This window comes from Giraffa tippelskirchi, chromosome 8 (genome assembly GCF_054371585.1).
Source record: "Giraffa tippelskirchi isolate mGirTip1 chromosome 8, T2T-mGirTip1v1.2.pri, whole genome shotgun sequence".
NCBI lineage: Eukaryota > Metazoa > Chordata > Mammalia > Artiodactyla > Giraffidae > Giraffa > Giraffa tippelskirchi.
The window spans coordinates 61,813,934-61,886,022 of NC_137282.1; the positions used below are offsets into that span (position 1 = coordinate 61,813,934).

Sequence of the window (72,089 nt, forward strand, 5' to 3'; positions counted from 1 at the left end):
TTTATTGCAAGGATATAGACTAATGGTTGATGTTTGTACATTGAAGTTGTATCCTGCAATCTGTTAAGCTATTTTTGAGTTTATGGAGTTTATTTGTACATTTCCTAGGCTCTCTTACACAGGTGGTTATATCATTTGAGAATAAAGATAATTTTACTCATCACTTCTAATCTGAATGTCTTTGTCTGTTGTATTTGTGTTTTTTTTAAATATCCTGAAATGGTTAGATTGTCCAATACAACATTGAAAAGAAATAGCAAGAGAGAAATCCTTTCCTTCTTACTGATCATAGGGGGAAAGCATTTAGTATTACACCATTTAATATGTTAACTATAGTTTTTTATTTGGTCAGTTTTTCATTAATTTATTTTCACATTTACCCTTTATCAGTTTGAACTAGTTTTCCTCCGTTGCTAATTTGCTGATTTTTCAACAGGAATTTCAGTTGATTTTTGTAAAAAAATAAAAAAAGGCTTGGCATATATTGACATGATCACGTTTCTTCTTGTATAGTGTGTCAATATAATGAATTACATCTATTAATGTTTTAATGTTTGGCCAAACTTAAATTCCTGAAATAAGCACCATTTTTTTTGGAATGTATTGTCCTTCCTACATTTTTCTGGATTCAATTTGCTAAAATTGTGTTTAGAATGTTTGCATCCACGTTCATGAGGTTTATAGGTCTATAGTTTTATTTACTTATAATATTTTTGTCAGATTTCGGTGTCAGAGTAATGTTGGCCTCACAGAACAAGTTCAAAAACAGTCTTTCCTCTTCATTTTTGTCTAAGAGTTTCTGTAAATTTGGTAGTATTTCTTCCTTAAATTCTTGGCAGATGCCATCTGGATCAGAAGGTTCCTTTTTTAGGGCTATTCAGGTGGTCTATTCTTGAAAGAGGTTGGTAGGTAGTGACTCTCAAGGATTGTTTCCATTTTACGTAAGTTGCAAACTTCATTGGAAGAACATGTTTTATATCATTCCCTTCCTGTTCTGTTAATATTAGTTGTTGTTATAGTTCAGTTGCTAATCACATCATACTCTTTGTGACCCCATGGACCCCACACCAGGCTTCCCTGTCCTTCACCATCTCCCGGAGTTTTTTCAACCTCCTGCCTACCGAGTCGGTGATGCTATCTAACCATCTCATCCTGTGTAGGCCCTGTAGTAATGTAACCTTTCTCATTCCTGGTATTAGACCTGTGTGTCTTTTCTCTTTTTTCCCTAGTTCATCTGGCAAAGTTTCATTGGTCTTCTCAAGGAACCACTGGTGGTTTCATTTAAACTTCCTGATTGGTTTTGATAGACAAATTGTTCCAAGAGATTTAAGTAGTAAGAAAAGATCTTACACCTTGATCTCTTCGTGACCATTTCCAGTGTTCCTCCACCTTTGTGTAAACACATATGCTCATCTGGTTTCATCTTCCACTGTTTAAAATTCTTAGTTTAACTCTTCTTCTTGCATTTCAAGCCTGCTGGTGTTGAATTTTCCAACTTTTGTATGTCTAAAGCCTTATTTCACTTTTATTTTGAAAGACAATTTTGCTTAGTATAGAATTCTGGGTTGATTTCTTTTTCTTTCAAAATTTTAAAGATATTGCTTCATTGTCTTATGACTTGCATTGTTTCTATCATTATTAAGGTAATTTGTGACCTGCCGCACCATCACATACGTGCATTTTAAGCTATTTAATATTTCTCACTGCTTACTGATGCTCTGTTTTCCTAGTAAAAATCCTTCCTACTGCTGTTTTCAAGGTCACTAAACTTTTTTTCTAACTTTTCTTCTAATGGAGCTCTGTTCTTACTCACATTCTGTGCATTTTTCAACCCAGATATTACAGTTTTTTAATATACCTAGACTTTCTGCTTATGACTTTCATTATGTAACTTGCATCCAGCCTCCTGCAGTCAGTTACGAGTTCTCGTTAGTTTCTGGAGCATCTGGGACGCGTTTATAATTCCTGTTATTTCTACCGCCTCTGTCACTCCTCAGTCTGTTCCTATTGATCAATTTCTCTCTGTTGTGGGTCATACTGTTCTGTTCTTTTGCACATCCAGTAACCAGTAACTTTTTTATTAAATTATGAACATTGTGACTTTTGCATTGTTAGATGTTAGGGTTCTTATATTTCTGTTATTATCCTTTTACATGTTTGGACTTGGTGTTTCTTTTTTATCACCCAGAAATGCAGCTAATTGGCATGAACTGGATCTTTTGAGACTTGTTTCAGTGATTTCTTAGGGTCCGTCCAGAAGAGCTTCACCTGCTCCTACTGCTGGGTAATGCTGTCCGAGGAGTCCTCCCCACACCCAGCCCACTGCGAGGACATCCCACTTTGCTCCTGGGAACACAAGCTTTCTCTGGCCCTGGGTGGATTCCAGGTACTTGTCCAGCCTCAGGAAAAGCAGACAGGAGCTCAGGAGAGACTCTGGTTCTGCTCACTCCTCTGGGCACCTCTCCACTGCTCTGCCAATGACTGAAGGCCCTCAGCATCTCCGGACGCCAGCCCTGCACACTCATGTTACAGCATGTTACACTTACTGCTCCAAGAAAATGCTAACGATGTAAGTCCTGACAACTTACTTTCACCTCAGCAGGCTTTTCACAACGGACATTTGTTTCAATTGAATTAATTGGGTTGGAGTAAGAAATGCAAATAAATTAGCAGTTTCATTGTGTAATTTTTATATCAATTAGAAGATAAAAATTAATGAGCCATGATCTCCAGGCCTTAAAAACTGCCAAACACTGCAGAGTTTTGGGGCTTCCCCAGTGGTGCTAGTGGGAAAGAACCTGCCTGCCATGCAAGAGACATGACGAGAAGCGGGTTCGACCCTGGGTCAAGAAGATCCCCTGCAGGAGAGCCTGGCAACCCACTCCAATATTCTTGTCTGGAGAACCCCATGGAGAGAGGAGCCTGGTGGGCTGTGGTCTGTAGGATCGCAAAGAGTTAGAAATGACCGAAGCCACTTAGCACACACCAAGAGTTTTCACACTGTTCCTCACTTGGTAGCAGGTTGACAGGTATGACAAATAGATATTTTTAATATTCTTGGTTTTAGCCAAGGAAATTTTCAGTGAGGGAAACAAGCCCACCGCAAAAGTCACCCAGGCTTTAAGGCGATGGTGCTGTCAATGCTCTAGCAATAAAGAATCTCATTCTTTTGTTTACGAGGCTGGTCCACTATCCAAGCTAGTCCACGTCTGAGAGATCTCAGCCTTTCTGATGGCGGCAGCAGCTTCAGGATCCTTTCAACTTTCAGTGGTTAAAGATAAAAGGGCTGACCTAGCATTCCCAGCCACTGACGTGGTCTAAATTTTCTTTGTCCCATTATTATATTTCATAGTCAAAATCAAATAAAATTCAAACAAAGTGGACATAATTCAGTTACAGTTTAGATCAATTTTTGCAAGTTTATTAAGAGTTTTAATGCACCGATTCTATTTAGTGGCCACAGAAGCATCACTGAAGCTTCAGTCTATCGGCCTCACTGAGACACTAACTTGCTTTTGATGGGCTGTGTCGTTACCATCACCGCCTGACAGACACAGCAGGGCTTGGGGGCTCAGATGGAAGCACACTCATCTCCCGCAGTCAGGGGTTCCACTCGGCTGTTTTTCTGGTCTCGCTCAGGCTGCCTATGGGGTCTTCTAGCTGAAGGGTCAGGGGACAGCAGGCACCACTGGGCCCTCTCCCTGTGGCCTTCCACCCCCTGGAAGAGGGCAGGTTTGTGCCTGTGCAGGCTCAGGGTTGGACTTGGGGGAAACGGGAAAGCCCCTCCTCTCCTGCTGTCTGTTGGCTCCCCGCTGCCCAATGCACGGGGGGCCAAACCCAGAGTCCCAGTGAGAAGGACTCACAGGGCCTAATGCCACCCTGAAGGGCACCCTTTCCTGGCTCCTGAGCTCAGACCATCCATCATGGGCAGGGAACGGTCAGGAGGGGCCCCTGGGACTCCCCAGAGACCTGCTCGTGCCTGCTCCCAGGGGTGTGGGCATCCAGCCTCCAGTAAGACAGGACTACGGCCGTGACACACCACGGGCTGTGTCCTCTGCTGGTGGCCAGGCCCTTGACCCGGATGGGAGGAGGGAGCAGAATAGGAAAGGGCCACAGTCTCTGGATTTGCCCCGTGACCCCTGTTCTCTGGAAGCCCCAAGATATACCTGTTTTGAGAAAAACGGCTTCCTCCTAGGCTAGGGACGAGAGGAGTGAAAGGAGGCAAGTCCTTTCCGTGCAGTGATGAGCGGAGGAGCGGTGTGGCCAGACCCCATGCAGGCGAGCAGGTGCTCTGGGCACAGAGCAGCGGCCGTGATGGCTCGTGGGGATCCCAGTAAGGACGCACCATAACCAGGCATGTGCCCCACTATCCATCATTTACCGTCAAACAGTGGGCCAGGGCAGCTTCCCCAGTGGCTCACAGGTAAGGGGTGATACCACTCTAATGGCAGAAAGCGAACAGGAACTAAAGGGCCTCTTGATAAAGGTGAAAGAGAAGGTGAAAAAACTGACTTAAAACTCAACACTAACAAAACTAAGATCATCGCATCTGGTCCCATCACTTCTTGGCAAAGATGGGGAAAAAGTGGAAGCAGTGACAGATTTTATTTTCTTGGGCTCCAATATCACTGTGGAGGCAGCTGAAGCCATGAAATTAGAAGACACCTGCTCCTTGGAAGCAAAGTTATGACAAAACTAGACAACATATTAAAAAGCAGGGACATCACTTTGCTGGCAAAGGTCTGTATAGTCAAAGCTGTAGTTTTTCCAGTAGTCACGCATGGATGTGAGAGCTGGACCATGAAAAAGGCTAAGTGCCAAAGAATTGATGCTTTTGAACTATGGTGTTGGAGAAGACTCTTGAGAGTCCCTTGGACTGCAAGGAGGTCCAACCAGTCCATCCTAGAGGAAATCAGTCCTGAATATTCATTGAAAGGACTGAAGCTGAAGCTCCAATACTTTGGCCACCTGATGTGAAAATCCAACTCACTGGAAGGGACCCTGATGCTGGGAAAGACTGAAGGCGGGAGGAGAGGGGGGCAGCAAAGGATGAGATGGTTGGATGGCATCACCGACTCAATAGATATGAATTTGAGCAAACTCCAGGAGACAGTGGAGGACAGAGGAGCCTGGTGTGCTGCAGTCCATGGACTCACAAAGAATTGAACATGACTGAGCAACTGAACAACAGTGATCCAGGCCAAAAACTTGGGTCTAGGATCCTGCTAAGGAGAAGGCAATGGCACCCCACTCCAGTACTCTTGCCTGGAAAATCCCATGGACAGAGGAGCCTGGTGGGCTGCAGTCCATGGGGTCGCAGAGAGTCAGACATGACTGAGTGACTTCACTTTCACTTTTCACTTTCATGCATTGGAGAAGGAAACGGCAACCCACTCCAGTGTTCTTGCCTGGAGAATCCCAGGGACGGGGGAGCCTGGTGGGCTGCCGTCTATGGGGTCGCACAGAGTCGGACACGACTGAAGCGACTTAGCAGCAGCAGCAGGATCCTGCTAAACAGGAGCATCTGATTCTAAGCTCTAAGTGCTTATTCGGCAGAGGCTGTGGGCAAAGCAACAGGTTAGGGACCAAGAATTCAGGACAGAGTAGAAGGCTGGAGGTAGGTCAGAGCAGGGGGGTGACAGGGGAGATGCGGTGAGGGGCCTGATCCCCCCTTCCTCACACGCCACGGGCTTCGGGACACGACCGGTGCCATGGCGACCGGATGGCAGGTCCGGGGCCGTGAGATGGATGAGGCCGTTGTGCCCAGTGGCCCCGGGGCTGCCCCCAGCTCCCGGCAGTGCCGTCACTCTGGTTACAGGTCCTGACGAGGTGCCCTAAGGACTGCCAGGCCCAGAGCATCCATCACGGGCAGGGAACCGTCAGGAGGGGCCTCTGGGACTCCCCAAAGACCTGCTCATGCATGGGGTCCGGGGGTACAGCTGGGTGCTAAGCGGAGGGTCTCGGGGGGGTGACGGATCTCCCTGCAGACACCCCTGCGGCAGGCGGGAGCTTCCTTCTGGGGAAGCGCTGTATCCTCAGTGCCAGCAAGCAGAGTTGATGGGGGACCGTGGTTTCGCTGTCAGCCTTAGGGTCTGAGGGGATCAGTGGTCATGTTCCCGTAACGTGCATCCTCCCAGCTTCTCACTGGTGTCCCCACAAGGGCAGCAACTGCTGAGCCAGCTTCAGAGTCTTAAAGGAAACTGGGCCCACAGTTATCTGGTGAGCACATCCACGTGTCTCAGGAGAGAATGCTCACAGGAGGATGCTAACAAAGGCAGCCGCCCGCAGGCCTGACCTGCACTTGACTGGCGAGAACACTTGAGGATATCTGTAAAATAAAAGCAGTCAATGATTGAAATAGAGGGTCGCAGGATCGCTTTCCCTAGAGAGCTTCTTAAATGAAATTGTTCAGGACAGAAAAATTAACGAGATGAAGATCTCAAGGGGAAAAACAAAACAAAGCTTTGTCCAAAGTAGACTTCTGCTGCGACCTGCTCAGATTCTATGGTGAACGTCTCTGCCTCTGGTTAAGTCTTCCTTTCCTTCTCCAGGGCTGGAGCGAGGGCAGGCAGTGACCCCTCCGTGGGGCGGTCACCGAGGGGGAGCCGTCGTGTGGGCAGCTGCTGGGTGCAGAGCACTGGCCCAGGAAGGGCAGTGTCTGTGTCCTTCTCTTATTGACATAATTACAAATCAACCCTGTGGTTATAAGAAATAATCAGAGAAGTTCCATGGACACTTCCCCCAGCCCCTTTATAGAGAAATTAGAGGTAAACTATCGTTTGGGATTTCCCCCAGTTTTGATGTTAAAAATGAATTGTTGCTGTTGTTCGATCACTCAGTTGTGTCCGACTCTCTGTGACCCCACGGACTGCCGCACGCCAGGCTCCCCATCCTTCACCATCTCCCGGAGCTTGCTCAAACCCATGTCCATTGAGTCGGTGATGCCATCCAACCATCTCATCCTCTGTCGTCCCCTTCTCCTCCCACCTTCAATCTTTCCCAGCATCAGAGTTTTTTCCAATGAGTCAGTTCTTTGCATCAGGTGGCCAAAGTATTGGAGCTTCAGCTTCAACATCAGTCCTTCCAATGAACAGTCACAGTTGATTTCCTTTAGGATGGACTGGTTGGATCTCCTTGCAGTCCAAGGGACTCTCAAGAGTCTCCTCCAACACCACAGTTCAAAAACTTCAGTTCTTTGGTGCTCAGCCTTTAGGATTGTTTTGGCCTCTCAGTAATCTGACCCCTTTATTATGCAGTTTCCCCTCATCACCTTTATCTTGTTCTGTAGTATAACTTGGCTTATATTACTGTCACCACACCACCTACCTTAAAATTAGTTATTTTCATAGTTTACATGTCTTTTTACCCATTTTTAAATTAATTTATTTTTTATTGAAGGATAATTGCTTTACAGAATTTTGCTGTTTTCTGTCCTGCCTCAACATGAATCAGCCATAGGTATACATATATCCCCTCCCTTTTGAACCTCCCTCCCATCTCCCTCCCCACCCCACCCCTCTAGATTGATTCAGGGCCCCTGTTTGAATTTCCTGAGCCATACAGCAAATTCCCATTGGCTATCTATTTCACATATGGTAACGTAAGTTTCCATGTTACACTTTCCATACATTTGACCCTCACCTCCCCTCTCCCCATGTCCATAAGTCTGTTCTCTATGTCTGATTCTCCATTGTTCCCCTGTTAGTAAATTCTTCAGTACCATTTTTCTAGATTCCATATGTATGTGTTAGAATACAGGATTTATCTTTCTCTTTCTGGCTCACTTCACTCTGTATAATAGGTTCTAGGTTCATCCACTTCATTAGAATTGACTCAAATGTGTTACTTTTTATGGCTCAGTAATATTCCATTGTGTATATATATCACAACTTCTTTATCCATTCATCTGTCGATGGACATCTAGGTTGCTTCCATGTTCTAGCTATTGTAAATAGTGCTGCAATGAACAATGGGATACATGTGTCTCTTTCAATTTCGGTTTCCTCAGGGTATATGCCTAGGAGTGGGATTGCTGGGTCATATGGTGGTTTTATTCCTAGTTTTTTAAGAAATTTCCAAACCATCTTCCATAGTGGCTGTATCAATTTACATTCCCACCAGCAGTGCAAGAGTGTTCTCTTTTCTCCACACCCTTTCCAGCATTTATCATTTGTAGACTTTTTGATGAGTGCCATTCTGACCGGTGTGAGATGATATATTATTGTAGTTTTGATTTGCATTTCTCTAATAATGAGCGATGTTGAGCATCTTTTCATGTGTTTGTTAGCCATCTGAATGCCTTCTTTGGAGAAATGTCTATTTAGGTCTTTTTCCCACTCCTTGATTGGGTTGTTTGTTTTTCTCGTATTGAGTTGTATGAGCTGCTTGTATATTTTGGAAATTAATCCTTTGTCAGCTGTTTCATTTGCTATTATTTTCTCCCATTCTGAGGGCTGTCTTTTTACCTTGCTTATAGCTTCCTTTGCTGTGCAAAAGCTTTTAAGTTTAATCAGGTTCCACTTGTTTACTTTTGTTTTTATTTCCATTACTCTAGGAGGTGGGTCATAGAGGATCTTGCTTTGATTTATGTCATTGAGCGTTTTGCCTATGTTTTCCTCTAAGAGTTTTATAGCTTCTGGTCTTACATTTAGCTCTTTAATCCATTTTGAGTTTATCTTTATGTATGGTGTTAGGAAGGGTTCTGATTTCATTCTTTTACATGCAGCTGTCCAGTGTTCCCAGCACCATTTATTGAAGAGGCTGTCTGCCTCATTGTATATTCTTGCCTCCTTTGTCAAAAATAAGGGACCCATAGGTGCATGGGTTTATTTCTGGGCTTTCTATGCTGTTTCTCTGGTCTACATTTCTGTTTTTGTGCCAGTACCACACTGTCTTGATGACTGTAATTTTGTAGTATAATCTGAAGTGAGGAAGGCTTATTACTCGAGCTCCATTCTTCTTGCTCAAGACTGCTTTGGCTCTTTGGGGCCTTTTGTGTTTCCATACAAATTGTGAAGTTTTTTGTTCCAGTTCTGTGAAAAATGCCATTGGTAACTTGATAGGGATCGCATTAAATCTGTAGATTGCATCTGGTAGTATAGTCATTTTCACAATATTGATTCTTCCTACCCAGGAACATGGAATATCTCTCCATCTGTTTATGTCATCTTTGATTTCTTTCATTAGTGTCGTATAATTTTCTGTGTACAGTTCTTTCATCTCCTTAGGTAAGTTTGTTCCTAGATATTTAATTCTTTTTGTTGCAGTGGTGAATGGGATTGATTCCTTAATTGCTCTTTCTGATTTTTCATTGTTAGTATGTAGAAATGCAAGTGATTTCTGTGTATTGATTTTGTATCCTGCGACTTTGCTTAACTCACTGATTCGCTCTAGTAATTTTCTAATACTATCTTTAGGGTGTTTTATGTACAGTATCATGTCATCTGCAAACAGTGAGAGCTTTACTTCTTCTTTTCCATCTGGATTCCTTTTATTTTTTTTCTTCTCTGATTGCTCTAGCTAGGACTTCCAGAACTATGTTTAATAATAGTGGTGAAAGGGGACACTCTTGTATTATTCCTGATCTTACGGGGAATGCTTTCAATTTTTCACCATTGAGAATAATGTTTGCTGTAGGCTTATCATATATGGCCTTTACTCTGTTGAGGTAGGTTCCTTCTATGCCCATTTTTTTAAGAGTTTTAATCATAAATGGTGCTGAGTTTTGTCAAAGGCTTTTGCTGCATCTATTGGTTTTTATCATATGGTTTTTATCTTTCACTTTGTTAATATGGTGTATCACATTGATTTGCGTATATTGAAGAATCCTTGTATCCCTGGAATAAACCCAACTTGATCATGGTGTATGAGCTTTTTGATGTGCTGCTGAGTTCTGTTTGCTAAAATTTTGTTGAGGATTTTTGCATCGATGTTCATCAGTGATATTGGCCTGTAGTTTTCTTTTTTTGTGTTGTCTTTGTCTGGTTTTGGTATCAGGGTGATGGAGGCCTTGTAGAATGAATTTGGAAGTGTTCCTTCCTCTGCAATTTTTTGAAGGAGTTTTAGAAGGATAGGCATTAGCTCTTCTCTAAATGTTTGATAGAATTATCCTGTGAAGATATCTGGTAGTGGGCTTTTGTTTTGTGGGAGATTTTTTATCACAGCTTCAATTTCAGTGCTTATAATTGGGTTGTTCATAATTTCTATTTCTTTCTCTTTCAGTCTTGGAAGCTTTCTGTCCATTTTTTCCAGGTTATCTATTTTATTGACATATAGTTGTTCATAATAGTCTCTTATAATCCTTTATATTTCCGTATTGTCTGCTGTAATTTCTCCTTTTTCATTTCTAATTTTGTTGATTTGATTTTTCTTTTTTCTTGATGAGCCTGGCTAAGAGTTTGTCAATTTTGTTATCTTCTCAAAGAACCAGCTTTTAGTATTATTAATCTTTACTATTGTTTCTTTCATTTTTTTTTCATTTATTTCTGCTCAGATCTTTATGATTTCTTCCTTCTACTAATTTTGGGGATTTTTTTCTTCTTTTTCCAGTTGCTTTAGGTGTAAAGTTAAGTTGTCTATTTGATGTTTTTCTTGTTTTTTGAGGTAAGATTGTATTGCTATAAACTTCCTTCTTATAACTGCTTTTGCTGCATCTCATAGGTTTTGAGTTGTTGTGTTTTCATTGTCATTTGTTTCTAGAAATTTTTTTATTTTTCTTTTGATTTCTTCAGTAACCTGTTGGTTATTTAGAAACGGGTTGTTTAACCTCCATATGTTTGTGTTTCTTACAGTTTTTTTCTTATAATTGATATCTAGTCTCATAGTGTTGTGGTCAGAGAAGATACTTGATATAATTTCAATTTTATTAAAATTACTGAGGCTTGATTTGTGACTCAAGACGTGGTCTATCTTGGAGAATGTTCCATGTGCACTTGAGAAGAAGGTGTATTCTTCTGCATTTGGATGGAATGTCCTGAAGATATCAATGAGATCCATCTCATCTACTATATCATTTAAGACTTGTGTTTCCTTATTAATTTTCTCTTTTGATGATCTGTCCTTTGTTGTGAGTGCAGTGTTAAAGTCTCCTATTATTATCGTGTTACTGACAATTTCTCCTTTTAAGTCTGTTAGTGTTTGTCTTATGTATTGAGGTGCTCCTAACTTGGGTGCATAGATATTTACAATTGTTATGTCTTCCTCTTGGATTGATCCCTTGATCATTATGTAGTGCCCTTCCTTATCTCTTGTAATCTTTATTTTCAGGTCTATTTTGTCTGATATGAGGATAGCCACTCCAGCTCTCTTTTGCTTCCCATTTGCATGGAATATATTTTTCCATCCTCTCCCTTTCAGTCTATATGTGTCTTGAGGCCCAAAGTGGGTTTCTAGTAGACAGCATATATATGGGTCTTGTTTTTGTATCCATCCACCCAGTCTGTGTCTTTTGGTTGGAGCATTTAATCCATTTACATTTAAAGTTATTATTGATATATATGTTCTTATTACCATTTTCTAATTGTTTGGGGTTGATTTTATAGATCTTTTTTCTTCCGTTGTATTTCTCGACTATATAAGTCAGTTTAACATTTGTTGTAAAGCTGGTTTAGTGGTACTGAATTCTCTTAACTTTTGCTTGTCTGAAAAGCTTTTTGTTTCTCCATCAGTTTTGAATGAGATCCTTGCTGGGTACAGTAATCTTGGTTGTAGATGTTTCCCTTTCAGTACTTTAAATATATCCTGCCATTCCCCTCTGGCCTGCAGATTTTCTGCTGAAAGATCAGCCGTTAAGCGTACGGGGTTTCCCTTGTATGTTACTTGTTGCTTCTTCCTTGCTGCCTTTAATATTCTTTCTTTGTGTTTAGTCTTTGTTAGTTTGATTAGTATGTGTCTTGGTGTGTTTCTCCTTGGGTTTATCCTGTATGGGACTCTTTGTGCCTCTTGGACTTGATTGGCTGTTTCCTTTTCCAATTTGGGGAAATTTTCAACTATAATCTCTTCAAAAATTTTCTCATACCCTTTATTTTTCTCTTCTTCTGGGACCCCTATAATGCAAATGTTGGTGCGTTTGATATGGTCCCAGAGGTCTCTGAGACTGTCCTCAGCTCTTTTCACTCTTTTTACTTTATTCTGCTCTTCAGAAGTTATTTCCACCATTTTATCTTCCAGCTCACTGATTTGTTCTTCTGCTTCAGATATTCTGCTATTGATTCCTTCTAGAGTATTTTTAATTTCAATAATTGTGTTGTTTGTCTCTGTATGCTTATTCTTTAATTCTTCTAGGTCTTTGTTAATTGATTTCTGCATTTTCTCCATTTTGTTTTCAAGGTTTTTGATCATCCTGACTATCATTGTTCTTTTTCAGGTAATTTTCCTATTTCCTCTTCATTTATTTGGACTTCTGTGCTTCTAGTTTGTTCCTTCATTTGTGCAGTATTTCTCTGCCTTTTTATTTTTTTTAAGTTATTGTGTTTGAGGTCTCCTTTTCCCAGGCTTCAAGGAAAGTTGAATTCTTTCCTTGAAGAAGGTTGAATTCTTTCTTCCTTTTAGTTTCTGCCCTCCTAAGGTTGGTCCAGTAGTTTGTGTGAGCTTTGCATAGGGTGAGGTTTGTGCTGAGTTTTTGTTTATTTGTTTGTTTTTCCTCTGATGGGCAGGGCTGAGTGAGGTGGTCATCCTGTCTGCTGGCGATGGGTTTGTATTTTTGTTTTGTTTGTTGTTTAGATGAGATGTCCTGCACAGGCTGCTACTGGTGGTTGGGTGATGCTGGGTCTTGTAGTCAAGTGGTTCCCTTTGAGTGAGTTCTCACTACTTGATACCCTCTAGGGTTAGTTCTCTGGTAGTCCAGGGTCTTGGAGTCAGTGCTCCCACTCCAAAACCTCAGGGTTTGATCTCTGGTCAGGAACATAGATTCCACAAGCGGTCTGTTATGGCATTAAGGGACAGAGGAGCCTGGTGGGCTTCCGTCTATGGGGTCCCACAGAGTCGGCCACGACTGAAGCGACTTAGCAGCAGCAGCAGCAAGGGAGAGTAAAACCAATATCCAAAAACGAGAAACCAAAGATGAACCCCAGACAAATGGCAGTTACAAAATCAGGCAAATACTAATTAAAATAATGGAAAATACACATATACATATACAACCATGAGCAAAGTGAAAATAGTCCAACAAAAATAAAGTACAGTAGATTGATCCAGTGAACAACAGAAATCAAAAATTATATTTACCAGTTAAAAAACAAAGCTAACTTAAGCACAAACTGGAAAACAAAACTAAAGCAAGGTGCCAAGTGGGGAATAAAGCAGTGAAAACAAAACTAACAAATATGTTGAGAGGAAAGGAAAGAAAGAAAAGAAAGAAAGAATAGACATGCAAAGTTAAATAGAAGTAGATGAAGAGGATTTATATACATTAAAGATTAACTGCAGGGGGAAAAGAACAGTAGGAAAAGCAAACAAAGAAATAAATGAAGAAAAAATATAATAGGTTTAAAAAATTAAAAATTAAAATTATAAAAAAGAGAAAAGAGAATTAAAAAAACAGAAGAAGAAAGAAAAAAGGAGGGGAAAAGGGAAAACTCCACAGAACTGCAAGAGCCCAATGTAGAGACAGACATTTATAACAACAATAGACAGTGTGACTGAATATACACATACACATATACACCCATAAGCAAAATCAAAACAGTCCAACAAAAATTAAGAGCAATAGATTGACCCAGCGATCAAAGGAAACCAAAAATCGTATCTACCAGAACAAAACTAATTAAAGCACAAACTGAAAAACAAAACTAAAGCAAGGTGCCAATTGGGGAATAAAACAATGAAAATAAAACTAACAAATATGTTGAGAGGAAAGGAGAGAAAAAAAGAATAGATATGCAAAGTTAAATAGAGGTAGATAAAGAAGATTTATATATGTCAAAGAGTAACTGCAAGGGGAAAAGAACAGTAGGAAAAGCAAACAAAGGAATAAATATAGAAGAAATAATAGGTTTAAAAAATTAAAAGTTAAAATTAAAAAAGAGAAAAGAAAAAAAAAAGAGGAAAACACAGAAGTGCAGAAGCCCATCATAGAGGCAGAGGTATATGAGAATAATAAAAAAAATGTGACTGAGGAAAAAGAAAAAAAAAATCTCAAAAGCTTAACTGCATTTCTTAGTGCCAATAAAATCAACAACTACATGGGGCGGGGGGAGGGGAAAAAAAGGAAAAAATCCAAAAGAATCTACAAAGTCAAAAAATAAGAATAATAAATGTTTTTCTTGAGTCTCTGCTGTCAGAGTCCTTTCCTGCGCTGGGACTCACAGTCCACCTCACCTCCCTAGGATGCTCTCCCACACTGTGCTGGTCTCTGGACCTGCTGTGGGAGCTGCTCAGATTCTAATCTGGCCCTACTCCTGTGTGCTCTTGCCTCCAATGTCCACAGCTATCAGAGCTAGTGCGTTTTCCTTTGTGGGAGCTCTCAATGGCCTTTTATATATTCCATAGACATAGAGTCTGTTTAGTTGATCATATGGATTTAATCTGCAGCTTGTACAGCTGGTGGGAAGGTTTTGGGTCTTCTTCCTTAGCCACAATGCCCCTGGGTTTTAATTGTGGTTTTATTTCCATCTCTGCACGTGGGTCGTCCACTGGCGTTTGCTCCTGAGCTGAAGGGCTTGGGTTTGCCCCTGTGAGGACCAGGTGTGGAGGTGGTGCAGCTGCTTGGGTCGCAGGGGTTCTGGCAGCACCAGGTACTCAGGGGGGTTGGCGGCTAGGGACGCAGGAAATACAGTGCTCTAGAAGGATATGGCAACCAGTATTGGCCAATATGCTCCAGTATTCTTGCCTGGAGAACCACCTCTCTGACAGAGAAGCCTGTCAGGCCACAGTCTACAGGGTGTCAGAGTCAGGACCGAAGCGACCCTGCACCCATAAACACAAACACTTTTTTTTTTCTTTTTGCCTATGGCAGTTCTGCCCCAGTGAGGGTTGAGCATGAAGGTGGTGCACCCGCTTGGCTTGCAGGGACCCTGGTGGTGCCAAGTGTGCAGGGACACAGGCTGCCTCTGCTGCAGGAGTTAGAGCCCTATCAGAGTCTGTGTTCCAGCCTCTTGTAGCTGGCGATCTGAAGGCCTCTTTGACCAGTCTTTCTCCGTAGCTCTGCCCATTCAGGCACTTAGAGAGATCCCTTGACTGGGGTCCTTCCCTGTAGTTCCGCGCATCAGGCGCATAGAGGGGGCCCCCCAACTGGGGTCCTCCTCTGTCGTTCAGGGGGTCAGGCATTTGGTGGGCCAGCCTCTCTATCGTTCAGCTGCGGATGCTGGCGAGCGGGGAGAGCCAGGCTAAGGGGATGGCTCCACCCCCTACGCATGACTCAGCAGTATCGCCTTGCTTTCATGGCTGCCTGACTTTCCTCCACAGGCCTTTCCCACCACAGTCTCCTCCCTCACACCCCCTCAATCCGTCTCTCCACAGTCAACAGCAGCCCTCGCCCTGGGACTGCTCCACAGTCCCTAAACTCCAGCTCCCAGGCACTGGGCCTTCCAGGAGACCCACGTACCTGCCTGGTGTATGTGTGGCTGCAGCAAGGACTGTCTGCTGCTCATTCCGTTTAGGCCGCCACAGATCAGCTGTTTCCCTCTCAGCCTTAAATGTTTCTCCTCCGACTCAGACATTTGCCCCGCTGTGGGGATGGGACCCCTGCTTCAGTTCCCCCACCCACCGAGGGCAGGTCCAGTCCTATTAACACTCCTGTTTTTCCCCCTAGTTCCTTCGTCCTACCGAGTTTTGGGTGGTTCTATATATCCTTTTCTGCTGGTCAGGTCCTCCTATCCACTCTCAGCTGGTGCGCTGCATGCACTTCTGTGTCTGAAGCTGTGCTCCTGATGTATCCGTGGAGGGAGACGTGCTCCGCATCCACCTACTCCTCTGCCATCTTATTCTCTCTCTCTTTACCATGTATTTTTTAACTTAGTGTCTTTATATTAAAAGAATGTTTATTGCAGACATCATAGACATAGAGTTGAATCTTGCTTTTTATCTGGCATGATGGTCTCTTTCTTCTGGTGAGCAGTGTGGTGGGGTCCCAGTCCTGGGATGCAGTCCAGAGTGGTCCTCAGAGAGAGGCCGAGGTGCAAGGGGCCAGCCAATCTCTGGAACCAGCTCAGCAGACTGGCATCTTGGCACTTCACTTTGCCAAGAACAGAAGTCTGGACGAGTCTAGTGATTTGGGGGAAATTTCTTACTTTCTGGAAAAGAAGAGTCCCTGGGCTTTCCCGGCCCCAAACCAGATCAGTCAGTTCCTGGGCTTTGTTTCCTCCTGGGGAGAGAGATGATTAGAAACCAAGGTCAGGGCGGTAGATGTGTTCAAGGCTGCTTCTAGACTTTCTGAGCAGGCAGACCTAGGGAAGAAATAGATTCACAGATAGATACAGATAGCTGCACAACACATATTGATACTTCTCTACCTGTAAAAATAAAATTATGAGTTTACTGAGCATACCTCTCATTACGATCCAAAACCACAGAGAAGAGTCTAATCTTTCCTTTTTAATGCATGGAGCTCCTTTCTCCTACAGTGAGAAACACTGTCTCCGGTTTTCCCAGAATAGGTGCTCATTTGCTGAGCCCTGAGATACACAGAAAGCAGTTTCAGGTATGTTAACCCATAAAAGTGATAAAAGCAAGCCTGTAACCAGAGTTCGATATTTGCAGATTTCCTCAGGTTTCCTTTGTTTTTACTTAGAATTTACAGACAGTGAAGTGCACAAATCTTCAGTGTACAATTTGATGGGGTCTGACAGGTGCGTGCACCCATGTAACCATAAAAATACTGAACATCCCACCACCTCCAAAACCCCCTCACACACCTCACAGTCACCACAAAGCAAACTTTTCTGATTGTTGTCACTCCAGATTAGTGTTTCTTGTTCAAGAACTTCATGCAGTAGCTTCATAAAGTCTCTGCCTTTTGCCTCCGACTCCTTTTCTTCATAATGTCTGTCAGTTTCACCCATGTCACCGCTTGTATAAGTAGGTTGTCCCTTTTTCCACTGCTCTTTCATTCCATTGTACGAATGTGCACAATCTGATTATCAACTTATCTCTTTATGAACACTTGGACTGTTTCCAGTGAGAGGCAGTTATGAACAAAGCCATGTGAACATGTCTGTGCAAATTCTTTTGTCAAAATAAACTTACTTCTTTCAGGTAAATATCTTGCACTATCACTGCTAAGTCATGGGTAATTGTGTGGTTAGTTTTACCGGATCTGCCAAACTTTTCCAAGCAGCTGTACATTTTAACATGGCCAGCAGCATCAATGAGGGTTCTAGTTGCCCCTTCATTTAGCTTTGACTTTTTTCTCTTAATTTCCACTGGGATAAAGTCTGGGTGGTATGATCTTCTATGGCAGCACATCCCTGATAAAAAATAATGTTAAACATTTTTCCATATAATCATTGGCCAAGTGATTATTGTAAAGTGTCACTTCAAATAGTTTGCCTTTTTTTAAATTATGTTGTTTGTATTTTATTCTGTTGTAGAAATCCCTTATGTTGCAGAAACTAGTCTACTATCAGATATATGTTATGTGAATATTTCCCAGTCTCTGCTTTGCCTATTGCTTTTCTTCATGATTTATTTTGATAAGCTAGGTTTTTAAATTTTTGATGTATTACAATTTTTGCATGATTTTCTTATTTGCTCTTGCTTTGGGTGTTTTTTTCCAGAAAATATTTGTATAAACTCAGGTCATGAAGATATTCTCCTAACATTTCCTCTGAAAACTATATGCCTTAGATTTGCAATCAATCTCAAATTAAGATCTAAGTATGATGTGAAAAGAAAATTCAAGTTTCATGTTTCATCTCTACAGATATCACCCTAGTCTATTCTACTTCATTGATTCAACTTTATATTCTTGTACTGATTCCATACCTTCTGACTATCACAGCCTTGTATTAACTGGAATCAAGTATTGTCAGCAGGGGTGAGAGCAGACACTCCCACTGGCTCCCAGCTTCATAGAGGCCACGATCACTGCCACCACCAGTCCTGATGCGTCTCTTGTCACAGACACCCTTCATCAGACTGAAGAGTGCCCTTTCCAGTCCCAGCTTGCTGGGTGTTTACATGTGTGTTAGTCGCTCAGTCGTACCAACTCTTGCTACCCTATGGACTATAGCCCCCCAGACTCCTCTGTCCATGAGATTTTCCAGGCAAGAACACTGGAGTGGGTTGCCATTTACAATATGAGCAGGTGCTGGATCTTGCAGAAGATTCTTTCTGCATCTATTGAGAAGATAATACGTCTTTTCTCCTTTAGTCTGTTAAGATGGTGAACTGTATTAATTGATTCTCAACTGAAAACCAACCTTGTCTGGGTTAAACCTCACTTGGTCACGTTATATAATGTTTTTCACAAATGGCTGAAGGTAAATCCTTTTGAAAATTTGAACTAAATAAAAATTAAAACACCAATAACCAAAATCTGTGGGAAACAGTTAAAGCAGTGCTAAAAGGAACATTTTTAGCAAGAATACATGCCTCAGAAAAGAAAAAAAGGCTGAAATCAATAATGTAAGCTCTCACTTTAAAAATCTAGATGAAAAGCAAAATAAACTCACAGCAAGCATAAGGAATGAAATCATAAAGAGCAGAAATCAGTGAACTTGAAAACAGAAAAACAACAGAGAAAAATCAAGGAAATAGCTTGCCAAAAGTCACACAGCTAAGTTTTCTTCATGAGGAAAGTGGGAGATAGAAAGTCAACTTTGTGTACAAAATAAAATGTTCCATTGTCTTCCTGTTTCCTTTTTGGATTTGAAATCAGCTGTCATTTACACTGGGCGTCCCTGGTAGCTCAGCTGGTAAAGAATATGCCTGCGGAGAAGTAGACCCTGGTTCGATTCCTGGGTCACAAAGATTCTCTGGAGAAGGGAAAGGCCACTCCCTCCAGTATTCTGGCCTGGAGAACTCCATGGACTGTATGGTCCACGGGGTCACAAAGAGTCAGACACGACTGAGCATGTCATTTATACTGGGCTTCCCATGTGGAGCTACTGGTAAAGAATCCTCTTGCCATGCAGGAGACACAAGAGACACAGGTTCAATCCCTGGGTCGGGAAGATCCCCTGGAGAAGGAAATGGCAACCCACTCCAGTATTCTTGCCTGGAGAATCCCATGGACAGAGGAGCCTGGCGGGCTACGTCCATAGGGTCACAAATAGTCAGACATGACTGAGTCATTTATACTGATGATGGAAGGAAATGTGGAGGAGGCAGACAGAAGGAGAAGAGAGATGGCATGGAGGAAGAAGGAGGGGAGATTCAGAGTCGGGTGGGGGGAGGACTGGACCCCCCACTGCTACCTTTGAGGCTGAGGACCTGCCGGGAGCCTCGGAGTGTGGGTGCCCCTGGTGGAGGCAGAGGTCTGCACCTGACGGCCAACTAAAGGGTCTCGGTCCCCCAACATAGGACCTGGCCTCTGTCAGCACCACAAGTGAGCAGGGAGACAGGTCCACCCAGAGTCTCAGACAGGTAGCAGGCGACGACGCCTTGATGTCAGCCCGGTGAGGTGAGCACCGGGCTTCCGACACGAGGGGCCTCAAGACAACACATCTGCATTTCGTGCTGCTGTTTAATGCCATGATCACTCACTCCAGCAGTAACAGAATGCTAATAATGCCTGTACCTTTAAATCTGGCTGCTTTCATGGCTTTTTCCCTTTGGTTTTCAGCAGTTTGATGATCCTCTGCCATGGTTGGTATTCTATTTGTGCTGCTTGAAATTCACTAGGCTCTTGGATCTCTAAGTATGAAAAAAGTGAAAGTGTTAATCGCTCAGTCGTGTCCAATTCTTTGCAACCCCATGGACTGTAGCACACCAGGCTCCTCTGTTCATGGAATTCTCCAGGCAAGAACCCTGGAGTGGGTAGCCATTCCCTTCTCCAGGGGATCTTCCTGACCCAGGAATCAAATGCGAGCCTCTTGCATCTCCTGCATTGTAGGCAGATTCCTTACCATCTGAGCCATTAGGAAATCCCTCTGTTAAGTATACAGGGATTTGAAAACCAAATTTAGAATAATTTTTTGGTCATTATTTTTGAAAACAATTCTTCTCATTCTCTGTCTCTTCTGCTGGGGAATCTAGTAACACGTGTCAGACTGACCAATGGTGTCCACAGGTGACCACATCCATTGTTTTAATTTGTTCTCTGGGGGAGGTTTCCTAGTGATCTGTCTTGAAGTCATGAGGGCTCTAGTTGTTGCTAGAACTACCCAGTGGATTTCTCTTCTTAATGAAACTGTAAGCAAGGTGAAAAGACAGCCTTCAGAATGGGAGAAAATAATAGCAAACGAAGCAACAGACAAACAATCTCAAAAATATACAAGCAACTCCTGCAGCTCAATTTCAGAAAAATAAACGACCCAATCAAAAAATGGGCCAAAGAACTAAACAGACATTTCTCCAAAGAAGACATACAGATGACTAACAAACACATGAAAAGATGCTCAACATCACTCATTATCAGAGAAATGCAAATCAAAACCACAATGAGGTACCATCTCACGCTGGTCAGAATGGCTGCTATCCAAAAGTCTACAAGCAATAACTGCTGGAGAGAGTGTGGAGAAAAGGGAACCCTCTTACACTGTTGGTGGAAATGCAAACTAGTACAGCTACTATGGAGAACAGTGTGGAGATTCCTTAAAACACTGGAAATAGAACTGCCATATGACCCAGCAATCCCACTGCTGGGCATACACACCGAGGAAAGCAGACTTGAAAGAGACACGTGTACCCCAATGTTCATCGCAGCACTGTTTGTAATAGCCAGGACATGGAAACAGCCTAGATGCCCATCAGCAAACGAATGGATAAGAAAGCTGTGGTACATATACACAATGGAATATTACTCAGCCATTAAAAAGAATACATTCGAATGGGTTCTAATGAGGTGGATGAAACTGGAGCCTATTATACAGAGTGAAGTCAGCCAGAAAGAAAAACACCAATACAGTATACTAATGCATATATATGGAATTTAGAAAGATGGTAACGATAACCCTATATGTGAGACAGAAAAAGAGACGCAGATGCATAGAACAGTCTTTTGGACTCTGAGGGAGAAGGTGAGGGTGGGACGTTCCGAGAGAATAGCATTGAAACATGTATATTATCATATGTGAAACAGAACACCAATCCAGGTTCGATGCATGAGACAAATGCTCAGAGTTGCGGCAATGGGATGACCCAGAGGGATGGGATGGGGAGGGAGGTGGGAGGGGGTTTCAGGATGGGGAACACATGTAAACCCATGGGTGATTCATGTCAATGTATGGCAGAAACCACTACAATATTGTAAAGTAATTCGCCTCCAACTAAAATAAATTAATTAATTTTTAAAAAGCTATATTCTCATAGGTCTCCATCACATTTTTAAAAATCAAAATATTATTAACATATATATGTTTCAAAACCTCACTCCTATCTTTGTGCCTATCCACCCTTTTCTCCTCCATAGTAGAAGCAAGGGAGCTTCTTCTGTATTCTTCCTGTATGACTTACTGTGCATACAACAGATACAGATTTATATACTTGCCATCCCGTATAAGGTGTTACACTGTTTTACATTTCACTTTCTCATTTAATACTAGGGTGAGGTTTCCCATATTAGCACAAAGTGGTCCTTTTCAACTGTAGACATTTGTTGTGTGGATGTACCTTAGTTTATTTACTGGCTCCTAAGTAACTGTTGATGGTTATTTGGGTCTAGCAGTCTTAAACACAGATGGCATGAACTTGAAATGGAATAGGCCTGAAACTAGATTTAAGACATACTACTAATTTTTTTTCTTGAAACCATAATTGAAGTCAGTGGGGAAAAATGTTCCACAAAACTTCTGATAAAGTTATCTATTGCTGCTTTAAACATTGCCGTCTCTGGGCAAATGTTTATGAATGAGATTTGCTCTTTTCGTGTTTATTTCCCTTTGTAATAAAACAAAGCAAAAATTCGTAATAAAACATTTAAAATAAAAAAAAATCATTACAAGTCTCAGTTCTGGCATTTGAGTTTCATTCTTTCTTTCAAGTTCCCTTTCTCTGCAGAGCTTCTATGTCCATATGCCATTTCATCCATCATGAGCACATTTTCCTAGAAGCCCTAAAATAAATCTTTAGCAGTTATTTTAAAAAGTCATTGCCTATTAATTCCAATGTCTGAGCCTTCTTGGGTTAGTTTCCACAACCTGTCTTTCTCTTGAGTGTGGGTCAGATTCCCCGTTTCTTCGCATGTCCAACATTTTTCATCACACACTGGATACTGTGAATTATACCGTGTAAAGACGCGGGGTCTGCTACCTTCTCTGATGATTGATGCTATTTTTCTAGCAGGTATTTTACTTGGCTGGGCTCACAGCCTGACTCTGCCCACCTTTCAGGGGACAGCAGCCAAAATCCCTACTCGCTTCTTCCAGTCTCTCAGCTGATTCTTGTTTCTGGGAAGCTTGGAGCCCCTTGTCCCTGTGAGTCTGAGGCTGGGCACACGGTAAGTGCAGACTGCAGGCTCCCTTTGTAGCGTTCCCTCCAGCAGGAAATTCCCTCCTTCTCTTTAGCAGCTCAGGCACCCCGCAGCTGTCTCCAGCAAGCCAGAGGCTTTCCCCGAAGCCCCAGAGGTCCCACACTGTGCAGACAGGGGGTTCCTGCAGCTGAAAAGCCAAACAGCTACAAATCACATCCAGGAAAGCTCCTTCTCGTGAGGGTTGGACACGCTCCTTTTCCGCTTTCAGTCACTCTCTGTTGCCTCCAAGTAGCTGGGGTGTTAAACCATGTTTTACCGGGTTTGTAAGTGTCATCTGGAGGAGGAATAGGCTAACAAGCTTCTCCACCACAGCGTTCGCGCATCTGAAACACTGATCCATCCTCCACGCTGCTCACCTGTCTCCCAGGTGACACCCAGCTGTGAAGTAGAATCGTTCCTAATGAGAATGGTGATGACTCCACACGTTACCCGTGCACTTGGAATAAACACAGTCACACCTCCAGCCAGCGTTCCACATGGACGAAGATTCTGAATCTAGGGCCCAGGACTGAGTCCCCTTGGCCCTGGAGGCTGAGTCCTCTGAGCCGTGCCCGTCTCAGTGACACTCAGACCCGCCTCAGGTCGAGCAGGGGCCACTCGCCACAGCTCACTCCACAGAGACAAGGGGCAGTGTGATGGCGGTGGCCGTCTCTCTGAGCTGAGAGGGAATCCGCGTCAAGAATGCTGGTGGCACAGCGCGCCAGCTCGTGTGGCGAGCTCTCTGAAACCAGACAGCCCCTCTGAAGATGGTGGAGCAGTTTTGGCTACTCACTACTTGGAGTAGTTTTTGGAACTCACCTCCCCCACAAACACACCCCAAACACATCCACACGCGGAGCAATTCTCCATGAAAACAAGCTGGAGACTGACAAAGGCTCCTGCACGGCCACGGCTGCAGGAAAGACCCTCACAGACCCCGGGAGGAAGGGGAAAGACGTGGTCGAGTCGGGACCTGTGTCCTGGGCGGGGACAAGGAAGGGGGCACTCGGGCTCAGGGATCCTCTCTGGGGACTGCGGGGTGCAAACCACATACTGGGCACCCAGACGTGGGGTCCCAGAGCAGGAAGGCACCTCCCCTTGATGGGCTTGAAAACTCATGGGGTGGCAGAGGGCTGTAAGGAGCCTGCCCACCACCCATAGAGCAGTGCCAGGTTACTTCTGAAGCAGGTGGGGGGCGCAGAGCGAAGCCGCCCAGGACCCCGGCCAGGTTCTCCTGCTGCCCCGGCGTCTCCCCGGCCTGAGCCAGTGCCCACCCCGGGCCCTGTGGCCCCGCACTCAGGCCGGGACTGCCACGGGGCAGGTGGTGAGGACGAAGCCGGCGTGGGCCCCAGCAGCATCCGGCCAGGCAAGGGCTGCCACTGCGGGCACCCCAGGAGGCCACAGGTCTAGAAGGGCCCAGCGCCCCGAGTAGAGCTGGGACCATGGCCTGGGCCCGATCCCTCCAGGAGCCCGCCCAGCCCTCCGGCTCCTCGCAGCTCTGGCCTGTGGGGGGAGACAGGAGCTGGCGGGGAGCATATGCTTTGAGGGCAGGGAGCCCCTCCAGCCTGACCCTCGGGCTTTGCCCGAGTACTCCGGGACCCACCCCCCGCTGCTGAGCAGGGAAGTCCCAGCTCACACCGGCTCTGGCCCCAGCCCCTACACCCCCAGCCCCACACCCCACCTCCTACCAAGGTGGTAGCTGCCAGCACACCGGGAGGAGATGTGCCCCGTGCTCACATCAGATCGAGCGCCCCACTGAGCACACACAGACCGCACAGGCAGCCCCCCTCAACCAGAATAGGTAACTGTGGTTCCACACAGACAAAGTCAAGCAAAATGAAAAGACAGAGGAAGGTATTTCAAATGAAAGAATAAGGGAAAACCCCTGAAAAAGCAATTAATGAAACAAATAATTTGCCAGAAAAAGTGTTCAAAACATTAGCAATAGCAATGCTCACTGAATTAGAGGAAAGAATAGATGAACACAGTCAGGATTTTAGCAAGAAGTAGGAAACGTGAGAAAGTACATTCAGAACTGCTGAATACAATAACTGAAATTAAAAGCACACTAGAAGGAATTAACAGCAGACTAGCTGATATGGAAAAGAAATGCATAAGCAATGTAGGGAGAGCCCAGAAATAAACCCATGCACTTAATTATCTACCACAAAGGAGGCAAGAATATACAATGGAAAAAAGTCTCTTCAGTAAGTGGTGCTGGGAAAACTGGACAACTGCATGTAAAAGAATGAAATTAGAGCACTCTCTAAAACCATGCACAAAAATAAACTCAAGATGCATTACAGACCTAAGTGTAAGACTGGATACTATAAAACTCCAGAGGAAAACATTGGCCAAAAACGTACTCTTTGACATAAATTGCAGCAATATTTTTTTAGATCCTTATCCTAAAGGAAATAAAATGAAAAATAAACAAACTGGACCTAATTAAGCTTAAAAGCCTTTGCACAGCAAAGGAAACTACTGACCAAATGAAAAGACAACTTACTGAATGAGAGAAAACATTTGCAAATGATACGACCAATAAGGAGTTAATATTCAACATATATAAACAGCTCGTACAACTCAACATCAAATAAATAAATAAATAACCAGATTAAACAGTGGGCTGAAGAACTGAATAGGCATTTTTCTAAAGAGGAAATGCAAATGGCCAACAGGCACTTGAAAAGATGCTCGTCACTCATCATGAGGGAAATGCAAACCAAAACCACAATGAGATCCATGAGACATCACCTCTCATCTGTCAGAAGGACTTCATCAGAAAGATCACATATAAATGTTGGCAAGGATATGGAGAAAAGGGAACCCTTGTAACCCTTGTGTACTATCGGTGCAAATCTAAATTGATCCAGCCCCTGTGGAAAATAGTATGGTGGCTCCTCAAAAAGCTAGAATTAGAATTACTATATGATTCATCAATTCCAATCTTGAGCACATATCTGAAAAAACCAAAAACATTCATTCAAATGATGCATGCACCTCGGTGTTCACAGCAGTGTTATTTACAAATGCTAAGATGTGGAAGCACCTATTCACCCATCGACAGATAGATGGGTAGAGAAGACACATACGGCAAGAGAGACAGACAGAGATTTATACAGATATATATGTGTGGAACATTACTCAGCCGTGAAAAAGAATGAAGTGCTGCCATTTGGCAAAAACAGGCATGGACCTAGAGGTTATTATCCAAGCGAAATAAGTAAGGCAGACAAAGACACTATATGCTGCCACTCATGTATGGAATCTAAGAATATAAAACAAAAAAAAATGAATATAAGAAAAAAGAAAGACTCGCAGGTACAGAGAGCGCACTGGTGGTTACCAGTGGGGAGAAGGATGCGGGAGGGGCAAGAGAGAGGAAGGGGACCGAGAGGTACCAACTACTGTGTATAAAGGAAACGAGCTACGAGAATATCTGTACAGTACAGGGAATGTAGCCAATACCTTATAGGGCTTCCCTGGTGGCTGAGATGGTAAAGAATCCGCTTACAATGCAGGAGACCCGGGTTCAATCCCAGGGTGGGGAAGACCCTCTGGAGAAGGGAATGGCAACCCACTCATGTATTCTTGCTTGGAGAATTCCATGCACAGAGGAGCCTGGGGGAGCTACAGTCCATGGAGTATAAAAGAGTTGGACATGACTGTCATATTTTATAAGTTGAAATGGCATATAATCTATAAGAATAATGCATCACATGTTACACACCTGAAACTAATATTATACTGTAAATCAGCTATAGTTCAATTTAAAAAAGACAAAGAATGCTCCTGCCCAAATGCCCCAGAAGCTAATGTCATACCTGAAATAGCTGTCATCAGAGCACCTTTGAAAATTCAGGGTGGCTTTATAAGCCTTGGTTAAAATTGAAATGTGTCGCGTAAACTAGCAGTCATCGCAGTATCAGGACCCGACTTACTCCATCAGCATTGGATGCTCCAAAGGAAGGAGCAGAAGTGAGGAGACGGGAGTAAGCGGGGAGCTTGGAGTGGCCGGCAGGGATGATGAGGGGGCATCAGAGACGAGCAGAAGGAGTGCAGGCCCCTGGTACCTCGGAGGATGGCAGCTGAGAGGCAAGATTCCAGCAACGTGGATCTTCCCCCGGGCAGCCCAGCTCAGAGAGCGCTGGTGCCAGAGACGGAGCAGCTGGTGTACTGGCATCTCAGCCGCGTCTTTGCTCAAACCAGAGTCGGGAGTAGCCAGTGTGCTGTCTTCTTAGCCATGTCTTTGCTCAAACCAGGAACACTGATCCCCGTGTGCGTAGAGAAGATGAAAAAAGATACAGCACGTATAAGGAAGATGGAAGATGGAAGAAACATCTCATGCATCAGCTACCTTACTTTTTGATCACCTTGCCAATAACTCCTGAGAAGAAAGAAAAGCAGGTTTTAAAAAGTGGATTCTTTTAATTTTTTTTTTAATTTTTTTTTTTAATAAAAGAAAGTATAGTATTTTGAAAAAAAAAAAAAAGTGGATTCTATATGATCTCCTGAGTTTCTTTAAAGTAAAATTTGCTTGAGCCATGTTTGAATAAATAAACCTATTCCTCCTAATCGAACCCACGTCCTCTGAATTTTCCTTCATCTGAGCCAACTTGAACATTTTCCCTTCAATTCCAGAGGGGGACGAATGTGTGAGAAAAACAGCTTATCCAAGATCACGTTACTGTAGAATCTCTTTTCTCTGACTTCATTCTGGACCATGAAATTCATGAATGGTTTTGACAGCCAGTTGGTGAGTTTTCAAGTAACAGTTATTACAGAGCTCAGTGCTGCCCGTGATGTTGCTTAGTTGCTGTTGCTGAGTCGCTCGGTCATGTCCGACTCTGCGAATCTATGGAAGGCAGCCCACCAGGCTTCCCTGTCCTTCACCATCTCCCAGACTCCACCCAAACTCATGTCCATTGAGTCACTGATGCCATCCAACCATCTCATCCTCTGTCGTCCCCTTCTCCTCCTGCCTTCAATCCTTCCCAGCATCAGGGTCTTTTCCAATGAGTCAGCTCTTCACATCAGGTGGCCAAAGTATTGGAGTTTCAGCTTCAGCATCAGTCCTTCCAATGAACATGCAGGATTGATCTCTTTTAGGATGGACTGGTTGGATCTCCTTGCTGTCCAAGGGACTCTCAAGAGTCTTCTCCAACACCACAGTTCAAAAGCATCAATTCTTTGATGCTCAGCCTTCTTTATCGTCCAACTCTCTCATCCGTATTTAACTACTAGAAAAACCACAGCTTTAAGTTTACAGACCTTTGCAGGCAAAGTGATGTCTCTGCTGTTTAGCAGGTTTTTAATAGGCTTTTTGTCTAGGTTGGTCATAACTTTCCTTCCAAGGAGCAGGCGTCTTTTAATTTCATGGCTGCAGTCACTGTCCACAGTGATTTTGGAGCCCTCCAAAATAAAGTCTGTTGCTGTTTCCATTTTTTCCCCATCTCATTCTAGGATGTTGGTTAGAATATTTGACAAAAGATGTTTTCCCCTATCGGCCTCCCTTTTTCAGTTCCTTAGTGGAATCATTACGGGACAATACATGGAATTCTTAACTCTCTTGAGTGGGAGTTCAATGTGCGCCTTGCTTAGACAGGAAGCCAAGAACCTTTGTAGACATTAACACAGGCATCGATGCTTCAGCCCTGCCGACGAGCCTCCCAGACAAGAGTGCTTCTGGTCCCACGTTTTCCCAGCTCCTACCTCACATTTTTCATGAAAACAACTTATCTTGCTACATCCTGTTAAAATTACATACCACAGATGGATGTCTGCAACAAGGAAGACCATTTAGCATTTTCATTCACCAAGGGTTTGTTTGAATTTGTTATTAACACTAATCATTTGATTATTTAAACAAAACACGAGGTTTCCCTACATGAATTAATGCTTATCCCAGATAAGAGATTTATACAAAAAGTTCACAAACATGATACAATTTCCCAGTCTTACACACTGAAACAGAAGCCTAGCATTTGTCAGTAATTTTTGCATAATGACAGTTTTATTAAGGGGAAAGCCTTCACTTAAAAAAATTAAAGACTATTCCTCATAGCAATGATCATAAGATGATAATTAGTCTTTGCTCTTCCCTGACTCATGCTTGACTATGACATAGCTCTTTTAATATATCATTTATATTATTCATTTTTAGGAATCTGCTGGTGATTATTATTTTCATAGCAATGTCTGAATTCAACCCATGTTGTGACTCTCAGATGTGCTTTTCCATGGGGTTTTGCTAAGAACCAGTGGTTCACTTCGTGTCAAAGGAAGCTGCTTCACTCAGCTTTCTGCTCGAGCCATGCTAAGTCGCTTCAGTCGTGTCCGACTCTTTGTGACCCCATTACCTCGCCCACCAGACTCCTCTGTCCGTGGGATCCTCCAGGCAAGAATACTGGAGTCGGTTGCCACTTCCTCCTCCAGGGGATCTTCCCCACCCAGGGATTGAACCCATGTCTTCTATGGCTCCTGCATTGCAGACAGACTCTTTACCGCTGAGCCACCTGTTGACAAGCATTTGGGAGAAATTCTCAAAAGTGCAGGAGCTCTGGGTGTGGTCACGAGGAGCCAGGAGCTCGAGGGTTCCTCTGAGCGTCCTGGGGAACAATGAGAGACCTTCTGAAAGGGAACAAACACGTCACGGACAGAGGCCAGGCCGGCTCTCCTCACAGCCCCGCTCCCTCCATCAGCTGAAACACGTCACGGGGAGGGGCCAGGCCCAGCTGACACACCCGCACACAGAAACTCCTGGAACACCGCCACCAGGCAGCCCTCTGGGCCTGCGAGCCCACCACCTTCCCTTCATTCTTTCTGGGACATGATCTGCTCCCCTAGAGATGGTATCGTCTCTCCCCTTTAAATTGTCCTATTTTGGGTGATAAATCTCACTGTCTACTCACATAAGCAGTGAGTGAAGTGAAGTGAAAGTCGCTCAGTCTTGTCTGACTCTTTGCGACCCCATGGACTATACAGTCCATGGAATTCTCCAGGCCAGAATACTGGAGTGGGTAGCCTTTCCCTTCTCCAGGGGATCTTCCCAACCCAGGGATCAAACCCAGGTCTCCCACATTGCAGGCAGATTCTTTACTGTCTGAGCCACCAGGGAAGCCCCATGACCCAGTAATCTCACTCCTGGGCATTAATTCTGAGGAAACCATAATTCCAAAAAATGCATGCAGCCCAATGTTCACAGCAGCACTATTTACAATAACCAAGACGGGGAAGCACTCTAAATACCCATCAACTGAGGAATGAATAAAGAAGATGTGTACATATAAACAATGGACTATTACTCAGCCATAAAAAAGAATGAAATAATCCCATCTGCAACAACATGGATGGGCCTAGGGGCTTCCCTGGTGCTCAGATGGTAAAGAATCCACCTACAGTGCAGGAGACCTGGGTTCGATCCTTGGTCGAGAAGATCCCCTAGAGATGATCACACAAAGCTAAGTAAGTCAGACAGAAAGACAAATAATATGTGATATCATTTATATGTGGAATCTGAAAAACTGATACAAATGAACTTATTTTACAAAACAGAAACAGACTCACAGACTTCAAAAACAAACTTCTAGTTTACCAAAGAGGAACCATGGGCCAGAGAGGGGTAAATCAGGAGCTGGGAACTAACAGACACACACGACTAAGTATAAAATAGGTAATCAGAAAGAACCTACTGCACAGCACAGGGAACTCGACTAAACACTCTGCAACAGCCTATACGGAAAAAGAATCTGAGAAAAAACGGAGATACCTCTATGCATTACCGAATCATTTGGCTGTACACCTGAAAGTAACACAACTTTGTAAATCAACTATAATATAAAATAAAAGTTTTAAATTAAAAGAAATATTTACTATATTAATAGACACATAAGAAAGTCACAAACTTAAAATCCTAAAATTCCCTTAGATTTAAGTCTGATTTGAAAGCATCATTATTCCATTTATAAATACCTTATAAAGTTAGAAGAATCATCCTCCAGTTTTTCTCTTATCAGTTAATGATTTTCTTAGACGTCAGTTTTATTTACAACACAGTGAACAAAATTTTCTTAAAATCTGAAACAGCGGATCTAAAGACATCTGGAGGCCTCATCTGAAAGCTCCGCTTCCGTGAGAATTCACTCCTCCAGCAAGACAAGCTTACCTCCATGCTTCGACAACCTCTTGCAAAGATCTCTGAAATAATATGAAGCACCGTGTCTCAGGCAGGCTTTTGCTGACATAATGCTGCTCGAACAACCGTCCGAGTTTCACAGTGAGAATAGTAAGCATGTGTCCTGCTGGGGGTCTGCTATTCAGCGGGGGCTCTGCTTCAGGCTTCGGGCTCAGCCCCGTCTGCTCCCTAGAGTTTAACACCCAGGGTTCACGGCGGGCAAGCCCACGTCGAAGGGCCCAGAAGTGTCTCCACCAATCCGCAGGGCAGAGGCTACTCAGGGCACAGAACGGACAGATCCTTAGAGGGAGGGTGGGGTGCCTGGCCGGCTGTCCAGTCTTCATGCCCACGTATCGATAGGGACCACCTCCAGGGTCAGCCGCTGGACTGAAAAGCATCTAATCGCTAAGGAGGGCCTTTTAAACCGAAAAGACTCATAATACCCAATGAAGGAAGAGCTGTCAGAACCTTGGTTAGCTAGATATTGCAGGAAGGAAGCAGAAATACAAGGAGAAACTTAAACTTACATTAAGAATGAACAAAGCTAAACCCCTCTCTCTGCCTGCAACAGATCAAGCCAAGAAAACAACAGGATCTGTGAAACATGATAAATAAATTGTAAATTAGTATCTATGAAACAAACTGCTTTCTAAAGGCAAAGACTTCTGCTCCGTCACTGAGAACAACAATCAAACGTTTATGGAAAATAATCAAATGAGAGTTTTCAAAAAAATCCTTAATGAATTTACTGGATGATGCATTTCTACCAGAATCTAAGGACAATGAAAGGAAATTGGAGAGACAAATAGCAGGGGTTTAAAATAAAAACCAATTATGCGGTTTGAAGAACAAAATCTTACATCGCTATTCAAAGAGTAAAGAAAGACTCCAATTAAAGGCATTTTAAAAAAGTGAAACGAGAACCCAACCCACAGAAATGAAAAGGAAGTGGCAAAAGCTGAATTCAGAGAAAATATAAATTCTGAAATGTTTTCATTATTTAGAAAAAGAAATAAACTGTAACGGACTTTTCCTGCTGAATATTTTCCGTCTTTGAGGGAACACAGAGGTTCCCTGCTTGGCAGAGTCAAGAGAGCAGGAAGCCTCCCAGACGGACTTCACGAGGCCCCGTCACCCAGATGCCAGGCTCGTCGTTGCTGCTGTGTAGTCCCTCAGTCGTGTCTGACTCTTTGCAACCCCATGGACTGTAGCTCGCCAGGCTCCTCTGTCGATGGGATGCTCCAGGGAAGGACACGGCAGTGGGCTGCCATTTCCTGCTCCAAGGGATCTTCCCGACCCAGGGATTGAACCCAAGACTCTTATGTTCCCTGCACTGGCAGGTGGGCTCTTTACCACTGAGCCGTCTCGGAAGCCCTAAATAGCTCTTTAAGAACATGATGGTTTCAGTAAGTTTTGTGTTTTCTGTAACAAGCAGCACTCCTTCCACAATAAAAAATGATAATAATGTTCTTTTAAACAGTAAAACGGGAAGGGGAGAACCTTTTCTGGAGGATGCTGGGAGTCGCAGAACTTGCACGTCCCATGGTGACGACACGGGGAAGTGAGTTCTTTCACTTCCTGGCCTATCGGCACATCTTTGAAGCAAGAGGTAGCTCACATGGACACACGCAGGTTCTCTTCTGATCACAGCCTGACGGTGTCTTTGCTGTACTCGGGCAGGTGGGCAGGTGATGCCCGTGGTCTCCCCTTCATTATGCTCCTAGAACGGGGAGACCCCCGCCTCCCTGCCCGGGCTCCAGGGCAACACCTCCATGGGCCCGTTTCTTGTCTTGTCTCCACGCAGGGAGGTCTTCAGAGGACACACGGCCAAACGGGGCATCCGAGTGTCGCATCCCTGAGCCTCGGTCCCCCCTGCACTTGGGGTGGCAGCCGTGGTCTGGGCAGCCCCTGGGGGTGACAGGACGGCCCCGCTTTCTCCTCTCTGCTTAAACAAGTGCAAGATTCTCAGTATTCAGCCACCACATTCTAGCCCCCTGTGACCTCAGGAGCAGGCTTCCAGGTCATCCAGCTCGGTCTCCGGCCAGGCCGTGACGAGGCTCACGTCCCCACACCCACAGGACGGGGACCGCCGCAGCCACGCCTGACCAGGCGCTGCACCCGAAGGACTCCAGGTCTCCCTATGTCACCACTCGGCTGCACAGCCTCTCCAGAAAAAGGTGTTCTCTGGCTTTGTAATGCACCAATTTTACACAGAACATCATGTTGCCGGAGGACCCCCTGCTTGTGGCATTTGCAGCAGTTAGAGTCGCCGCGTCCTGGGAAGAACACAGTGTAAACCCATCAGCCATCTTCCTTTGTCTGGTCTCTTAATGGCACAATTTCTAAACAACTAACAACGTTCCAAGCAACACAGGGATGTATGTAAAGGACTTGACTGCAGTCACGGGGTCGGGCTTGGAAGCCTGGTTGCTTTCATCCCTGCGGGCCCCCAGAGTCTCGGTGTGGACTTCGGGCTTGGACACCAGGCAGTGGCACCCGGCAACGCGGAGTTATTTCCCAGCACTAGTGCTGTGACTTCCCAGGCACTCTCCTATTAGTGATGAAAAATGGTTATTTCCACCCAATTAATTACCTCGGAGATCGCACTGGCTCCAATTACAAAATTATCGAGGTGCCAGCCTGTGTCATTAAGTTTCATACCACCAAATTAAGAGCACGTGGTTTTTCTCAATTACCGTTTCCAGCCGCCACTTCTGGATTGATTTGCACTGGTACGTTTTATTGGTCTATTTCTGCGGTTTGCGGAAAGGACCTCATTTGGTGGTGGCCGAATACAGACCAGACCTCCTGCCCCAGCAGGGTCGCAAGGAGCACGCAGTTTGGAAGTCATCGGGAGATGTGCTTATGATGAGGGCGATTCTGGTCGGGTTTAATTATGTGAAGTTGGGAGGGGAAGACACAGTGCCTCCACAGCTGGCAGCCTCCAGCAAAAGGGGGGCCCAGTGACAGGCGATGGGCAGGACACGTCACCCACCCTGCTATTAGCCACGTGCGGCCCTTCTGGGGCCCCCTGTGTCGCTGACACAGGGATGTCACGGGGGAAATGTCACCATGAAAATATTCTGCGTCGGAAATTGGTTATCCAGCCGTGATGATGTGGCATTCGTCTCACAGCAGCTGTTTTAAGCTTCTGTCCCTTTTCAGAGTCAGCTCTCAATTATCCATCACGAGAGAAGGTCAGCGGCAGGAGCGACCCTGACGGGAGCCTGGCTGACAGGCAATTACAAGCAGCGCACGTTTAGCTCTAAAATGAACCGCACCGTGCAAACAAGCAGAAGGCAACCTGTGGGTTATTCAAGTACCGAAATTTTAAATTGCACTTTTAAATTGTTACAAAAACAACCTATCTGCATGCTGACTTTAAAATCAAATGGTGAAAAACCAACCAAGCTCTCACCCCACAGTTCAAGCACACTTTCTCTGGGAAAAGTGTTAGTTGCTCAGTTGTGTCCGACTCTTTGCGACCCCATGGACTGTAGCCCGCCAGGCTCCTCTGTCCATGGGATTCTCCAGGTGAGAATAGTGGAGTGGGTGGCCATTCCCTTCTCCAGCGGTTCTTCCTGACCCAGGAATTGAACCTGGGTCTCCAGCATTGCAGGCAGATTCTTTACCATCTGAGTCACCAGGGAAGCCCTTTCCCTGGGAAAGACCACTGCTAATTGTTGCTGGTATCGGCTCTTCCAGTTACTCTTACCTTCACATCCCCTAATAATATGTTCATTGACGTTTATTGGAATAGCAACTTCAGTCTTACCTGTTGACTTCCTACAGTGGGAGGTGTGACCTCAGCTCACTTCCAATACCGCTCCCTCTTCACGTCTGAGCATTGTAGCTTCTGCATTGATTCCTTTGTCACTTTACATCATAGAGCCAGAATTCTACTTCTTGTTCCATTAACTGTGGAGTAAATATTTGTTTCTTTCCCTACATCACGGCATGAGATCCTGACACCCCTCACGGCTCCATCAACTCATCAATCTCCCTCCCACCTCCCAAATTCTCTTCATATTTTACCTTTATATCATCAAATGTGATAACATTTATATTGTATTACATAATCATAATTCAGAATTCTCTTATTTCTATCTGATTGATTCTAAAGTATGAAAAATCAATGAACCATATTTACATTAAGGACTTTGTATGCTACATGGCAAAGTGAAATCATACACTTTAATTCTATTCCCTTCCTTTTGCAGCTTTTTGTTTTCCCCAAAAAACTTGCCTTGTTTTACTTGCATTAACTGCTTCAGCCTTGACCTGTGTGCTTGTTGCTTAGTTGTATGCAACTCTTCACAACTCCCTGGACTGTAGCCTGCCAGGCTCCTCTGGCCATAGGATTCTCCAAGCAAGAATATTGGAGTGGGTTGCCATGCCCTCCTCCAGGGGATCTTCCCAGCCCAGGGGTCAAATCCACACCTCCTGCATGGCAGGTGGGTTCTCTACCAATGAACCACCAGGGAAGCCCACAAGGACACCACTCATATTGCATTAGGGCCCATCCTCATGACCTCATTATAACTTGATCCCCTCTACAAAGACCCTGTTTTCAAAGAAGGTTACACTCAGAGGTCCTGGGGGCTAGGACTTCAACATGTGGATTTGGGGAAGGGGACACAGTCAATCCATAACACTCTCCTGAACAACAACAGCAAACCCTCCTAGCTCTCCCCTCAAACCTGGCCTCAGACCCAGCATCCTGCCTCCCCTGCCCTCTGGGACGCCCCCGCTAGGGACTGGGTCTAAGAAGGCGGCTCTGCCAGGCACCTGTTCTTCCATCTCAAACCCTTGGCTTGAATGTTTTCCAAGATGCACATTTAGCTCTTCAACAATTTGCTTATGCCAATCACATTTCTGTCATTGCTGTTGTTCAGTCGCTAAGTTGTGTCCAATTCTTTGCAACCCCATGGACTGCAGCATGCCAAGCTTCCCTGTCCTTCACCACTTCCTGCAGTCTGCTCACAGTCATGTCCATTGAGTCCGTGGTGCCATCCAACCACCTCATCCTCTGTCGTCCCCTTCTCCTCCTGCCTTCAATCTTCCTCAGCATCAGTGTCTTTTCCAATAAGTCGGCTCTTTGAAGCAGGTGACCAAAGTATTGGTGCTTCAGCTTCAGCATCAGTCCTTCCAACAAATAAAAACTCAGAGTTGATTTCCCTTAGAATTGACTGGTTTGATCTCCTTGTAGTCCAAGGGCGTGGCTTCCTGGGGCTGTAGCTGGGTGCTGACCTGGCTCCTGTCTGGGCGGCCCTGTGCCCACAGAGGGTTGCACTGAACCCTGATGGCTGGCAGGGACCCTCACGTCCCACCCAGGGCATCCTGAGGAGGTGCAGGACCCTCTGGCAGTCCGGGCCAAGGTTCCATTATCAACAGCAGGTTAAAACACTGTGTCCTAACCCCACAGTCAGGACAGAGGGCAAGAGGTGGACCAATCTCTTTGGTTAAACACCTCCATTGATTTTTGGAATCAAAAATCTGTGTCCAAAAATCTTTAGGAAAACAAAACCTGTCTTTAGAAAGTTTGGAACAACTGAAATAACAAATCTTTGGAAATGACCCATTAAACCTCCTCACCAACATGTCACTGCTGCCTTATCTGCCACACTGTCTTGTTTCCCTCCCAGCTTTCATAAAATAAATTCACATGTAAGTATACATGTATATGACGGCCCAGGTGGCTCAGTGGTAAAGAACCCGCCTCTCAATGCAGGAGACATAGGAGATACGGGTTCAACGCCTGGGTCAGAGAGTTCCCCTGGAAGAAGAAATGGCAACCTGCTCTAGTATTCTTGCCCGGGAAATCCCACAGATAAAGGAGCCTGACGTGCTGCAATCCATGGGGTTGCAAAAGAGTCAGACGTGACTGAGCGTGAATGCACACAGCCATATATACATAAGTATATATGTATGTATATGGTTTTTATAAATGTTTGTGTATGTACACATGTATGCCAGTGTGCATACATATACAATTATGGGACTTTTGTAAACTGATAGGTCCTAGTGACACAATTGTCTGTCTCGCTTTTCTTGTAACACCGCAGCGTTCAGTTGTCTGTGTCTCTGGACATGCCCTCTAAGACACATGTCCCCTGCTGGGGACAGTCTGTCCTCTGGTTCACCGCATTTAGTTTAACACTGCCCCGCTCTTACAAAAGTGGGCTGTTTCCAGTCTTCCCCCAGTATAAATTATACTGGGATGAGAGTTACAGAGATGTTTGCCTGGCTTTCTGGTTTCCTTGGGATTTTTTTTTCTTCTTTTTCTAGAAGGGGAATCACCGGGTCAAAGCCACTACACAAAGCTCCCTTGATCAGGGCTCAGAATGCTTTCCGTTAAATGTGGCTTGATTTACACACCCAGCCACCACCCGGTCACAGAAGGGCCGCTCTCACTGCTCCGTCACCGGCACCAACCGGCCGCCCCCCTCCCAGAGCTGAATGCGTGTCAGCCCGATGGGCGAAAACTGGTGTGTTTGTTTTGTGTTCCATGAATTTGCTTGTCTCTGGACGCAGTGAGGCCATACGTGTTCAAACCTGTATTGTGTGTAGATTTGACCACTCATATCCCTTCTATTCGGTTTTCATGTTTTTCTTCCTGGCTTTATGAAAATAATTGGCAATTAATGTTCCAGCCCTTGCATAACATGTTTTAAATGGAATCAATTAAAGAGGAAAAGATTTGACTCCGCGCGTCCCCCCAAGCATCACACCTTGCATTGACGGAGACGCTTAAAAGGTCAAGGCGACTTCAAAGTCAGGCTTTACTCGGATGGCCTGCCACCACAAGGCAACACAGCTGTAGATTGTCCCCCTGGCTTTGAAATGAGCTAAAATTCTGACTTCTTAAATGTCAGCCTCATAAACTCACCCCTTCAGACAAAAGCAGGTGCAGTCAGCATTCAACAGATGCTCTCTTCTCTGGGATGACGTGTGCCCTTGAGCTTCAGTCCCACAAAGAACCACACTCAGGTCTTGTCCATAAAAGCCTGAAATAGAGGCAATGATGAATTTCAAATTCTTTATCTTTTGCTCTCTTTAAATTCCATTCACCCAGTTTTTTCCAATTCCAGTCATTTTGGATGAAAAGATCAAAACCGCTTACAATTTTAGTGCAGGTGAAATGGAGACTCACAGATCTCTCATCGTAAAATAACTGTTTCCTTAATTGCCACTTGGGGTCAGGGATTATGTGACCTCGGCTCCTGGACCCCTTGCCCTGGTCAGGCTTGGAAGACCAGGAGGGTTGGTCAGCGGGAAGCCGGGAGCGGCCAGGGCGGGTCGTCCCCGTGAGAGTCTGTCTCTGGATACAGGACTAAGTGTCTCAGGTTTAAGCATAGCGACATGAGGCTAATGAAAGCTGACCCCTTCCTGTAATGCCCGAGGCCCTTCCCGACTTTGGGGAGGACGTCCCCCCTGCTGAAGTGCCCCGGGTCAGGTGTGAACACACCAGGCTGGCAACTCCGTCAGGTCCCGGCCAGCTGGTTAGTCACCTGGGGACTCCATTTACTCATCTGTAGCATGGGGACATGAAAGAAGCATCTCACTGGAGGTGAAGATTGGATTACGCACGTAAACAGGAGGCTTGCTGAGCCAAGAAGACCTCAGTGGCGGTGGGCTCCCTCCAAGAACCTCTCCACGGACACAGGGACGCTTCCCACCCACGAGCGGGCGCGTGAGGGCGGAGTTTCATCATGGCCCGTGTCTAAGGCGTTTCTGACAATAGAAGCCAGAAAATGAAGCAGCTCTAGGTTTAGGCCTCGCTTTGTCAGAATACCACAGGACCAGGTGACGTGACCTCCCCAGTGTGGGCGCAGGGAAGTGGGGTGACATGGGTGCCTGAGAAAGTGGGGCCACTCCCCCAGGCCAGGCTGCAGGCACTGTGTCTGGTGAGGTGCCCTCTGGACGCCAGGCATCGCCCGGTGAGACAGACGGGGCAACAGTCAGGCTGAGGCCTTGTGAGTGACGCCCAGGCCCCCCACTCTCCCGGCTGCCTGGGGGTGGGGGTTGAAAGCCGGCCTGTCATCCGCGGCAGAGGCCCCACCAGGCCCCAGGGAGTCTGTAACCCCTTCACACCTTCTTGCCGGGAAGTGACTTTCTGATCTGACACGTTAACGGCAGGTTCCCGCCAGGCTCCTCTGCAGTGAATTGGAATTGGGGAGCGACAGGCCTGCCCTCCCCGCAGCCGGTGCGGCTGGAAGGAGCGTCCCAGAGGGAGGCCGGGCAGGGAGGTGGCTCTACTGGAACGCTGGGGTCCCCAGACACTGTGGGGGGAGACTGGGACACTGCTCCGCTGAGTCCTTCAGTTAACACTGAGAACAGTGGGACGCTCCGATTCTGGGTCCCCGGCCAGCGGTGGGGGCCCAGCCCCCAGCCCACAGAGGCCCTGCCCTGCCCCTCCCCAGCCCAGCCTCCACCTGGTCTGCCATCCCTGCCCAGCCGGCCAGCACACAGCCCTGCAGCTGCCCAGCCTGCACCTTCCCAGCCCACACCTTCTCAGCCCTCACCTGTCCAGCCCACACCTTCTCAGCCCTCACCTGTCCAGGCCCACACCTGTCCAGCCCGCACCTGTCCAGACCCACACCTGTCCAGCCCACACCTTCTCAGCCCTCACCTGTCCAGACCCATGCCTGTCCAGACCCACACTTTTCCAGCCCGCACCTGTCCAGACCCACACCTGTCCAGCCCGCACCTGTCCAGCCCGCACCTGTCCAGACCCACACTTGTCCAGCCCACACCTTCTCAGCCCTCACCTGTCCAGACCCACGCCTGTCCAGACCCACACCTGTCCAGCCCGCACCTGTCCAGACCCACACCTGTCCAGCCCCACACCTGTCCAGCCCACACCTGTCCAGCCCGCACCTGTCCACACCCACACCTGTTCAGCTCACACCTTCCCAGCCCGCACCTGTCCAGTCCTCACCTTCCCAGCCCACACCTGTCCAGATCCACACCTGTCCAGCCCTCACCTTCCCAGATCCACACCTGTCCAGCCCGCACCTTCCCAGCCCGCACCTGTCCAGCCAGCACCTTCCCAGCCCACACCTTCTCAGCCCTCACCTGTCTAGACCCACACCTGCCCAGACCCACATCTGTCCAGCCCACACCTTCTCAGCCCTCACCTGTCCAGACCCACACCTGTCCAGCCCACACCTTCTCAGCCCTCACCTGTCCAGACCCATGCCTGTCCAGACCCACACTTTTCCAGCCCGCACCTGTCCAGACCCACACCTGTCCAGCCCTCACCTCCCCAGCCCGCACCTCTCCAGCCCGCACCTGTCCAGCCCTCACCTCCCCAGCCCGCACCTCTCCAGCCCGCACCTGTCCACACCCACACCTGTCCAGCTCACACCTTCCCAGCCCACACCTGTCCAGCCAGCACCTGTCCAGCCCGCATCTGTCCAGCCCTCACCTTCCCAGATCCACACCTGTCCAGCCTGCACCTTCCCAGCCAGCATCTTCCCAGCCCACACCTGTCCAGCCAGCACCTGTCCAGACCCACACCTGTCCAGCCCGCAACTTCCCAGCCCGCACCTGCCCAGCCCGCACCTTCCCAGCCCGCACCTGTCCAGCCCTCACCTCCCCAGCCCGCACCTGTCCAGCCCCCACCTGTCCAGCCAGCACCTGCCCGTAACCGCACCTGTCCATCCTACGCGCGGGGAGAACGACGCCACATACGCCGGCGAGTCCGCGGGCGGCCAGCAGAGGGCGCGCGGGCCGGAGCCGCTCCGGGGCCCCGCTGCCCGCTCGAGGGACCCCGGTCGGCCGCACGGCCCCGCGGGCCCCGGACCCGCCCGCCGAGGGGCGCGCGCCCGCAGCCCTTCCAGGCCGCGCGGGCCGCCCGGGGGCGCGGAGGGGGAGCCGCGCGAGGCCGGGGCGTTTGTGCCACCTGTTGGCCCCGCGCCCTCACTGCACGCGCCGGAGCCCAGCCGGTGCGGCGGGAACGCGGTGCCGCCGGCGGGCCCCCACCCCAGAGGGCCTGCCCGGGGCGCCCCACCCCGGGACGTGACGGGACAGCTGACCAGCCGCCGACGCCTTAGGAGAGGGCTGGTTAGAAGGACTGGCCCGAATACATACGTATTTGCTTTCAACACCGCAGTATTTCAGAGGGGGAGGGAATTTAATGTTATGTAGCACTAGCAAATTGATTAGCTGGTTTTTGTTTTTTTTTCTCAAGTTTGAGTTTCGACTAGCATGCATTATTTTCATAGCAAGTAAATAACAGTGACAAAGTGACAAATATTAATATGTACATCTCATTTCCTACCCACGTTAATTTTTACCTTCTTTTTAAAGAACCCACCTTTTAAAACATGTAAGCTACAAGAGAAATGTGTGAACCACATGAGTTGGACAGATACAGAGAGCTACATGGGGCTCAGATGGACAAGCAGTAATTTTTACAGCCAGTTTGGCCAGACGTAGCCTTTTCTGCATTTATTTGCCTTGTCTTAGACGAGGTACTTGTTTGAAGATACAGAGAATTTGGCCTGAACAGCATGTTGCAACCTGGCCTCCTAAACACCCAGAAAGACGTCGGGGAGCCCAATTCCGTTCTCGAGTCAGAGCCTATGTTCTGATCAGAAGGAAAACCAGGTCCCCCGGGAACAGAAGGAGCTGGGTGCTCTCTGTTCACAGGGAAGATCCATGTGACAGGCCATCCGCGTGATCAGGGGCTTTTTAGCATTCATTTCTCTGTTTAAATTGTTTTGATGTGGACTGTTTTTAAAGTCCTTATTCAGATTGTTACAGTATTGCCTCTGTTTCATGTCTTGGTTGTCTTGAGGCCTGTGGGATCATAGCTCCCCAACTGAGGATTGAACCCTTGACCCCTGTATTGGAAGGTGAAGTCTTCACCATTAGACCACCAGGGAAGTGCCCTAGCATTCCTATCTTCACACACACAGACGCACATACGCATGGAAAAGGCTCTAAGGAGCCCTCCTATAACAGGAAGAGAAGACGCGTGGTTTAAATGCACACATTCCCACTCGCAGGGAGATCGACACCTCGTGTGATTTGCCTCCTCTTCCCTTGTCTGCAGCGTGGCCCACGCCTCACCTTTCTGTCAGGAAACAAACAGGACTTGCCTCACCGAAACTTAACTCTCTCACCGGGTAAGCAAATATTCTCTAGTACGTTATGTTTATTGGTATATATTTTGTTTGTACAACTTTACACATGAGCTAAATAAATTTAGCTGTTTATTGTGAAAGCACAACTTCTTTACAACTCACAAAAATCTAGTGAGGAGACCTTGCCCTTGTGAGTGTGAGGAGTGGAGACAAGCAGGAGGCCTTCTGCTCTGTTTGGTATTTTATACACACACGTATGGCTATTACCAGCGGAACATATACATATCCTATGTCATATCTACTGATACTATAATATTATGTATATAAACTCAAAGTGTGAGAAGGATGGCCAGAGTTCAGGGCTGGAGTGAGATGAGGGATCAGGAAGAGGGGGACATTGCTGTTTCGTTGAGAGGATGTCCACTCTGGATCCAGATCCAGGGTCTTAACTGGAGCCTAAGAAACCAGGAGTTAAGTGTCAACAGTAATTCATATACAGCACTTTTAGTAGCATCTCCCCCACACACAAACAATTAAAGGGGATGCAACATATTCCAGCCATGCTAACAAAGCACCTGGTCAGAGTCTGGTGATGGAGAGATTTCACAAGAGTCTCTTGTAAAACAGCTCAGCAGACGCTGATATTATCACATGAAAAGGCAGTTTTCCAGAACCGTGTGGGGAGAGCAGACAAAAATGTCTACCTACAGCCTGGGACTTTCGAATTTAGGAATAAACAGAAATTCTAAAGATAGCTGGAAATTTTAATGAAAGTAAATGTATAAAGATAACATTCATATGCTGGGCGGGGGAGTCACTGCAATAGGAGAATTACAATATTTTAAGAGATTATTATAATGAATTAAGATGAAATAATGGAAGTTCAAAGTGAAGTTTTTTTAAGACGCTGGGACCCTCAGTGTAGCACTGCGTTCATGATAGAGATCTATGGGTAGAGATCTATGGATACAGATGAGATAGAGACAGAGGCAGGCTAGCGGGCCCATGGTAGACTCTGGGGGCACCTGGGCACAGGCACACGTCTGGATGAGTGGGAAGCAGGATGAACATGAGTTGCCTGTCCCGGGTACCGTGGCTTAGGGGGTCTGTAGCATTGCGGACAGCAACACACCCGAACTCCCAAACAGGAAAGACGAAATTTTCAGCTTACCCAGTGGCAAGCAGGGAAGCTCCTTTCTCTACCACAGCCCCAAACAGTGTGAAGCCGGAGCGTGACTGTTAGAGGGAGTGCCACTAATCAGGCAGTGTGACGGGATGCGATGCTACGCAGTCACTCGCTCACTTATTTGCTCCCAGGTTTACTGAAGTCTCAGGCACAGTGCCAGGCACAAGAAGCGCCAGGTGACAGGACCGGACCCGGGAGGGAGACACAGGACGCGACCACAGAGACGTGAGCCAGGCGTGCGGGGAAGGAGGGCAGGTGGAGAAAAGAGCAGGTACGCTTGTAGGGCTTTTCCCATGGCAGCTGTTGTTCAGCAGCTCAGTCACGTCCCCATGACTTTGGGACCCACAGACTGCAGCACGCCAGGGCTTCCCTGTCCGTCACCGTCTCCCAGAGTTCACCCCAGTTCACGTCCATTGAATCGGTGATGCCATCCAGCCATCTCATCCTTTCCCCAAGCATTGCCCAGCATGTCCACCTATTCTTCAACAGGTACCTGCCAAAGTTTTCACACTTGCCGCACACTCTGCTGGGAGCTGAGATCGCAAATGCTAAGGGGAAAGTGTAGGTTATGGCCTCCGAGGAGTTAAAGTCTGGTGGGGAGGCTGGTTATCATACAGTCACACATGGATCCAGTCACACATGAAGGTAAAAGTACACCTTTTACCTGGGGCTGCCTCAGGGGGTGATGCAGGGGACATCACGGAAGACCCGAGAAAGGACAATTGCTGCGAGCTGGAGAGATGAATTCAAGATGGGCACAAAGCCAGGGAAGTGTTCCAGGCTGGACGTGGGTCTCACTGCAGCCAAAGTTTCTGCAGACGTAACGGGGCCTGACCCCCAAGGCGAGGAGAGGAGAGGCTGCAACCTCCACCTCCGTCTCCGGGTTCACTCACCCCCGGATGCTTCTTCTGCTCAGGACGCTCCCTCTTGGAGCTCAGCTACCTCACCGTGAGCCCAGGATGCATGGAGCCACCATCACTGCAGACACTGAAGGAACAGACCACGCCAGCTCTCAGACCGCCACAGGCATCACCTTCCAGTCCGAGTGAGCCTCCTGGGACGTGGAGCCACATGAGCTCCCAGTCGACTTAGCCTGCGCCTGCCCACCATCAGCTGAGCAGCACCCAGCCAGCCTTCCAGAACATCTGACCCGCAGGTTCCATGACCACAGTCAGCGGTGGCTGTTCCACACACCACACGTTGGAGTGATTTGTTCTGTAGCAATAGAAGAGACCTGGAACAGGATTTGGTGCTGGGGCGGGAAGCTGCCAAAACAAAATCTGAAACACGTGACGCTGGATGTGAGACCGGATGCCAGGCCCAAGTTTGAATGGCCTTGATGAGGCTGTTGGAAGGGCTTTAAGGGAAGCGCGTGGAAAACGTCACTGGAAGCCAGAGGGAAGCAAACCTCATTGCATGGTGGCAGAAACTTGGCCACATTGAAGCATATAGTGACACAGGATACAGAAAACTCCCCAACAACAACAAGGATCAGCTCAGGAAACTTCTAGACAGAATTTGAAATCACCACCTGCCTTACTCTTGCCTCTTGTTATAAAATGTGGGAGGAGAGAGATGAACTAAAGACAATCTATTTAGTCTTCGAGTAGCGTGTGCGTGAGACGTAAGAGTCTAGAATAGTCTTTCTGGCCAGCAAGGAGTTCTCAGTTGAGAGATGGCCCAGGCAGAGACTAAATTAAAGGCATCAGCAGTAAAACATAGCTTCACAGGATTCAAGGGAAAAGCCTTCGATAAGATATCAGAAAGATAGACAGTCTCGATCAGAAAGAGAAAGACCGACACCAGAGGCTATCACCTAGATGCGGAATCTAAAATGTGATACAGATGAACCTATCTGTGAATCAGAAACAGAATCTCCAGTGGAGACAGCCGGGTGATTGCCAAGGGGCAGGGCTGGGGGAGGGATGGAGTGGGGTTTGGGGTTAACAGGTGCAAATTGGCGTATGCAGAATGAAGAAAGGGAAGTGTATTCGACACCCCGAGATGAACCATAATGGAAGAGAATATGGGAAAAAATGTATATGTCGGTGAACCACTTGGTTGTACAGCGGAAACTAACACAGCACTGTAAATCAACGACACTTCAACTTTTAAAGAAAGATACCAGACGGATTCAAGTAAAACATTCCATACCCTTTCCCGTAAACAAAAAAGCCTCCAGTAAACAGAAAGAATCTTAGCACCATGTCTTGTAGGCCCTTCAACCAGACAACCGTGCTTTTAAATCATTAGTCTTGTTCCATAGATCCTCACGGGGGATCCAGTGTAGGGAGGTTTACCTTGAATGAGTTACAAAGCTCTGTAAATGTGCCTGCTGCCTCATGGAAAGAATTATAACATGCATGCATGGTAAGTCACTTCAGTCGTGTCCGACTCTGTGACGCTATGGTCTGTAGCCCACCAGGCCCCTCTGTCCATGGGATTCTCCAGGCAAGAATACTGGAGTGGGTTGCCATGCCCTCCTCCAGGCGATCTTGCCAACCCAGGAATCAAACCTGAGTCTCCTGCGTTGCAGGCAGATTCTGTATCTCTGAGCCATGAGAAAGCCAAGAATTATAAACTGGTACATAAGTACCATGGAGTTTTTAAGAGAATCAATAGACTTGACTGAACAGTAAGAAGTCACAATGGAGAGGACTCGGAGCCCCCCAGATTGCCTCGGGCAGCAAGCAGGTCCGGACAGCCACCCAGATGCAACCCCTGGACCACTTCTTGTAGAAAAGGCAGAGCCAGGAGCCCAGGGCCGTGGAACCTCCCTCCCAGGAACAGGACTGGGCCCCGGCTGAGAAGTGACGACATGCCTGGCAGATTTTGGAAACAGTCTGCATGAGGGACGGCCCTGCCTTCCTTATTGTCTCCTTTCTCAACAAGAATGCCCACTGCAGCCAGCCTGACTCAAGCTCACTGCTGTATTTGGGATGCAGGGAGGAGATCTGCTTAGATCCAAGGCCTTTGGACTGAGAGGAAGGGCACTTGAAACATGGGTTTTGAGCTGGGGGTCTGAGTGGGTAGGGGAAGAGAAGTCACTCAATAAACCAGGAGTCATGGAGAAGAAAAACCAGGAAGACCATCCCAGAAAACAGATGTGCAGCCCACGAGGGCACAAGTCAACAGAGAATTCACTCCACAGGAAATCGAGACAATAAATCAGTCTAAAGAGGACTTTAATACTAGTGTGCTAAAAACATGGAAAATAGAAGTCATAACCAGATGACTATAAAGTTAGACAGGATATCCATCCACGATCCATCAAGGACATCTTCAGTTCAGTTCAGTTCAGTTGCTCAGTTGTGTCTGACTCTTTGCGACCCCATGAACTGCAGCACACCAGGCCTCCCTGTCCATCACCAACTCCCGGAGTCCACCTAAACCCATGTCCATCGAGTCAATGATGCCATCCAACCATCTCATCCTCTATCGTCCCCTTCTCCTCCTGCCCTCGATCTTTCCCAGCATCAGGGTCTTTTCAAATGAGTCAGTTCTTTGCATCAGGTGGCCACAGGATTGGAGTTTTAGCTTCAATATCAGTCCTTCCAATGAACATCCAGGATCGATCTCATTTAGGATGGACTGGTTGGATCTTGCAGTCCAGGGACTCTCAAGAGTCTTCTCCCAACACCACAGTTCAAAAGCATCAGTTCTTTGGCGCTCAGCTTTCTTTATAGTCCAACTCTCACATCCAGACATGATCACTGGAAAAACCATAGCCTTGACTAGACGGACCTTTGTTGGCAAAGTAATGTCTCTGCTTTTTAATATGCTATCTAGGTTGGTCATAACCTTCCTTCCAAGGAGTAAGCGTCTTTTAATTTCATGGCTTCAATCACCATCTGCAGTGATTTTGGAGCCTAGAAAAGTAAAGTCAGCCACTGTTTCCACTGTTTCCCCATCTATTTGCCATGAAGTGATGGGACTGGATGCCATGATCTTAGTTTTCTGAATGTTGAGCTTTAAGCCAACTTTTTCACTCTCCTCTTTCACTTTCATCAAGAGGCTCTTTAGTTCTTCTTCACTTTCTGCCATAAGGGTGGTGTCATCTGCTTTCATGCCCGGAGAAGGAAATGGCAACCCACTCCAGTACTCTTGCCTGGAGAATCCCAGGGACGGGGGAGCCTGGTGGGCTGCTGTCTATGGGGTCGCACAGAGTCGGACACAACTGACGTGACTTAGCAGCAGCAGCAGCAGCATCTGCATATCTGAGGTTATTGATATTTCTCCCAGCAATCTTGAGTCCAGCTTGTGCTTCTTCCAGTCCAGCGTTTCTCATGATATACTCTGCATATAAGTTAAATAAGCAGGGTGACAATATACAGCCTTGATGTACTCCTTTTCCTATTTGGAACCAGTCTGTTGTTCCATGTCCAGTTCTAACTGTTGCTTCCTGACCTGCATACAGGTTTCTCAAGAGGCAGGACAGGTGATCTGGTATTCCCATCTCTTTCAGAATTTTCCACAGTTTATTGTGAGCCACACAGTAAAAGGCTTTGGCATAGTCAATAAAGCAGAAATAGATGTTTTTCTGGAACTCTCTTGCTTTTTCGATGATCCAGCAGATGTTGGCAATTTGATCTCTGGTTCCTCTGCCTTTTGTAAAACGAGCTTGAACATCTGGAAGTTCACGGTTCACATATTGCTGAAGCCTGGCTTGGAGAATCTTAAGCATTACTTTACTAGCATGTGAGATGAGTGCAGTTGAGTGGTAGTTTGAACATTCTTTGGCATTGCCTTTCTTTGGGACTGAAATGAAAACTGACATTTTCCAGGCCTGTGACCACTGCTGAGTTTTCCAGATTTGCTGGCATATTGAGTGCAGCACTTTCACGGCATCATCTTTCAGGATTTGAAATAGCTCAACTGGCATTCCATCACCTCCACTAGCTATGTTTGTAGTGATGCTTCCTAAGGCCCACTTGACTTCACATTCCAGGATGTCTGGCTCTAGGTGAGTGATCACACCATCGTGATTATCTGGGTTGTGAAGATCTTTTTTTGTACAGTTCTTCTGTGTATTCTTGCCACCTCTTCTTAATATCTTCTGCTTCGATTAGGGCCATACCATTTCTGTCCTTTTTTGAGCCCATCTTTGCATGAAATGTTCCCTTGGTATCTCTAATTTTCTTGAAGAGATCTCTAGTCTTTCCCATTCTATTGTTTTCCTCTATTTCTTGCATTGATTGCTGAGGAAGTCTTTCTTATCTCTTCTTGCTATTCTTTGGAACTCTGCATTCAAATGGGTATATCTTTCCTTTTCTCCTTTGCTTTTTGCTTCTCGTCTTTTCACAGCTATTTGTAAGGCCTCCTCAGACAGCCATTTTGCTTTTTTGCATTTCCTTTTCTTGGGGACAGAATGTGGTCCACTGGAGAAAGGAATGGCAAACCACTTCAGTATTCTTGCCTTGAGAACCCCATGAACAGTATGAAAACACAAAAAGATAGGACACTGAAAGATGAACTCCCCAGGTCAGTAGGTGCCCAATATGCTACTGGAGATCAGTGGAGAAATAACTACAGAAAGAATGAAGGCATGGAGCCAAAGCAAAAACAACACCCAGTTGTGAATGGGACTGGTGATAGAAGCAAGATTCAATGCTGTAAAGAGCAATATTGCATAGGAACCTGGAATGTTAGGTCCATGAATCAAGGCAAATTGAAAGTGGTCAAACAGGAGATGACAAGAGTGAACGTCAACATTCTAGGAATCAGTGAACTAAGATGGACTGGAATGGGTGAATTTAACTCAGATGACCATTATATCTACTATTGTGGGCAGGAATCCCTTAGAAGAAATGGAATAGCCATCATGGTCAACAAAAGAGTCTGAAATGCAGTACTTGGAAGCAATCTCATAAACAACAGAATGATCTCTGTTTGTTTCCAAGGCAAACCATTCAACATTACGGTAATTCAAGTCTGTGCCCCAACCAGTAACACTGAAGAAGCTGAAGTTGAACAGTTCTATGAAGTCCTAGAAGACCTTCTAGAACTAACACCCAAAAAAGACATCCTTTTCATTATAAGGGACTGGAATGCAAAAGTAGGAAGTCAGGAAACACCTGGAATAACAGGCAAATTTGGCCTTGGAGTACAGAATGAAGCAGGGGAAAAGGCTAATAGAGTTTTGCCACGAGAACGCACTGGTAATAGCAAACATCCTCTTCCAACAACACAAGAGAAGACTCTACACGTGGACATTACCAGATGGTCAACACCAAAATCAGATTGATTATATTCTTTGCAGCCAAAGATGGAGACGCTGTATACAGTCAGCAAAAACAAGACCGGGAGCAGACTGTGGCTCGGATGATGAACTGCTTATTGCCAAATTCAGACTTAAATTGAAGAAAGTGGAGAAAACCAGTAGACCATTCCATTATGACCTAAATCAAATCCCTTATGACTACATAGTGGAAGTGAGAAATAGATTTAAGGGACTAGATCTGATAGACAGAGTGCCTGATGAACTATGGATCAAGGACATCTAGATGCTAAGAATTAATTTTAAATGCTGAAAGTAAAAAAAAAAAAAGTATACCATTCACTGGAGAAGTAAATGCGAAAGGAGAGAATTTAGTATAAGCATATCTTTAAGACATTTTCTCTGAAAGAAAAGAAAATAAGATGGTAAAATAGGTATGGGCGCACGGTAGGACTAGGGAGTCTGCAGTGACACCTGGAAAGTGACCCCAGGCTAAGAGAAGAGATGCAGTTGAGAGTGACAGGCTGCCTCTGGGAGAGAAAAAGTGACAACCCCCAGCGTGTTCCTCCTGGATAAGAGGATGGGGAGAGACTCCCCCTGGGACAGGACGGAAATGAAGCAGCAGGGAGGTGAAGTCAGTGCAGGAATGCTGTGGGAGGAGGCTTGGGGAGCGTGGATGGGCTGGACGCAGCATTGCCAGGAGGTGAGCAGGTGTGAGGTCAGCGCCGGAGGTCCTGAACATGTGGTGGGCTCCAGCCACCTGTCCTAGAGGCTGTTCACAAGGACAGACCTGCAGAGGTGCAGCCAGCGTCCAGTGCCCATGGTGAGTCAGATGCTTCAAGAAGAGAAAGCATGCCTGGGACTGTAACCTGTGACCACGAGCATGGCTTTCCTTCCCCATGTGGAATCTAAGAGGATGAGGAAGAAATGGAGAGGGACGAGGGCTGGAGGGTGGGGAGGTTCACTGAGACCCAAGGGTGGTCTTTGAGTCGTCCAACAGGGACCAAGGAGTAAGCTCTCCAAGGCATCACTGGCGAGGGGCAGGACCTGCAGACGCTGACCTGATCCAGAGGCACAGCAGTGGGTGCAGAGGGGGAGCAGAAGGCTGATGGACCCAGGCGGTCCAGGAATGAAGTCCTGGTGTTAGATGGCTGGGCCAACAGAGGACCCGGCACGGAGGATGGTGGGGGGGGCCACCGTGAGATAGCTGCAGACGGTGGTCACTGAGGGGAAGAGGTGAGCGAGCTCACACAGACCCCTCCACCCCCAGAATGGTTCGCTTTCTAACATGGGGTGGAGACTCAGAGGGCTGAAGGGAGCAAGGCAGCAGTGACCCTGCAGCAAAGGAGAGAGCTGAGGACAGAGCATCACACCTGGTGGCCAGGCTCACCTCCAGTCCTGCCCTTCCTGGTGATGGGTCTGGGCCAGGTGTGAGCCTTTGCAAAGCCTCGCTTCCCTATCTGCAGAGTGAAAGTGTTAGCGAGTCAGTCGTGTCCGACTCTTTGCAACGCTGTGGACTATAGCCCACTAGGCTCCTCTGTCCATGGAATTATCTAGGCAAGAATACTGCAGCAGGCTGCCATGCCCTCTTCCAGGGCATCTTCCCAAACCAGGAACCGAACCCAGGTCTCCTACATTGCAGACAGATTCTTTACTGTCTGAGCCATTCCCGAAGTGTATCTGTGAAGTGGGGGTGGTGATTTAGGACTGCTGTGAGAATAAAGGACACGCTTCTCTCATGCAGTGGGCTCAGGCGTCAGGTTCATTAAAGTTCACAACCATTTTGTCATTATGACTCGTGATCTTGAAGACTGAGAGGCTCTACGATGCCATGTGCCATGCCAGAGTCTGGGCACAAACAGTGACCTGCGGAGCCCACACAGGAGGCAGGAAGAGGGTCTAAAACAGTCTATGCAGAAAATGTTGGAATTTAGGACACAAAAGATGGAAGAAAAGGCATTCCAGGAAACTACAAGTTTATGAAAAGATGGGCACGTGTGACCAAACCATCGCCTGAGGAGAGACGTGTACACACACAAACTGTCATTCCCAGTGACCACGGCACACGAAAGATGTGAGAGCAAATAGGGGAAAGTCAGATTTCATTTCTGTCCAAAGCAAATGCTAAGCCTAACCCTAACCCTAACCCTAACTAACCCCAACCCCAACCCAACCCTAACCCTAACCCATAGCCTAACCCTAACCCTAACCCCAACACCAACCTCAACCCTAACCCGTAGCTTAACCCTAAACCCAACCCCTACCCTAACACTAACCCTAACCCTAACCCTAACCTCAACCCCAACCCTAACCCTAACAAACACAGGTTATCATTCCCAACGACTGTGGCACGTGAAAGATGTGAGAGCAAAAATGGGAAAGTCAGATTTCATTTCTGTCCAAAGCAAATGCTAAGTCTAACCCTAACCCTAACCCTAACTAACCCCAATCCCAACCCAACCCTAACTCTAACCCATAGCCTAACCCTAACTCTAACCCCAACCCTAACCCTAACCTTAACCTTAAGCCTAACCCTAATCCTAACCCCTAGCCTAACCCTAACCCCAACCCCAACCCTAACCCCAACACCAATCCCAACCCTAACCTTAACCCGTAGCTTAACCCTAAACCCAACCCCTACCCTAACGCCAACACCAATCCCAACCCTAACCCTAACCCGTAGCCTAAACCTAAACCCAACCCCTACCCTAACACTAACCCTAACCCTAACCCCAACACCAACCTCAACCCTAACCCTAACCCCAACCCCAACCCAACCCTAACCCTAACCCGTAGCTTAACCCTAAACCCAACCCCTACCCTAACACTAACCCTAACCCTAACCCTAACCTCAACCCCAACCCTAACCCTAACAAACACAGGTTATCATTCCCAACGACTGTGGCACGTGAAAGATGTGAGAGCAAAAATGGGAAAGTCAGATTTCATTTCCATTCAACCCAAACACCAAGCTTAAACCTAACCCTAACCCCAACCCCAACCCTAAACCTAACCCTAACCCTAAACCTAAACCTAACCCTAAGCCATAAGGATGTGGACTCTTTCTACCACTTCTGAGGGAGTGAGATTCTTCCACAACCACCATAGAAGCTGTCACTTCGTTTCTATTGTCTTCTCTTCACAGAGGCAAGAAAATGAGCCAGGTATTGTCTGTTGAGATTCAGCAGGAGGAGAATTCTTGGAAACAAGCTGTGTCTTAGAAATAGGACAAAAATTTCCTGTTTCTATTTTTTTTTAACATTTTAATCTCTGAATCAAGAGTCCTTAAGGAATCAGTTTATGTCATTGCACAGCTTCTAAATAGTATTTCTAGAAAATCTTCATGACAGATAAAACTCAAGAGATTTGCTAAAGGGACAGGATAACACTTTTTTTTTCCCAGCTAACAGTAAGAACCCTGCTAGATTTTCACTGGTTAACTTGATATCGGCACCTGATTATTTATTAGAACAAATCGCTTTGCTCTGCCTAGATGGACACCAAGGATAGAGTGCAATCCAAACACACTTGTGAAGCGTCATTTCAAGAAATCGATAACGTGATTCCTTTTCTCTCAGCCATGCTTGCACGTGCGCTAAGTCACGTCGGTCGTGCCTGACTCTTTGCGACCCCCTGGACTGCAGCCCGCCAGGCTCCTCCATCCACGGGATTCTCCAGGCAAGAACACTTGGAGTGGGTTGCCATGCCCTTCTCCAGGGATCTCCACCCCCCCCCCCAGGGATTGAACCCGCCTCTCGTCTGTCTCCTGCATTGGCAGGTGGGTTCTTTACCACTAGCGCCTCCTGGGAACCCTTTCACTCAAGAAGAAGCATCAAAGCACAAAGGAAGGGGGTAGGAACTGTGCGCTCATAGCGAGGGCTGCGGAGAAGCAGCTGAAAACACAGCCACAAATACTGTGTTCTCTCACAACCTTTGTCTCACTTGGAAAGTTGGCAAAAATAAGTCGGCAAACAAGGCCAGAGTTGGAACATGGGGTCCAGTGGGGAGGGAGGACAGACGATGACAACAGAACCAGAGCTTACAGAACGCGGGGCCCAGAGCTGTCTCCTCCGGAAAAGGGGACAGAGCGCCCCCCACCAGCCCACCCGAGCCACTCAGCAGGGCCTGCAGGACGCGGCTTCCATCCTGAGCCCGTGGCTTCAGGTCACCATGTGGCCCTTGCACCTGCCCCACTCGCCCGTTTCCTCTGGGGCCTGAGATGAGAGCTGAGCACCCCTGCCACCTCAAGGCCTGGGCAGCACTGAAGTCACGATGTGAGGATGGAGGGGGTTGCTTCAGTTCAGTTCAGTCACTCAGTCATGTCTGACTCTGCGACCCCATGGACTGCAGCACGCCAGGCCTCCCTGTCCATCCCCAACTCCTGGAGTTTACTCAGACTCATGTCCATAGAGTCGGTGATGCCATCCAACCATCTCATCCTCTGTTGTCCCCTTCTCCTCCTGCCTTCACTCTTCCCCAGCATCAGGGTCTTTTCCAATGAGTTAGTTGTTTGCATCAGGTGGCCAAGGATTGGAGTTTCAGCTTCAACGTCAGTCTGCTCAGTCACATGAGAGATGCTGGACACCCACCTGAGCTCACCCCAAACACCAGATCTCGTTAAACACGGCAGTGAGTTCCTAAAGCCATGTTTACGAGATTTTCACCAAAACTTTCCTTGGGCTTCTCACTCACTGACGGTACTTGTCTTCATCCTTTCATGAAATGCCACCGAGCCAAACCTTGCAGACTAGGCGTGCTAGATGGGATCCTGGGGCAGGAAAAACCAATGTTGGGTAAAAGCTAAGGAAATCTGAATAAAGCATGGACTTCAGTTAGTAATAAAGTGTCAGTACCAATTCACTAATTTACTGCTGTAGCTTTCTAAAAGGAAACATTACTAATAGGAGAATTAACAGCAGAAACCGGGTGCAGGATATATGGGGACGTCAGTACTATCATCACAATTTTTCTGCAAATCTAAACTGTTCTAAGCAGTAAAGTTTATTTTAAAAGCAAGTGGTACTAACTGTGCATCTGCAAACAGGAAGTGCAGATGGAGACAGCATCTCAGGAAGGCCACTGGACAACACTTATCAGAATCCTTGATTCTGATAAATATATCTAATCTAATCCTTGGTTAGATATAATATTATATATGTTGTCCAATGGCCATATATATATATATATATATATATATATATATGTATGTATGTATATGGGCTTCCCTGGTGGCTCATACAGTAAAGGATGTGCCTGCAATACAGGAGACCCAGGTTCAGTCCCTGGGTGGAGAAGATCCTGTGCAGGAGGGCATGGCACCCGGCTCCAGTCTTCTTCCCTGGAGAATGCCATGGACAGAGGAGCCTAGAGGGCTGCAGTCATGGGGTCACAAAGATTCAGACCCAGCTGATTAACTTTCACTTTCTTCACCATCATAGATAGATAGAGAGATAGAGAGAGAGAGAGAGAGAGATAGACAGATAGAGAGATAGATAGATAGAGAGATAGACAGATAGAGAGAGAGATAGAGAGATAGATAGAGAGAGAGATAGACAGATAGAGAGATAGACAGAGAGATAGATAGAGAGAGAGAGAGATAGAGAGACAGATTAGATAGATTAATCTTTCCATCTAGAAATTCCCTATGTTGTTGTTCAGTTGCCCAGTCATGTCCAACTCTGCGACCCCATGGACTGCAGCACACCAGGCCTCCTTGTCCCTCCCCATCTCCTGAAGTTTGCCCAAGTTCATGTCCATTGCATCAGTGATGCCATCCAACCATCTCATTCTCTGACACTCTCTTCTCCTTCTGCCTTCAGTCTTTCCCAGCATCAGGGACTTTTACAATGAGTCAGCTGTTCACATCAGGTGACCAAAGTACTGGAGCTTCAGGCTCAGCATCAGTCCTTCCAGTGAATATTCAGGGTTGATTTCCCTTCAGATTGACTGGTTTGATCTCCTTGTTGTCCAAGGGACTCTCGGGAGTCTTCTTCAGCACCATAGTTCGAAGGCATCAATTATTTGGCACTCTGCCTTCTTTAAAGTCCAGTTCTCGCAACCGTCTGTGACCACTGGGAATACCATAGCTTTGACTATACGGACCTTTGTCAGCAAAGTGATGTCTCTGCCTCGTCATGGGAAAGGGGCTGATGTAACTCAGTGAAACTAAGGGCCGTGACACAGAAGGCCACCCAGGACAGACGGGTCATAGTGGAGAGTTCCGAAAAAACGTGATCCACCGGAGGAGGGAACGGCAAACCTCCCCAGGATACTTGCCACGAGAACCTCATGAACCGCATGAAAAGAAGTTCCTATGTTATAGATCTAATCTAAAAAGAATGTTCAGAGAACCCGCAAATTGTTACAGACAAGGGTGTTATTGAAGCAGAACACGTAGTAGTAAAAAGTTACAAACAGAGGAAGATTATGACAGATTCTTAGAGAGAACGTAACGCTATGAATCAAGTTTAAAATGAACCTGAACGACAGAAGACACCTTGAGAAAATGCATTAACATGTTAACAGGAACTGCCTCCAGGTGGCGACATTAGGGGTGATTTTAGGTTTCATATTAGTTAATTTAATTTCAGAATTTTTTATAACAAAGAGATATTTCTAAAATAAGGAGAAGATAATCACAGAGAAGAAGGATTAAGTTGAAAATGGAAACATTAACACTTGTTTTTCTATCTCCAAATATTAAAGAATAAATGTAAAGAGAGATCTGTTTTCCACATTTTTTTAATTCAGATATCAAATCAATAAGGAAACTCATACCTCTAGGGAATCTTACGTTTTAAAATAGCTTCTCATGTAACTCTGTCTCAATGGTGAAAGGACCAAGGCTTGCTTGATGGCACGATGATCTGAATGGCCTCCTGAGCAAACTGGAGGCTTCAGAATGTACCCTGATAAGATGAGCAGTTGATCTGATTCTCTCAACTCCCACCTGTGGGTCTGGAGAATGTATTTGTCTAAAACTTTGAATGCAATAATGAACTATGCATCCAGTCTGTAGGTGGTTAGATGGCAGGATTGTATGACCTGTAGGCAAATGCAGTAGCCACCCCAGAGTGGCAGTTCTTCTAAGCAGGAACAGTCTTGACCACAATGAGGTCACCTTGCTTTGAGACAATGCCATGGGATTCTTAGCACACGTCTTAAGAATCCTGGAGAAGGGTGATAAGAACTTCGGCTTGATGTCTTGTTTCCAGGGCAACAGTTCAAATAAAGTCGTATTCTCCATGTGATAATAGAGGCCCCTGAGGAATTCTGAACTGTGCATGTGCTGTCTTGGTGCTTTAAAACATATCACATTTCCAGAACTAGGGTTGATAAAATTGGACTCCCTAGAGAAATATAATCAAAAAGTCACAAGATCACTCAGAATAAACAATAATGCAGCAATATTTCTGCCCAACTCTCTGCTGTGGTGGCAATATCAACCAAGAAATACTAACACATCTTTTTAATCGTGGATTTTATCCAAGAAGGTGGGACTTCTTACCTAGTACAGTGACACACTACACAAATCTCTTCAAAAAGTGATGGCAAAACTAGACTCTGTTGTCAAAAGCGTTATTTCAGGACTCTTAAAATCAATCAAGAGCCTGTCAAAGATTGAGCAGCTTGTATTTGAGGAAAAGAGTGGAAGCCCAGGAGAGAACAGTAAGGTGCCTGTGTTCTTACCGGGACCACCCCAGCTACAAGCACACCGCCTCCCGGGGCAGAGGTTCACTTTCTCTTGTAATGAGTGGAGAGTGGAAACCAGACATTTGGCCGCCAGAGGGGCCAGCTTAATTTGGAATGGCATGTGATGTTGAATAGAAAATAATCTCTGTGCAGAAAAAAAACAAAAAAAAAAACCCACCAGGAAGCAAACACTGCAGCAAGTTCTGTAAACCACCCAGTTTTTAAATGCATTACTCAACCCACAAGCACGTTCAACAGCAAAGGACAGAAACTTGGCTAACTCGAGGTACTTCAGCACAGCCTCTGAGCAGTCCTTGTTCTGTTACCAAGCTGTGATGACCAGAAGTGATCTCTGTAAAACCAGGACTGACTATAAAACAAGAATAAAAAAAACTGAACACAGGCATCAGCGGCCACACACCTTGGGGGAAACGGGATTTATAGACTTAAGTCTGGGCGAGTCACCGAACAGCAAACAAACCAGCGGCAGAGCCCCCAGGGAGGGGGAGTCATAACCCAGGGTGGCTACAATGGGTCCCCTAAATATCACGTGTAACAGACATTCGAAGATATGGGATGAGACAGGACCGTGTGATCCACACACAGGGGAGAGAAGCCATAAGCAGAAGCTACCCTGAGGGAACCAGGTACTAAAATGAGCAAAGACGGCAAAGCAGCCGTTATAAATATGCTCAGAGAGTTGAGAAGATCATTTAAAGAATGAAATGGAAACATAATGAGAAAGACACATCAACTAGAGCCTATCAACAAAGACGCAGACTCAGCAAACCTCAAAACAGATCAAAAGAAAATACTCAATGTGAAGAGCAAAGGAGAAGAAAAATGAAGGGAAATAGCCGGTGAGACTGTGCAATATTATCAAATCAATAGGCTAAATGGGACTCCCAGGAAGAGTGGGAAATGGCAGGAAAATACACAAAGAAATAGTGGCTGAAAACTCCCCAAATCTGATGAAAAATCAGTACAACCTGTTCTATCTTAGACTAGATTCTAGGACAAACACAAAGAGGTGGACACTTAGACACAGCGTGGTAGAGTTGTTGGAAACCAAACACAAAGGAAAATCCTAAAAGAAGTAAGAGCAAACAGCTCACCAAGTACAAGGAACCTGTAATGAGGTTAACGGCTGACTTCCCGTGAGGAAAAAAGGCAGAAAAAGGAGCTATTGGAAAAACAGCCTAAAATTGCTGACAGAAAAAAATAGACCTGTCACCAAGAATTCTAGAAGCAGCACAAATATTCAAAAAGTAAAAGAATTCCTTCCCAGATATCAAGGAACACTGAGAGGATTTGCTGTAAACACATCCATCTTAGCAGACCCCCTGGAGGAGGAGACGGCCCCGCACTCCAGTCTTCTCGCCTAGAAATCGCACCAACAGAGGAGCTGGTGGGTTACAGTCCACGGGGTCGCAGAGAGTCGGACACGCCTGAGGGGTTAAACAACAACTAAGAAGAAATACTGAAGGAAATTATTCAGACCGAAAGGAAATGACACCAGAGAGTGACTTGAATGCACGTGAAGAAATAAAGAACACCGCTAAAGTTCTCATATAAGTAAATATAAGGACAGCACAAATATATTTTCCTGATGTTCCCTAAAGTTATTTAAGATACAATAAGCTAAGACAATAATTAGGAACCTATACTGTTGTGCTTATAGCGTATATAGGTATAATATTTCGAACAATAATGGCGCAAAAGCACACCGGAATGAAGCTGTGCTGGAGTCAAAACTACCTTCACTTTGCCAGGATTAAGCTAGGATTATTATGAAGTAGGCTGTGACAGGGCTTTCCAGGTGGCCCTAGTGATAAAGAACCCTCCTGCCAATGCAGGAGAAGTAAGAGATGTGGGTTCGGCCCCTGGGTTGAGACGATCCCCTGGAGGAGAGCATAGCAACCCACTCCAGTGTTCTTGCCTGGGAAATCCCATGGACAGAGGAGCCTGGCGGGCGGCAGTCCACGGGGTCCTGACTGAAGTGACTTAGCGCATTTGAGTGCAGGCCATGATAAGTAAATGTGTAAACTGTAATCCCCAAAGTAGCATTTCTCTAAGAAAATAGCTGTAAAGAAAGAACAGGGGAACAAAACAGACAGGGACCTAAAGAAAACAAGTAGTAAAAGCAAAAATAAATTCAACCATATTGATAAATCCATAAAAATATGGATTAAACACTCTGGTCAGGAGTCAGGAATTGTTTGATTGGATTTAAAACAAAACACCAAAAAGGAAAATAAGATCCAATGTTATGTCCCACCTAAAATCCAATGTTACGTCCCACCTAAAACATACACCTTAGATTCAAAGACATGAAATGTTTGAAAGCAAATGATGAAAAAATTATATATGTATATATATATACACACCATGCAAACAGAAGCCATATAGGAACTACAGGGGCAATGCCGTGCGTCTGCGCTCAGCTGCTCAACCGTGTCTGGCTTTGTGCCCCTGTGGACTGTAGCCTGCCAGGCTCCTCCGTCTGTGAGGTTTTTCAGGCAAGAATACCAGAGTGGGTTGCCATTTCCTATTCCTGGGGATCTTCCCAACTCAGGGTCCAAACTTGCGTCTCCCTCATTAGCAGGCAAACAGTTTACCACTAGAGTCACCTGGGAATCCCTGTAGCCATAACAATATTGATAAAATGAACTTTAAGGCAAAACACATTACTAAAGACAAAAAAAGGATTCTTACGATGATAAAAATACACAACAGCTACAAACCTAAATACACCTACACAAACCTAAATACACCGACACAAACCTAAATACACAAAACGCATGAAGCAAAACTTACAACACTGAAAAGAGAAATAGGCATTTCCATAATAATTGTTGGACATGTTCATTTCCCACTCTATACAATGAATAAAAAGCAGATAGAAAATTGGTGAGGATATGAATACCTGAGTAACACTGCCAGGTGAATGACCAGCCAGAATCTAAGGAACATGACCTCAACGGCAGCAGAATGTATAATCTTCTCAAGTGCACACAGAATGGTCTTCAATATAGACCATATGCTAAGCCATAAAGCAACTCTCAATAAACTTGAGAGTATTAACATTAGAGTATGTTTTCTGGCCAAAATGAAATTAGAAGTGTCATTAGAAATTAACAACAGGAGGAAACGTGGAAACTCCAAAGATATTGGAACCTAAACAACAGTCTTAAGTAACTTTTAAGTAGTTTTAAATAACTCACGCATCAAATAAGGAATCAAAAAGGAATTCTGAAAATATTTTAAATGAATAAAATTGAAGACACAACATACTAAAATTTATGGAATGGAGTTTAACAGCACTTAAGGGTAGATTCTATGGATGGAGGTTCGTGACATTGTACAGGAGGCAGTGATCAAGACCATCCCCAAGGGAAAAAAAAATGCAAAAAGGCAAAATGGTTGTCTGAGGAGGCCTTACAAATAGCTGAGAAAAGAAGAGAAGCAAAAGGCAAAGGAGAAAAGGAAAGATATACCCATCTGAATGCAGAGTTCCAAAGAATAGCAAGGAGATAAGAAAGCCTTCCTCAGTGATCAATGCAAAGAAATAGAGGAGAACAATAGAATGGGAAAGACTAGAGATCTCTTCAAGAAAATTAGAGATACCAAGGGAACTTTTCATACAAAGATGAGCACTTTTAAATAAAGGACAGAAATGGTATAGACCTAACAAAAGCAGGAGATATTAAGAAGAGGTGGCAAGAATACACAGAAGAACTATACGAAAAAGATCTTCATGACCCAGATAATCACAATGGTGTGATCACTCACCTAGAGCCAGACATCCTGGAATGTGAAGTCAAGTGGGCCTTAGGAAGCATCACTATGAATAAAGATAGTAGAGGTGATAAAATTCCAGCTGAGCTATTTCAAATCCTAAAAGATGATGCTGTGAAAGTACTGCACTCAGTATGTCAGCAAGTTTGGAAAATTCAGCAGTGACCACAGGACTGGAAAAGGTCAGTTTTCATTCCAGTCCCAAAGAAAGGCAATGCCAAAGAATGCTCAAACTACCGCACAATTGCACTGATCTCACAAGCTACAAAGTAATGCTCAATATTCTCCAAGCTTGGCTTTAACAGTGCGTGAACCGTGAACTTCCAGATATTCAAGCTGGATTTAGAAAAGGTAGAGGAACCAGAGATAAAATTGCCAACATCCATTGGATCATAGGAAAAGCAAAAGAATTCCAGAAAAACATCTACTTCTGCTTCATTGACTATGCTAAAGCCTTTGACTGTGTGGATCACAGCAAACTGGAAAATTCTCACAGCAAACTGTGCAAAATTCTTAAAGAGAAGGGAATACCCAACCACCTTACCTGCCTCCTGAGAAATCTGTATGCAGGTCAGGAAGCAACAGTTAGAACCAGACATGGAACAATGAACTGGTTTCAAATCAGGAAAGGAGTATATTGTCATCCTGTCATCCTGTCAAGGCTGTATGTTGTCACCCTGCTTATTTAACTTATATGCAGAGTACATCATGCAAAATGCCAGGCTGGATGAAGCACAAGCTGAAATCAAGATTTCCAGGAGAAATATCAATAACCTCAGATATACAGATGATACCACCCTTATGGCAGAAAGCAAAGAGGAACTAAAGAGCCTCTTGATGAAAGTGAAAGAGGAGAGTGAAAAAGCTGGCTTAACACTTAACATTCAAAAAACAAATATCACAGCATCCAGTCCCATCACTGCATGGCAAATAGATGGAGAAACAATGGAAACAGTATGAGACTTTATTTTCTTGGGCTCCAAAATCACTGCAGATGGTGACTGCAGCCATGAAATTAAAAGACACTTGCTCCTTGGAAGAAAAGCTATGATCAACCTAGACAGCATATTAAAAAGCAGAGATAATGCTTTGCTGACAAAGGTCCATTTAGCCAAAGTTATGTTTTCCAGTAGTCATGTATGGATGTGAGAGTTGGACCATAAAGAAAGCTTAGCGTCGAAGAATTGATGCTTTTCAACTGTGGTGCTGGAGAAGACTCTTGGGAGTCCCCTGGACTGCAAGGAGATCCAACCAGTCTATCCTAAAGGAACAGTCCAGAATATTCCTTGGAAGGACTGATTCTGAAGCTGAAACTCCAACAGTTTGGCCACCTGATGCAAACAACTGACTCATCGCAAAAGACCCTGATGCTGGGAAAGAGTAAGGCAGGAGAAGGGGATGACAGAGGATGAGATGGATGGATGGCATCACCAACTCGATGGACATGAGTTTGATCAAGCTCTGGGAGTTGGTGATGGACAGGGAATCCTGAGGTGCTACAGCCCATGGGGTTGCAAAGAGTCAGACATGACTGACAGACTGAACTGAACTGAGGGGTTCTAGAGCGAGCTTTAAAAGCCTATACTAGGAAAGAAACAAAATATCAAATTAGTATCCTCAGCTTCCATCTTACAAAGTTGGGAAAGGGGACGAGCAAATTAAACCAAAGCAAGTCTAGGAGCCAAATAGTAAAAACCAGAGTGAAAACTCAATCAAAACAGAAAAAATAGAGGCAATCAGTGAAAGCAAAAGTCGGTTTCTTAAATTTTTTTGATTAACAAATCTTTATAACAATGAAGAGAAAAGAAGAAACACAAATCGCTATAACCAGGAATACAAGAGTGCATGTCACTCTCAACCTTGCAGATATATCTTATAAATGATTATAAAGACAACACTATGAACAACTTTATTGCTGCAAATTAGATAAACTGTAGGAAATAGAGAAAGTCCTAGAAAGATATATATTACCAAAATGATTCAAGAGGAAAGAGTAAATAGGAGTACACATATGTAAACAAATTCAATTAGCCATTAGAAATATTCTGAAAAGACTCAAAGTAGTTGACACAATATTAAGGAAAAAGAAGAAAGTTGTAGGACTCACCCTACCTGACTTAGAGTGAATCGATAGTAATCATGACAGTGTGGTATTGGTGAGAAACATAGACAAATAGATGAATGTAACAGAAATAGACCCACGTAAAGAGAGTCAACAGATACTTGGCACAGGAGCAAAGACAGTGCCATGGAGCAGAGACAGTCTCTTCACAAATGGCCCTAGAAGAGCTGCAGTCCACCCAGAAGGTGGATCTAGACACAGACTCACACCCGCCACAAACATCAACTCAAAACAGCACATGGAACTAAATGTAAAACACCCGGAAGATAGCACAGGGGAAGTCCTAATGACCTTGGTCTGGGTGATGGCTTTCTGGAGACAATATCAAAGTTACAATCCATGAAATGGAATCCAAGTGCTGGACTTCATTAAAAGTAAACCCTTCCACTCTGCTCTGCAAAAGACGACATCAGGAGAACATGCCAAGCCAGAGACTGGGAGAAAATACTTGTAAAAGACATACCTAATAGAAGACTGTCATCCAAAGTATACAAAGAACTCATAAAACTCAACAATAAGGAAACAGGAAAACCAATTAGAAAATAGACCAAAGACTTTAACAGAAACTTCACCAAAGAAAATATTCAGATGACAAAACATGCATTTGAAAAGATCCTCCACTTCATATGACCTCAGGGAAATGCAGGTTAAATCAACAATGAGTGCCATCCACTCCTGTTGGAATGGCCACTCTCCAGCACGCTGACAGCACCAAAGGCTGGCAAGGATGTGGAGCAGCAGGAACGCTCCTTCAGTGCTGGTGGAAATGCAACAGTACCGCCACTACAGAAGGCAGGTCGGTGATGTCCACACAAGAGGCTCCATGTCTATAGCAGCTTTATACAGTATTCCCAAAACTGGGAAACAACCAAGAGTCCTTCAGTAGGTGAATGGACAAAAAACTGGTGCATCCAGACAGTGGAATGTCATTCCAAGCTAAAAAGTAATGCGCTATCAGCTATGAAAAGACATAGGGAAAACTTAAATGCATGCTACTAAGTAAAAGAAGCCAACAAAGGTCCGTCTAGTCAAGGCAATGGTTTTTCCAGTGGTCATGTATAGATGTGAGAGTTGCACTATAAAGAAAGCTGAGTGCCAAAGAACTGATGCTTTTGAACTGTGGTGTTGGAGAAGACTCTCGAGAGTCCCTTGGACTGCAAGGAGATCCACCCAGTCCATCCTAAAGGAGATCAGCCCTGGGTGTTCACTTGAAGGACTGATGTTGAAGCTGAAACTCCAAAACTTTGGCCACCTCATGCGAAGAGCTGACTCATTGGAAAAGACCCTGATGCTGGGAAAGATTGAGGGCAGGAGGAGAAGGGGACGACAGAGGATGAGATGGTTGGATGGCATCATCAACTAGATGGCATGAGTTTGGGTGAACTCAGGGAGTTGGTGATGGACAGGGAGGCCTGGCGTGCTGCAGTCCATGGGGTCACAAAGAGTCAGACACGACTGAGCAACTGAACTGAAGTGAACTGAAAAGGTTACCTATGATTCATAAATGTGACATTATGGAAAGGATACTATGGAGGCCATAGAAGCACAGTGTTTGGCAGGGTTTGAGGAGAGGAAGGAGCACAGAAGATTTTTACGGCAGTGAAACTACCCTGAATGGTACTATAGTCATGAATACACGGCATTACACTCTTTTCCAAACCCACAGAGCCTGTGCCACCAATATAGAGCTCTAAGGTCAACTACGGACTTCGGGCAGTTACGACATGTTGGTAAGGGCTCATCAACTGCAGCACATGTGCTGCACCCGTGGAGGAGGCTGTGGGGTCAGAGGGCACGCGGGACATCCCAGACCTTGTTCTCCTCTGTTTTTACTCGGATGAAGATTGCTTTACGATACTGTGTGTTGCTTCCAGACAACAAGAATTAGCCATAGGTATATAAATATATAGATGTGTGTGTGTGTATATATAGTGGTCTACTTGCTAGGTAAACCTATATATAAGCCTATATACATAGGCTCTATCTTCTTTATATATATATGTATATATCAGTTCAGTGCAGTTCAGTCACTCAGTCGTGTCTGACTCTTTGCAACTCCATGAACCGCAGCACGCCAGGCCTCCCTGTCCATCACCAATTCCCGGAGTCCACTCAAACCCATGTCCATCAAGTCGGTGATGCCATCCAGCCATCTCATCCTCTGTCGTCCCCTTCTCCTCCTGCCCCCAATCCCTCCCAGCATCAGGGTCTTTTCCAATGAGCCAACTCTTCGCATGAGGTGGCCAAAGTATTGGAGTTTCAGCTTCAACATCAGACCGTCCAATGAACACTCAGGACTGATCTCCTTTAGGATGGACTGGGTGGATCTCCTTGCAGTCCAAGGGACTCTCAAGAGTCTTCTGCAACACCACAGTTCAAAAGCATCAATTCTTCAGTACTCAGCTTTCTTTATAGTCCAAGTCTCACATCCATACATGACCATTGGAAAAACCATAGCCATGACTAGACAGACCTTTGTTGACAAAGTAACATCTCTGCTTTTTAATATGCTGTCTAGGTTATGGTGATTTACTCACTAAGTCACGTCCTTTCTAAATTCTTCCAGAAAATAGAGAATGAGGAAATATTTCCAGGTTCATCTGTGAGACCAGTATCATCCTGATGCCAAAGTCAGATAGAGACTCATGAGGAAAGAAGGCTTTAGACCAACACCTCTCATGAACAGAGATACAGAGATTCTCAAGAAAACATCAGTGAACCAAACTTAGCAAAATAAAAGGAAGGATTACACACCATGGGCAAGACTGTATCTGGGAATCCCAAGTGGTTTCATATCCAAAGTAAATTAATTTAATTAACAGCATCAAGAGGGGGAGATATATGATCATCTGTATAGACGCAGGAAATGCATTCAACAGGATCCAACACCTGTTTATAATTGAAAATACTCAGTGTTAGAAACAGATTTGTTTTTGCTCAGTCTCTAAGTCCTGTCCGACTCCTTGCGACCCCCATGGACTGTAGCCCCCCAGGCTCCTCTGTCCATGGGATTCTCCAGGCAGGCACACTGGAGTGGGTTGTCATTTTCTTCTTCAGAGGAGCTTCCCAACCCAGGGCTTGAACCTGTGTCTCTTGTGGCTCCTGCATTGGCAGGCAGATTCTTTGCCACTGAACCACCAGAAACAGATGGAAGCTTCCTAATGAAGGACTTCTACAAAAAAACCTATAACTCCTTAACCTAAATTCAACAGTGAAAGACTGAATAGTTTTCTCCCTAAAACTGGGAGCAAGACAAGGATGTCTATTCTCACCATTTCTATTCAATATTGTACCAGAGGTTCCAGCCAGTACATCAGGCAAGAAAAAGAAATAAAGACATCTTTATGAGAAAGGAAAAAAGAAAAAAATTGCCTTTATTCCCAGATGACAAAATGCTATATGTGGAAAATTCTAAGAAGTTCACAAAAAGATTCTCCTGGAACTAATAAAGGCCATCAGTGGTAGCAGCACACTGGCTCAAAATAGAAAACCAATTGTTTCTACATACTTCCCCTGAACCCACAAAAAATAAAAAAATTCCCCTCGTGATTGCACCCAAAATAATAAAATACTCAGAAAAAAATTTCAAGAAAAGAAGAAAGCTTGTATACTAGAAATAACAAAACATTGCGCAGAGAATGTAAAGATCTTTGAAAGTGATGAAGCCCTCGGTATCCACGGCTTGGACAGCTCAGCGCGGGAAGTGTGAAACAGTGTAGCCGCTTCCTCCCAAAACCAGGTTCTTGAGCGTTAAATGTAAGACTCACCCCCAGGGCCCCGCAGTTCCACTCCGAGGTGTTGGCTCAGGGGAGATGAATAGAAACGGCCACACTGACACGTGTGAAATGAGCGCAGCAGCCTGCTCACAGTAACCCAAAGTGGAAGCAAGCGGGGAGCAGAGAAAAAGCTGAGAGGCTCTGTGGTGAGCGCATCAATCCGTGATTGCCGCGGGACCTCCGTCCGGCGTTTTCTTTAAGGGCTGCTCTCTGTTCTGTTTCCGATTTGCCTCCGCTGAGCAGGTGTTTGACCCCTGCTGGGACCCGGGTCATCCAGATGAGAAGATGGCGATGCTGCCGGTTGTGTCCCCAAGGTTGATGCCGGCCTTGCTTCCCATGTGTTTGTTATTTCCCTTTTCCATGAACTGATGTATTTAATATTTCGGGGGGCGGTTGCTTTTGGGGGGTGGTGGTTAGGGTTTGGTGGGGGGTTTTGTTTGTCTGTTTGGTTTCTGCCACTCTGCTCGGCGTGCGGGACCTCAGTCCCCTGACCAGAGTTGGAACCCAGGCCCTCGGCGGTGAGAGCACAGAGTTCTAACCACTGGACTTCCAGGGAATTCCCTAATGTTTGTGTTTTTATACAGTTTTTAGTTTGCTGTTATTTCCTAAGGTGATTCGGAAGATAAATATCCCATTAGTGAATGTTAACTGGCCTGTAGAAGCAAATCACAAAACACAGCCTCATCTACCCAGTATGTAGGTTGAGGTCATGACAAGCTGCTTGGCAAATAGAAACCTCCAAAGTGTCAGGACTTTGGTGTGATTAGAACCTGTCCGCTCACTGAAGGCTCAGTTCACAAATGCAGGGGCAGCGGCACCAGCCACAAAGCCCCGGACTCCGAGGCTCTGCCCGTGGGGCTCGCGAGCCTCCCAGGCTGCCTGGGCCTCTGCACGGCCGGCGACGGCCAGAGGGAGAGCCTGCAGGAGGTCAGCCAGCCTCACCCGGGCAGCCTGGGTTCAGCTCTGACTCCGCCCGTGGACCTGGCTGCCTGGCCCCACTTTATGCAGGGTGTTCTTTGACCCCGACCACAGGTTATGCTGCGGTCTGCAGCCATTTCGAGAATGTTCATAATTCATTTAACAGAGACTTAGCGCACACAGTGTAAACTGACTTGGTCCCCCGGCCTCCAGAGTCTGTATCTGGACCCCAGAGCGGAACACAATAGAGTTCAACTTTATTAGAATCCGTCTACGGCCATACCACGCTGAACGCACCCAATCTTATCTGATCTTGGAAGCTAAGCGGGGTCGGTCCTGAGAAAGCAAATGGTACTTGGATGGGAGACTTTATTAGAATCCAACGGCGTGTCCAGAGGGCCAGCCAACAGCAGAGGAAATTGCCAATACCCGGCCACTCAATGAATGAGATTTCCAGTAATCAATTTCCCCAGTCCCTCCTAACAAAGGGAAGTGATGCTACTGGAAGTGAGTAGACCTGCAAGGTGCAAAGAGGGCGGGCTTCCTGGAAGAAGTGACATGAACCCTCAGGCCTGCATGATGAGCTGTTTCCAGGCGTGGGGCGGGGGGATAGTGCCTGTGGGTGTAGTTGCCAGTTGCTAGAAGTCAGGACAGACCCGTGACAGTGTGCGGGAGAGAAGCCAGGTCACCGCCGAGCCCTCCAGGAGGCACTTCCCGTCCAGGCTGAGCTCTCCATGTCTTCCTCTGTTACTTCCATGACTCCTCCTCCATTGATTACTGGAGATCCCGGTCTGCTTTCTCCTCCAGGATCTCTCTGTTCTTGCAGGCTGAACCTCCCCACTCTGTCAGCTCCAGGATGACTTCCGCTTCCTCTCAGCATTTCTGTCCCCTGGAGAAGGGATAGGCCACCCACTCCAGTATTCTTGGGCTTCCCTGGTGGCTCAGCTGGTAAAGAATCAACCTGCAATGCGGGAGACCTAGCTTCCATCCCTGGGTTGGGAAGATCCCCTGGAGAAGGGAAAGGCTACCGCTCCAGTATTCTGGCCTGGAGAATTCCACGGACTGTATAGTCCATAGGGTCACAAAGACCAATCTCTTTGGTTAAACACCTCCCTAGATTTTGGAGATTAGGAAAACAAAGCCTGTCTTTAGAAAGTTTGGAACAACTGAAATAACAAATCTTTGGAAATGACCCATTAAACCTCCTCACCAACATGTCACTGCTGCCTTATCTGCCACACTGTCTTGTTTCCCTCCCAGCTTTCATAAAATAAATTCACATATAAGTATACATGTATATGACGGCCCAGGTGGCTCAGTGGTAAAGAACCCGCCTCTCAATGCAGGAGACATAGGAGATACGGGTTCAACGCCTGGGTCAGAGAGTTCCCCTGGAAGAAGAAATGGCAACCTGCTCTAGTATTCTTGCCCGGGAAATCCCACAGATAAAGGAGCCTGACGTGCTGCAATCCATGGGGTTGCAAAAGAGTCAGACGTGACTGAGCGTGAATGCACACAGCCATATATACATAAGTATATATGTATGTATATGGTTTTTATAAATGTTTGTGTATGTACACATGTATGCCAGTGTGCATACACATACAATTATGGGACTTTTGTAAACTGATAGGTCCTAGTGACACAATTGTCTGTCTCACTTTTCTTGTAACACCGCAGCGTTCAGTTGTCTGTGTCTCTGGACATGCCCTCTAAGACACATGTCCCCTGCTGGGGACAGTCTGTCCTCTGGTTCACCGCATTTAGTTTAACACTGCCCCGCTCTTACAAAAGGAGAAGGCAATGGCAACCCACTCCAGTACTCTTGCCTGGAAAAGCCCATGGACGGAGGAGCCTGGTAGGCTACAGTCCATGGGGTCGCTAAGAGTCGGACACGACTGAGCGACTTCACTTTCACTTTTCCCTTTCATGCACTGGAGAAGGAAATGGCAACCCACTCCAGTGTTCTTGCCTGGAGAGTCCCAGGGACGGGGGAGCCTGGTGGGCTGTTGTCTATGGGGTCGCACAGAGTCGGACACGACTGAAGCGACTTAGCAGCAGCAGCAGCAGCTAAATACAGTATAAAAGGGAAGCTTCCCTGGTGACTCAGAAGGTGAAGAACCTGCCTGCAAGGCAGGAGACCAGGAACCAACGCAGGGCTCGATCCCTGGGTCAGGAAGATCCCCTGGAGGAGGGAAAGGCTACCCACTCCAATACTCTGGCCTGGAGAATTCCATGGACTGTATGGTCCATGGGGTCACAAAGAGTTGGACACGGCTGAGTGACTTTCACTTTCACTTTCATACTTGTAACAATCTTCTGAGATTTCAGGAGCAAAAATAAACCAACGCTTAAAATGAAGAAAACCAGCACACACACAAACGAGAAACAACGCAAGCTTATTAAGTTTAATTCCTCAAACTTGTTTTGTTTATCAGAATGAATACATTGAAAAGCAAAGAAAATGGTCTGGAATGCCAGAAAAAGGACTATCAAAGTTGAATTGCTATTTTCACACTAAAATGTATTGTACTTTATGATAGAGCATGGATGAAATGAAAGCTGAGATTACGGTCAGCTTGTTTTCAACAATCAGCTGACTTCTGAGCTGACCACTGCCCGGAAGGAAGGAAAGGAAGAAAGGAAGCAGGACCACAAAGCCCACGGACCAGCTCTAGAACATTCCCTCTGTGAGCACGGCCAGCCAGACTGGCTGCAGCCGCTGTCCACGGTGCTCAGAGGAGCTTTGCTGCCACTTTAAGGGGTTGTTCGTTTTCAAAGGACATGTTCACACCACCACCAACAAAACCACCAGTCCAGACCCATGTTTTCAGAGGTTATTTCCGTCACACTGATAAGCCCCTGAGGAGTTAGCCTGGCTATAAAAAGCCGTCCTCTGGATAAGCAACAAGGTCTTGCCGTACAGCACAGGGAACTATATTCAATATCCTGGGATAAACGTAATGGAAAAGAATATAGAAAGAATGTGTATGTGTGTATGACTGAGTCGCTTCACTGTACAGCAGAAATTAACACAACACTGCAAATCAACTAGACTTCAATTTAAAACAGAGAAAGAGACAGCTCAATAAGGAGGAAAATACCCGCCCTTGGCCTGGAGGCTGAGATGAACCAGGCCCCCCGGTGGGGGAGCCTTTCCAGCCGTGGTTCAGAGGCACACACTCACAGCCCCCAGCTGGACTGAGAATCTCAAACTGTTTTCCTAGGGTTTAAATTCCTAATGGAAACCCAACAAGATCAACCTGCTGATTAAAAGCAACTGGAAAATGAAATCAGAACCCCCTTCCCTTTTGAAGACCCCTTTTTGCTCCAGCCACATCCACAGAGGGAACGTTCTAGAACTGGTCAGTGGCTTTGTGGTCCTTCCCCCCTTCATTCCTTCCGGTCAGCTCAGAAGTCAGTTGATTGTTGGAAACAAGCTCAGAGGGTAAAGAATCTGCCTGCCAAGGCAGGAGACTGGAGAGATGCAGGTTTGATCCTTGCGTTGGGAAGATCCCCTGGAGGATGAAATGGCCCCCCACCCGAGTACACTTGCCTAGAGAATTCCATGAACAGAGGAGCCTGGTGGGCCACAGTCCCTGCAGTCACACAGAGTCGGACACGACTGGGCGAGTAACGCTTTCTTTCACTTTTGCTCCCATGAGCTGTGTGGCCCCTGTGGTCAGAAGGCTCGGGAGTCTCTGCTGGGCCTCTGGCCCCCTGACCAGGGCTGGCCCCCCTGGCTCTCACTCACCCTCTCCTCCAGCATCGATGTAACAAGTCCAGATTCCAGCCGGCCTGCCTCCCGCCTGGCCCCGGCTTCAGGAACCACCTCCAGCCTGGCAGGGGCGGCTGTACCGCTCATTTCACAAGGCACTAGGTCCGCCTCAGTGGACACTCGCCCCTGATGCTAGGCTGAACTTAAAGTGGCTTTTTGAAACTTTTTGTTTTATCTGAAAAGTTGTTAGGAATACTGGCAGGTTGAGCTAATTCAGAAATGCTGTATTTTAAGGCTACATGCTTCACGATGGCAAGTACAGTCTCCCTTCTGCCACCTTGCCCTCCTGAAGTGTCAGGAGGCCATGGTGCCAACTACTCAAGGCTCAGCACTGGGAACCTTCTCCAGCAAAAAGCCCTTTAAACCTAGAAAATTACGCTTTGAAGGATACTGTATTTGCTTCCTTTGAGGTAGATAATTATAACCAAAATGAGCATATTTATCTTCATGTTGCACTGTAATTACATGGAATAAAAAAAATCAAGATTAAAAGCCCCAGAGTAGGTTACTATACAACTATTAATCCAACCCCATTTTTAATTTCTATACTCTCACAGCAGTTCCTATGGAAATTACTAGCACAATCCATTAGGAGCTATTGTTCACATATATTTAAGCACTGTCTCCACACAGTGGCCTTAGACTAATTAGCAATCTCGCTCTTTTATTTTATAGCATTTACAAAGTAGTTAACCTCCCTCTGTTTACATTTTCTCACTTTATAAAACAAGAACCTTTTATAAAATAAGATGCACCGGCCACCCCACGTCCCAAGGTCACTGTGATC

General features: G+C 45.8%; 1 long non-coding RNA gene across 3 annotated transcripts; it reads right to left on the reverse strand.

Moving 5' to 3' along the window:
- Positions 1-15,959: 15,959 nt before the first annotated feature.
- Positions 15,960-40,406, reverse strand: LOC145518752 (uncharacterized). Of its 3 annotated transcripts, XR_014063261.1 has the most exons (7): positions 40,381-40,406; positions 38,313-38,456; positions 37,612-37,729; positions 34,498-34,640; positions 26,374-26,936; positions 19,676-19,791; positions 15,960-16,300 (listed from the first exon to the last, which is right to left on the reverse strand). It is a non-coding gene; the product is annotated as an uncharacterized LOC145518752 (long non-coding RNA). The 3 variants fall into 3 exon arrangements; XR_014063262.1 differs by lacking the exon at positions 38,313-38,456 and having other exon boundaries at positions 40,350-40,391; XR_014063263.1 differs by lacking the exons at positions 34,498-34,640; positions 37,612-37,729; positions 38,313-38,456; positions 40,381-40,406 and adding an exon at positions 32,223-32,666.
- Positions 40,407-72,089: the final 31,683 nt, after the last annotated feature.